We start from the raw sequence: 72,089 nt of genomic DNA on the forward strand, positions 1-72,089 counted from the left end.
ACCAGGCTAACCCATCCTCCCAGCCCCCTCCCCTCTAGAACCCTCAGTTTGTTTTTCAGAGTCCATCGTCTCTCATGGTTCGTCTACCCCTCCTATTTCCCCCCCTTCATTCTTCCCCTCCTGCTACATTCTTCTTCTTTTTTTTTTCTTTCTTAACATATATTGCATTATTTGTTTCAGAGGTACAGATCTGAGATTCAACAGTCTTGCACAATTCACAGCGCTTACCAGAACACATACCCTCCCCAGTGTCCATCACCCAATCACCCCATCCCTCCCGCCCCACCCCCCACTCCAGCAACCCTCAGTTTGTTTCCTGAGATTAAGAATTCCTCATATCAGTGAGGTCATATGATACATGTCTTTCTCTGATTGACTTATTTCGCTCAGCATAATACCCTCCAGTTCCATCCACGTCGTTGCAAATGGCAAGATCTCATTCATTTTGATGGCTGCATAATATTCCATTGTATATATATACCACATCTTCTTTATCCATTCATCTGTTGATGGACATCTTGGCTCTTTCCACAGTTTGGCTATTGTGGACATTGCTGCTATAAACATCAGGGTGCACGTATGTTGGGTCCCATTTTTGTGCGTATATTTGGGTTTCCTATCTTCAAAGGCAACGTGGATGCCCGTGAAACAGTGCTTGTTAGACAAACCAGAGAAGGAACGACATACTCTGTACCCTTTGCACTCTGTGCTGAAAAGCAGAATTTTGAGCATTGGGGCATAAGAGGAAGAAAGAAAGAAATCTCTTTCTTTAGGATGCTTATATTTACATGGAAAATTTTATTCAAAATAATGGATAAATAGATACACTACAGGAAAAACTTAATTTTGACTACATGCTGGCTTATATCTTTATTTCCACAAACATTGATGAGAAAATGTTAGGTGGCAGTGAATGGATCTGAGCACACAGAACTGAAGCTGTTGGGAGTCCTTTCCTGGATGGATACATTTTCTCTTTATTTATGATTTTCTTTTTTTAGAGAGACAGAGAGAGCCAGAGAAAGAGCACACATGAGCACATGAGTGGGGGGGAGGGGCAGAGGGAAAGGGAGAGAATCTTAATCTTAAGTGTAGAACCTGACCTGGGCCTCAATCTCATGACCCTGAGATCATGACCTTAGCTGAAATTAAGAGTTGAACACTTAACCAACTGAGCCACCCAGGCACCTCTTTTTCTCTTTAGATGCTCAGGGATTTTCAACCAGTGAAGAGGTAACAGGACTATGATTCCTATATCCTATAGAAAGCCATGGTCAAGGACAGCACTGTCCAGTAGAAATTTAACGAAAGCTACATAAATAAATTTATATTTTCAAGAAGCCACATTAAAAAAAAAGACGGGTGAAATTAATTTTGATGTATTACAATTAACTGAATATGACCCAAATCTCATAATTTCAGTACAAATATTAGTTCCCTGGTGCTGTTATAACAAATTGCCACAAAGTTAGTGAATTAAAACAACAGAAATTTATTCTCTCACGGAGCTGGAGGCCAGAGTCTGAAATTAATTTCATTGAGTCCAAATCAAGATTTCAGTAAGGCCACACTCCTTCCAAGGGCTCTAGGGGATAACTTGTTCATCTAGCTTCCTGCGGCTGCTGGCATTCATTGGCCAGTGGCCCCATCACTCCAATCTCTGCCCTCATGGTCACATTGAATTCTATCTGTGTATAACCAAATCTCCCCATACCTCTCACTGATAAGGAAATATGCAATTGCATTTATGGCCCACCTGGATAGTCCCACCTAGTCTCCTTATCTAGAAGTCTTTAAGCACATCTGTAAAAACCCTTTTTCTAAATAAGGTACAAGTTCCAGGGTTCAGGACCTGATATATTTGGGTGGCCATTATTTCAGACTAATACAAAGTGCAATCACTATAAGAATTACTAATGAGATATTTTACAATTTATGTCCTAAGTTTTCAAATTCTAGTACATGTCCTCTGCTTACAGCACATCTTAATCTGGACGCTAAATTTTCAGTGGCTGGCATGAAATGTAGTCCTAACTTACCAATGAAGTTCTGTTTAACGGAAGCATATTTTACACTGCTTCAGGTTTTTAAATTAAAATTAAGGAGAATTGAAGATTTTGTCTCCTCATTGCACTCACCATGTTTCAAGAGCTAATAACCATATGTGGCCAACTGGCCGCCATTTTGGACAATGCTGTCTATAAGGTCCCTGGTTTTCCTCCTTTTTCCTCAAGCCAATAAAATACATATATAGGCATGTTCTATGTGTAATTACACAAATACACAACATTTTCCCATAAATTATTTTTGAGGCCTATAGCCACCTTAGCGGTAGCTATTTTTTCTCTGTATTTTACAAATGTGTAAACAGACATAGATGGGATGCATAGGTTGACCAAGAACACATAGGTCCTTCATGGTAGATACATGCTTGAACCTAACAGTATTTCCATGGCACTGCATTGTATTATTTTTCTAATAGCGTGTTTTCATATGAAATCATGAGAACTTTCCTTCCATTCAGAAGTTCATGCTCAGTTTAGCAATGACCTTGCCAGAGGTTGAATCCTGCCTAAAAACATTGCTAAATAAGATGAGGGCATGAAAACAGTGGCATCTAGTTCTTTCAGTTAAAAATGATAATGTTTGTTGAAATTCAAAGAAAACCTTCTGCAAAGAAGATATGGTTCTGCATTTTGTGCATACGATATGTTTGCTTTGTTATAAAATTATAATTAAGTGATACTATGCTAGGATCTGCACTATATATTATATTACATCAATTTTGTTATTTTGGCTAAGAGAAATAACATGTATTTGTATTATTTTCTACTTTTTTGCAGTACTTTTAAGGCATTTTTTCATTTGATCTCCTGAATAGCCCTCAAAATTAGGTAAGAAAAAATTACTTTATGAGCAAATCAAGATAACACAGTTTTCTTTTTTTTAAAGATTTTATTTATTTATTTGAGAGAGAGAGAATGAGAGAGAGCACATGAGAAGGGGGAGGGTCAGACGGAGAAGCAGACTCCCTGCTGAGCAGGGAGCCAGATTCGGGACTCGATCCAGGGACTCCAGGATCATGACCTGAGCCGAAGGCAGTTGCTTAACCAACTGAGGCACCCAGGTGCCCCAAGATAACAGTTTTAAAGACATAGTGCATACCAGTGTATATTTGTTGAATGAAAGGATTAAAGGAAAATAGAGAAGAGAAATAGCAACAAAACAAAACAATTAAATTTACCAAAGACTAAGGACAGAAACAGAAAATGTCTTAGTCCATAGTATAACAGTTGGTGGGTATTAGAAGTCACACATATTGTATGTAGTGTAGCCTTGTCAATGTCAAAATTCTGATGACTCAGTTCTTTTTCAGTGGCTGCTTTTGACATTTTAGCTCTGCAGAGTTCTGAGGACCTTCTTCTGTGTCAAATAGATATTCCATCTTCTCGGCCGAGCCTCCCCCATCACCTCACTCCTCCCCTCCCCATCCTCTTTTCCTGTGGTGCTGTTGCTGGGGATATTGACAGACTAAAGGATTGCTCATTCCCCATAGCCCCACAAGGTAAATTAAAAAAAGGAGAAGTCAAAGCTATTTCTGGACCCTCTTGCACTTAGGGACTCCCAACTCAATACATCTTGGTTGCTTGGAAATGATGCTTATTAATAAGCAAGGAAGGCACAGTTAGTTCATAAGGCTTCAGGGTCACCTATTTAGGGGATAATTTACTTCCCAAACACACGTTTGCTTTGGATTCTTGTAAGTTTTTGAGTACAAGATATTTGACATTAAGGGAATTACTTTTACCAGATCTGTAAATGCAGTAAGTGTTTAGAGGAGCTGGGGGCAATTTCTGAAATCCTTCCAAATTCCAACATATGAAAGGTCTTAGCAATTAGCATACCAGTCCAAAAGGAGTGGTTACAATTACTTATAGGATCGTAATATGTGTACATAAAATTCAATTAAACTACACTCCTTCTTTCCAGAAAGTAAAAACAGCAAAAAATAGGAAAAATATGTTAAAAAATATGTAGTTGCAGTTTATAAAATATGCAATTGAGTGGGGAGCTTTCAGATCATGTGGCACTTTGAGGTTTGATATCTAATTTCTTGAATCTGATATTGAACCTCTTGAAATGACTAAGACAGTATCATGTTAGAGAAAAGTCTGTCTTAGAATTAGAAGGTAGGAAAGTACCTTCTACATGTAGACCCTTTAAGAAATTTTTGATACAAATGACACAAAAAAATCAGAGGATATCAAGAGACTAAGAGTACAAGTCACAGACTGAAGAAAATATTTGCAAAAAACACATCTGATAAAAGACAGTTATCCAAAATATATACAAAGAACTCTGAAAATTCATCAATAAGAAAACAACCTGATTAAAAACAGAAGATTCAGAGATGGCTGGCAAACATAAGAAAAAATGCTCCGCAATCTTGTGTCATCAAGGAAGTGCACATTAAAGCAACAATGAGATACCACTGCACACCTCTTAAAATGACCCAAATCCACTGACAATGCCAAAGGCGGACAAGGCTTTGGAGCAACAGGAACATTCATTCATTGCTGGTGGGAATGCAAAACAGTACAGCTGCTTTGGAGGGTAGTGTGGTAGTTTTCACAAAATTGAACATATTGTTATTGCATAATCTAGCAATTGTGCTCCTTGATATTTACCCAAAAGATTGAAAATTTATGTCCATGCAAAAACCTGCACAGGGATATTTAGAAGAGCTTTATTCACAGTTGCCCAAACCCAGAAGCAACCAAGATGTCCTATAGTGGGTGAATGGATATATAAACCGTGGTATATCCAGACAATGGAATATTATTCAGCATTTTAAAAGAAGAGTTATCAAGCCATGATAAGACATGGAGGAAACTTAAATGCATATTACTAAGTGAAAGAAGCCAATCTGAAAAGGCTCCGGTACTGCATGACTCCAACTATATGACATTCTGGAAAAAGGCAAAACTATGGAGACAGTAAAAAGATCAGTGGTTGCCAGGAATTGGTGATGGAGGAGGGAGGTGAAGCACTGAGCATTTTGAAAAACACTCTGTATGAATCTCTAATGATGAAAAATGTTATAAATTTGCTTGAACCTATAGAATGCACAATACCAGTGGTGAACTGTAATGTAAACTCTGGACTTTGGGTGATGATGACGTGTTAATGTTGGTTCATCAATTGTAACAGACATACCACTCTGGTGGGGGGTGTTGATCATGGGGGAGGCTGTGCATGTGTGGGGACAAGAGGCGTATGGGAAATATCCATAGTTTCCTCTCAGTTTTGCTGTGAATTTAAAACTGATTATCTTAATTAAAAAATGTAGTTGGATATATTTGGTAAAGGTGACAGACCACAGGCTCATCTATCTGCCCTTCCTGAAATAAACTGAAAACAAATCGAATAACAAAAGCAGCCAACTCCATCATCAACCAAGCTAGAAAGCAATCACAACCTCAAGGCTATGAAAGGTAGCACCCTGGACACTTGAAAAACAAGCCAGTCAAAGGAGAAAACAGAGTAGATCCATGCTCTGCAGAACTTGAGCCCAAAAGAAAAAGGACAAGAATCAGTGGCCCTTCACTTGGTACGCAGGTCTAGGTTTGTGGATGGTTTCTGGAACAACCCAGTGTGACACTATAGACAAGAGGGAGAGGTTGGCCTGATTGAGAAAACAGATATGCTGTTTTTGTGGAAAGCAGGCTTTTGGTGTCCATGTCCTAATCCTTGGAACCTGTGAATATGTTAGATTACAAGGCAAGGGGAAATTATGGTAACAAATGGAATTAAGGTTGCTAATCAGCCGATGTCTATGTGGGGAAATTATCCTGTATTATACAGGCAGGAAAATAGTCAGAAAGTCCTTAAATGGGGAAGAGGGAGGCAGAACAGTCAGAACCAGCAAGAAAGCATTGCCGACTTTGAAGATGGAAGGAGGCCACAAGTGAAGGAGTGTAGGCAGCTTCTAGCAGCTGGAAAGGCAGGAAGTCGATCCTCCCTCCAGAAAGGAAGACAGCCCCACAAATAGCTTTGTTTTAGCCCAGTGAAACCCATATGGACTTCTGACCTCCAGAACTATAAGATAATAATTCTGTGTTGTTTGAAGCCACTAAGTTGGTGGTAATTTGGTATAGCAGCCACTGGAAACTGATACATGGTGTGGCAGAGCAAAGCAGAAATAGTAGATGGCCATCAATCTTGCCATTGACCAGTTTAGTCTGCTGAAGGGATGTAATGTTAAATTAAATCTTTGCACCAGAGACTGCCAAATGAGGCTTTGCTTTAATAATAATAATTACTACTAAGCACTTCCCATGTGCCAGGTACTGTACTAAGTGCTTTACATGAATTATCTCTTTTAATCCTCAATGGAACTCTGTGATAGTGTTATTGTTACACAGATTTCAAAAATGTAGAGCATGAGGTTCAGGGAGTTGAAGTGACCTGATAAAGTTTCTAAAACTTTGTAGAAAGCTAAGAAGAGTGGGCACCGGAATTCAGATCTATATACTCTGATTTCAAATCGAGAGCATCTCACTGGCCTAGAGCAAAGGCACACTTGTGAGGAAGAGACTTTAGACTAAAGCCAAAGCTATGAATTCACTCCAGCTGTCCTCTTTTCACTTACATGATACATCAACAAAGAGCTGACCACTGGAATAAACAGTCAACATTCAAAGTAATAGGGAGAAAAAATTAGATATAGTCCCTGCTAGACACTGCCAAAAAAATAAAAATAAAAATAAAGAAAAATGAAAAACAAAACCAAGATGCAGAATATAAAGTATACAAATTACATCGTGAAGTGGATGGCAATTAGGAATCTACACAACCCCAGGAAACCAAAGAAATGAAAGAAAAATGACCTGCTGACCTACAGTTCAAAAACATGGATACAAGGTCTTGAAGAAGAAATAAGACAATGGAAGGGGATGAAAATCGAGCTGACAGAATTCAGGAACCAAAAAGAAGGGGGAGATTCCATAATTGAAAGTCATGTTAATAGCAGCAAAAAGGATACCCCTGAAACCACAGTCAAGATCATGGAGGACGCAACTGAGAAGAGAAACACAAGTGACAAGAAATGAGTAAAAGAAAAAGAACAAAGATGGAATTTATGTGAAGATCTAACAGGCACTATCTTGGCGCCACTTAGGAAGATAACTTCATAAATGAAACATTAAAAAATTCAAAGCTATGATATAAAAAATCATGAAATAGATGAAAAACTGGATTCACAGTGTGTCTCGAGATAGACAATTATAAACACCAAGGCACTGCCTGGTAAAGTGACTATACTTCAATGACAAAGAGAGAATCCATTGATAAGGCACTGTCCCCCTCCTCAAAAAAATCAAGCCACTGATTAAAAATCTGAGTAGCATCAAAACCACAGCAAAATCCTGCACTGTAAGTCAGTGGAATAATGCTGTAGGGTTAGAAGGGAAAGAAAACTTTATCGAGAATTTTATTAAAAGCCAGCGGTTATTCCAATTAAGACTAGAAATGGACATTTTACACATGAAAAACAGTCTAGAAACTAGCAGCCATGAGTCCTTTAAAATGAAAGTGAAAAATTTCAGACACCTAAACAGTCAATAGAGAACTTCTGAAAGTAGGGGACTTGGTGAAAATTGTTCTAAATTAATACAGATTAAGGTTAAACTATTGAGGGAATAGTAATGTAGAAATAAAAATATAAGTTATTTCAAATTTTGAACTCGTGGGGAAGAGAGGGATGAAGATAGTTAAAAAAGTAAATTTCTTCATTTTTCAGAACAGGGGCTCTTACATATCCTGCTAAAAGTGGAGAATCAAATAATCACCATCTCACTGTATTTCTCGAAGGTGTAATGTAACCATTAGAAGACTAGGGATTGAGGAGGGTAAGGAGTAGAAGACAGGGAAGCATCAGTGTACAAATCTCCTGTCCTCTATGGTTAAAGATCATAACTCAAGAAATAGAGGCTTGAGGACATAATCTCAAGTTGTAGTATCATCACTAGAAGAAATATAAAGAGATAACAAACCTCCAAATTTTCTGGAGTAAAATCACAAACCTACAAATCATAGCAAATACGTACCATTTTGAGAGGAAATGGGAACAGGGCTTATAACCTTAAAACACATTGACAGAATTGAGACCAAACATATCTGTCTTACACGTAAATGTGAATATGACATCTGTATTTATTAAAGATGAGTTCCTGTACAGAGTCATGGAAAAGCAAAGCCCAATGATACGCTGTATAAAAGAGTTTCTATACAATAGTGACATCAGAAGTCCCCGATCACAGATCACCATAACAAATATAATAATAATGGAAAAGTTTGAAATTTTATAGGAATTCACAAAATGTGACACAGAAACATGAAGTGAAAAAAAAAACACTGTTGGAAAAATGGCACCGATAGACCTGCTTCATGCAGGGGTTGTTCAATTTGTAAAACAAAAAACAAACAGAAAACACTGTAGTATCTGTGAAGCGCAACAGAGAGAAGCAGGATAAAATGAGGTATGCCCGTAGAGAATTCCATTTGCTTCCTCCTCACCTAAATCTGCAATCTGAGACTTTCCTGCCTAGATGTTCTTGACACAAGGTATAGGGAAGAGAGACAGCTGGTCCACCGGAGCAAACCCACTCCTGAGCTCTGCCTTAAGAAGAGGACGAGGAGGTGCAGGATGGAAGGGCTAGGTCTGTGTCAGGAAGGACAATGGATCCTTAACCTTGTTTGCAGAGACCAAGGGGGTCTTGAGTAGAAATCACAGGCCCCTGAATATAAGTGGGGAGTTATATCTTCATTTTCACTAACTTCTAACTAGAATTTAGCATTTCCTTCCATTATGAATGTAGGAAAGAAATCACAATAGGATTATATTATCAGGACTGATGGCTGTCGTCATCAATAGAAATCACAATACTTTTCTACCACATTACAGTGGTTGCAGCTGTCTAGAAATAACATTTGTGCTCATGACTACATTGAGATTACAACAGTTATTAGACCCACAACCAGATCTTGTTATTTAATGTGTTAATAAAGACACATATAGTCTTATATCACATTTCTTTTGTGATTTGATATTTATTTCAATGAGTTTCCTTTGACATTTATGCATTTTAGTTTTGTATTTGAAAACAATATCCTGAGGAGGGGTTTATAGTTTTTTGCAGGCTGCCAAAGAGGTCCATGGCACAGAAAAATTAAGATGCCTGGACTAGAGAGATGATGATATTACCAGAACACCTGGGCTGAAGAAGGGCCCACTCTCTGTCCAGTCTGATTATTCACTCCTCGTTTAAAAGAATGAGCTGGAACGGGACTGGGCAGAGGTGGTAGTACAGGGAACGGCGTCGGTCTTCTCCTCCACAGAATTGAAACAGAGCAAGAATTTCTTCCTCTGAGAGTCTCCATTCTAGACCCAGAACAAATGGATACCTCAGGAAGGCAGGCAGGGGTATGGCTGTTCAATTTCAACTCCATTTAGTGAGAGTTGGAATCGGTTCCCTGACAAAATGTAATAGAAAAAGCTCCATGCTCAGTGCAGAGCTCCACATGGGGCTCAGTGCCGGGCTGGATCCCCAAATCCTGAGATGACCTGAGGTGAAATCAAGAGTCAGATGTTTAACTGACTGAGCCACCCAGGTGCCCTTTAAGCTCCTTCTTCTAAACCCATATTCATTCTTAAGGGTTTCAAAAGTCAGGAAAGTAAGGTGAGGCAAGACTGTAAGATGTGCTTCTACTCAACATCTGAAGAAAACAGTTGTTTGCTGGAGTATTCACGCCACACAAAGTTGTTCAGCGTAACAGGCAAGAGGCTGCAGTGATGGTGGGTGGTGGTCACAAGGTAGCACACAATGAAAAGAGTTTGGGTCCCACCATAGAGCAAGTTAATTTTAGTATGTTAGGAGGAGGAAGAAAAGCAGAAAAGAACGGCATATCACTCAAATTCTCTGTGAACCAATTAATGTGGCAAGTGTACTTGATTTATTTTGAGGAGCACAGCATGTGGGACAGAACTGGGAAGCCGCACCTCTTGTTTTTTTTTTTAAGATTTATTTATTTATTTGAGAGAGAGAGCAAGAGAGCGCACGATCGGGAGGGGCAGAAGGAGAGGGAGAAAGAATCCCAAGCAGACTCCGCACTGAGTGTGGAGCCCCATGCAGGGCTCAATCCCAGGACCCTGAGATCATGACCTGAGCTGAAACCAAGAATTGGACCGTTAACTGACTGAGCCACCCAGGTGCCCCCACACCGCTTGTTTTAATAAACTTCCTTATTTGCAAAATGAAGGCAGTGGAAGAGATCATCTCTAAGGTCACTTCTAGTTCTAAACTTTGTACGCTTAGAGTTTGTAAACTTTTTAAGAGGCAGATACAAGGCTCTATAACTCCTGTTCTCCAGCCCTCCCCTATCCCCTGCCCGTTACATCGTGTCCTAAACACGTTTCTCAGGTTGGTACTGAATGAGGGAAGCAGGATGCGCAAGCACTGACTCTAACAGGTAAAGGGTCCCGAACTACTGTGTGCCTGGCATTATGGTGAATGTTTTCACGCATGTTCACGCATGTTCACACATGCCTCGTGTAATCACGCTGTAACAGCCCTAATGGGCAGGCGCATTCATTTTACAAAGAAACTGAGCTCTCCAATAGCATAACCCAGATTTAAGCCCAAGTCAGCCTGACTGCAGAGCCTGCCTGCCTCACTCTGTCCCCGAGCTGGAGGTGCTGTGAAAAGCAGGCATGGCTGAGACCAGTAGGAAAGTGTCACCTCACTGTGTCCTGGCAGCCGGGCATCTGTACTTGGTCCAGAGCCAGAGTCAGCTTGAAGCTGCTATTGTCTGAACCATCAAGACAATCACCTAGTTCTCTGCGTGGACTAGTCCTGGCTCAAGGTGACATTTCTAATGACTGTTCTGCACCCAAGAAGGCACCTGTTGTCCTGGGGTGGGAAATAATTTTGCCCAATAGATTATGGAGGCCCTGAGAATGAGAAGCACGATACTCAGAATAGGCAATTTCCTTGAAAAACTGCTAGCATAAAGTAGATCTCTATTTATATGACAGCATGAATAAAATAGACTGTTTTGCATTTATATAGTGCCTTTCTTCACATAAGAGCCCAGGGGCTTCACTAACACAGCCTTACAATGAAACACAGCCACCTCTGGAGACCACCAGGTAGGCGACTGCAGCTGAGTGTAAGACAGTTGTGGGGGGGAGGGTAGGGGGGCAAAGATGGAGCTGAGGATGTCAGACACCTGTTCCGTATGGCACTAAATTGACTGCTTTGATAACAATATATGGTTTCAGAGCCACAATATAGACACACTCGCCTTAATTCTCAAACCTGCCAACGGGAAGTGGAGACACAGGTACAAATGCTCTGTTTTGTAGATTACAAAATAAAGCAATTATTTCTAAAATTGCATTTTTGGCTTAAGTTTAAATGGTATAATGTCACTTCTGAAATTATAGCTCCTAATCTGTATAAGTACCTTTATAGTTCTGCTTAATGTCTATGTATGTATGTGTGTGTGTGTTTACATGATTGAGATTGTATTGTATATTATACATAAAAGACCCTTTTTTTTTTCACTTGGCAGTCCTTAAGTGTTTCTGCATATTATGGAAATATCATAAATGTAATGGCACATGCTATATTTCATTTTCTGTATCATAATCCCATAATTCACTTAACCATTCCCTTCATATTGTTTCTTTTTCCCCCTAATAAATAGTGCCTTGTTCTTGTATATAGAACTTGGTCTAGTGTTTATTTCAGACTATTTTCCTGGAAGTGGAATGACTGCATAAAATGCGATAAGCATTTTTAAAGCTATTAATACATGTTGCCAAATTGACAAATTAATTTCCTGAAACTTGTACACATTTATATTCTCAGAAGCAATGTACATGCCTATCCTAATCCATCAATGCTATGTATTATCATTTAAAAATTATTTTTAAATTTGATAAAAACATATATCCATTTTAAAATTGAGTGATTTTTAATCATAATTAACCATTTTTTTCCTTTGGCCAATTGTCCACTCTTCTCTTGGAATCTGGTGATCTTGTAGTGATTCAAAATAGCTTTTTCATGTATTAAGGATATTCACTCTTCTTCTCTTTTATTAGAAGTACAGCTTGGTGTTTTTGAGCACTATCTTTGGGATCATTCAACCTTGACTTCTAGGCTCAGCTTGCAATTTACAAGTGTGATCATGGACATGTTACTTTACCTTCCCACCTTCAGTTTCTTCAACTACAAAGTGGGGATAATCAGAGATAGATTTACCATGAAGCCAATAAAGGACCTCAGAATTGTGTTCACATGATTATACATTTTCGAAAAATTTACAAAAGTAAAATACTTTAACCACACTCAGTTAAGAACCCTGTCTCCTCCCATTCCAATTTTCCTTTTATCACTCTTCCCTTGATCACACCTCTCCTCTGTATGTCCCCTGGTGACAGATGCCATTGTAGTACCTGTGGGTGTGGTGGGATCCTGCCAAGAGGATACATTCAGTTTGGGTTTAGTGGGATATTTTTATGGGGTTCACCCCCACTTTTATGTTTAGCTAGTCCTTCTAGAGGACGAATGACTTCCAGAAATTTTCCCCATTTGTGCCAACATCCTGGTGTTCTGATACTAAGATGTATGGGTATCATTTCTAATGTGATATGAATATGTTTGTTCTTTGGTGCTCAGCACTTAAAGTGTGTGCTTAATGGGGGAGCACTAAGATTTGAAACGTATGAAGCCAGACATTAATCTGTGGAAAATTCTTCCACTCTTAACAGCTCCTTTTATGAAAGAAACTTGGTAGAGGCCTTCACAAAGTTGACAATAATCCTAAACACTTATGTGACATTATAAACAATGAGTTGAGAATCTGAAGACATTTCTTTAAATTACTATTAATAAAAAATAAGGGGCGCCTGGGTGGCTCAGTCCTTAAGTGTCTGCCTTCGGCTCAGGTCATGATCCCAGGGTCCTGGGATCGAGCCCCGCATCGGGCTCCCTGCTCAGTAGGGAGTCTGCTTCTCCCTCTCCCACTCCCCCTGCTTGGGTTCCCTCTCTCGCTGTGTCTCTCTCTGTCAAATAAATAAATAAAATCTTAAAAAAAAAAAAAATTTACTATTAATAAAAAATAAAATTGCTGTTTCTATGACAAAGTAATCAAAGAATATACAGCCAAAATATATGTAGGGAAAAGTATTATGGAAGTATCAGACAATTATTGAATTGAAATATGTATTTTTTTTTCAGATTTTATGTTCGTTGGATATATTAACTTGTCTGTATTCTGTTGTGATTTTTCTCATCCTAAATAAATATTCACTTTCATAACTAATTTTGAATTTGTAGTATTATATTCTTTTTCTTAAAGAGGGCACTCAGTATTGTGATAGCTTAAGTCCTACAAAAATCTGGGTTCACGTAGGCCTGCGTATATATATACTGGGTAAGGTAAAGATCTAATTTTACTTTTTGCCCCGTATCTAATGCATTTCTGGAACACCATTTATTGACATCACTCTTCCTCATTGATTTACAATGCTAATTTAGTATTTGTTGATCATTCTATATATCAGGGGCTATTCTTGGCCTCGTGTGGTAATGGAACTCTGCATATTTTCGGTGCCAATAGCACCAGGCTTTAATAACTATATATTAACAGAAGGCTTTACTGTCTCACAGGGTAAGTTCTCCCACACATGACAACTCTGATTTTTATGAAAATGTCTGTTCTTTTTTGTGGGTTATTCTGAATTAGTTCTAATATCATTTTGTGTTTTCCTCCCAGTTTCTTTCAAGAACCCCACTGGCATTTTGATTGGAGTTGCAAGAAACGTTTAGAATGATGTTTTTACAATATTATCTTTGCACCCGGAAATGTGATAGAGCTTCACAGTCATCCAAGTATTTTTTTATAATGCTCAGTAATATTTCGTAATTTCTTCAAAATACAGTTAAGTATGAAAGCTATCTTTCCTAGAAATATTCGTATTACCTTAGAGTTAATTCAGTTATATCCAGTTGGACAGTTGTCTGGTTTATTTGGGGATTTGATGTATTATTTAATTTTCTCCAAAAATGGCTTCTTAGGTCTAAAAATATCTCACCAGTTGTTCAAATGTATCAGGACCGCTTCATTTCATCACTTTATTTTCTTTAATATAATTTCAATATGAATTTTAAAATGTTCAACTGTGAAATTGAGAATCTGAAAAACATCTTCATTTGAGTAAAATAATGTGGAATATTCCAGTTTGGGGACTTTTCTGAAGGGCCTTTCAGGGTACCTTAGTTTTATAACATTTGTGAGATAACATCCTGTTCTAGACCATTTGTATCTTTAAAAAAAACCACAAAACTTGTGATTAGCTCATGAAATGTAGTTACTAATGGGGAAGAAAAGAAGTCAAACACAAACTAAGTCTCATGTTAGTGGCTACAAGATGGAGTTTTTCACTGACTATGTTCATGGGTCATGCTAAGCATAGCATGAAGCCCTCATTGATGTTTTCAAGACTGTAGTATTTGGTCTTTTGATACCGTATCTCTATTTTATCACAAACAATGACATAACTAATAGGTAAGTGATTAAAACTTTCTAAAGACTGCAAGAGTGAACTGACCTTTGGAATACTTAACAACTCATCTAAACTGTTTGTTATATGTCTGTTATTTCCATATCTCAGTATTATTAGAAAGTTGATGGAAAACTTCTGAGCTGTTAATTCCTATCCCTGGGAAAATGATAAGAAAATATAATTCACAAGCCATTTAATTATCATCTAAAATAAAATAGGTAATGCAGAATATTTTCCATGTCCATTTGTTTTTGAAAACTATGAGAAGTTAAAAATCATACAAGCAAATCATATTAAGCATTCAGGGCCATGGTTTATTCATCTGAAAATGAGAATATTAAGTAGGATTACTATGAGTTGTTCACCAGAGGACTGCTTGACTTTTTGAAAAGTAGTTTTGCCAGACTGTTTACATTCTACTGTCAACTGACGGCTGATTTTATAGATAAAGGAAAAATTGTGGATCTAATCTAATATGTCACAGGCTTTTGGTTCTGTTTTGGATGGTATATATTTATTCATTATCTGAGTAGACCTTATAGACCATATATAAATATCAATGTGGGTAAATTTAACTAGTAAATATACGAAGGAGTGATATCAACGGGTTATGTCAACCTAGAATGACATAACAATTGATTTTCCATCATAATTATTCTTGAATTTTATGGTACTTAATAGTTCAATCAATAATCTGAATGACCATGTTCATTAGGTATGCAAATGATACCATACTAGTTGGTAGAATGAGTATTAAAATTCAGTACAACTAGGACAAGCTGCAAAGCGATAAGAAATACAGAATATTTAATAAGAGGAGATATGCTTATGAAAGATAAAATATATAAGCAGAATTACCTATATATTTCTCAGATTAGACATATCTGAGAGCCAGCACTCAGAGTGGGCCACAAAAATGAATAAATTTGAAATAAATCTCTTTCTACATTATAGAAAGCATAGAGCCCCCTCAAATTATTATACACAAACAATTAAATTTTAATGTAAAATAAATTAAGCAGTTCCAGGGTCTATAAAAGCAAAAATTATAAATTAATTCACCTGTTCTCAAGTCTGTCTCTACATTTCTAAATACTTAAATTTTGTAATATGAAACATTTCTGGGAAACATGAAAGTACAGATGATTACATAACAAATATCTCTGTGTTCACCACCCAGCTTAGGAAATAAGTCATATAAGGATTTAATATCTTTTCAATATGGGGTCAAATAATTTCAATATGGTATTCCCCTTAGACACATATCACTGAGTGGACTAAGTCAATGAATTCACTGCTTTTCAGCAAAAGCTCAACTATATGCAAATTTAATGTTTTGTGATGACAATGATCTTTATAAAAACTTAGGGTACAATACCCATGCCTTCTCTCTCACTATTAGTTACCTAAAAGTCAATTATATCTCCAATTTTTCCTCTTTATTTTCTTTCCAGCTTTATTGAGATACAATTGATATTTAACATTGTGTAACTTTAAGGTATATAACACCTTGACTTGATACACTTATATATTGCAATATGATTAGCACCATACTGATAGCTAGACCTCCATCACATCACATGATTACCATTACTCCAAAGAAAATCTTAGTAAGACAGATATAAGCCCTACGAAGAGGGGTGCTTGGGTGGCTCAATCGGTTAAGTGTCCCACTCTTGATTTTGGCTCAGGTCATGATCTCAAGGTCATGGGATGAAGCCCCACGTGGAGCTCTACTTTGAGTCCCAAAATGAGTCCTGTGGGGAGCCCTGTGGTCCCCACCTCTGATTCCTTGCTCAGCAGGGAGTCTGCTTCCCCCTCTGTCTCCCTCTGCCCCTCACCCTGCTTGTACCCTCATTCTCTAAAATAAATAAATAAGTCTATGAAAAAACAAAAAAGACCTATCAAGAAAAGCCACAGAAATTTAAATTTTAGAGTCTAAAAAAGATTTCTGAGGTATTACCTACAAATGGCCTACAACATAATAATAAATACAGGTAATATGCAATGGTGAAAAGGATTAATTTTAATAAACAAGATAACTAACAGTTATCTTAAAGGTGTCTAATCATAATCCTTCGGATGGTAGTCACTATGTTGTAGGGACTATACTAAGTGTGTTTTTTGGATTATCTTAATTATTTTTCACCACAACCCTAGAAAAATGATATTATTTCCATTTTACAGATGAGGAAACTAGGCTGGAAAGAAAGGTTAAATTGTGTAAGACCAAATATCTTTAAAGAAGAGGGCTAGGGGGTGTCTGAGTGGCTCAGTTGGTTAGACAACTGCCTTCGGTTCAGGTTATGATCCCAGAGTCCTGGGATCAAGTCCCATATCGGGCTCCTGGCTCTGCGGGGAGCCTGCTTCTCCCTCTGACCCTCTCCCCTCTCATGTTGTTTCTCACTCTCACTCTCTCTGTCTCAAATAAATAAATAAAATCTTAAAAAAAAAGAAGAGGGCTAGGGGCACTTGAGTGGCACAGTCAGTTAAGCATCTGACTCTTGGTTTCGGCTTGGGTTATGATCTCAGGGTCATGGGTTTGAGCCCTGTGTCAGGCTCCACGCTCAGCTCGGAATCTGCTTGGATTCTCTCTTCCTCTCCCTCTGCCTCTGCCCCCTACTTGTTCTCTTTTTTTCCCTCTCTCTCTAAAATAAATAAATAAATCTTAAAAAATAAAGAAGTAGAAGGCTAGGATTTTATTCTAGGCAATCTGCCCATACTCCTTATTAGTTAAAACATCTCACAAACTATTGGGGACTTTGCACACATGCAACATTTGTGTGTATGTGTGGATATATGCTGTAATTAACAAAATGTGCCTATATCATATCATTAAATAATCAGATGCTTCTCAAATTGTTTTTCTCTTTTTATAGCCCATTTGCCAATGCTCTCTTCATATAGCCAGAATAATTTGGTTACTGCATGATGAGTTGTATCTATGCTTCTCTGAAAAAAACAGATTGAGTCAATAAGCCATATTAGCTCATACTATCACAAAAGTCAGGATTATCTATAAAAAATAATTTCCTAAAAAGTAAAGATCATTAAATAAGTGACTCAATAGGGACAGGGGAGAGGAGAGGAGATACAATGGATTACCCCTGGGATCAAAATCTTTATATATGATGAGGCCATCATTCATGTTGAATCATTCAAAGGGTGCCACGTATGGATAAAATGAACCAAGCACAGTAGTTGAAGAACTAAGAGTATTGTGTAGAAGCTAAAGCTGGGGAACTTGGGGACCACTGGATCAATAACTTAGACACTGTTGTGGAGTCGAAGAGCAAAGATGAGTAGTCAGACCTGGTTCTACAGAAAGAGAAGCAAGAAGGATTGAATAGTGTGTATTAGAAGACCCCAAATGAGTTGAAAGGGAAAGGCAGATTAAAGTGTGAGTAAGTGGAGCGTGTCCATGCCCAGTGTTTGCGCAAGATTCTGTCAGACAAGACATTTTGGTGCAATTGTCATGCTTGCCATCAATACTCCCCAAACTGCCTGTTTGTCTTTGGTTCTTAAGGGCATCATGAGTGGCTTCTGACTCGAGGGATCTCAGAGACTCCCTGGAGGGCTTCAGGACCTGTGAAAATTATAATCTTGCTCTCATGCATGTCAATGAACTCACTGGAGGAACTCTTGTGTTCCTCTCCAGCTCTGAGCATCTACATTTCCCTTATTCAGTCTAGCCCAGATTTCTGTTGAAGTGGCAACCAAATGACAGGTAACACATAAGCTCTTGGCTGGATAAATAGACAGATGATCCTTGGAACATGTTCTGTTCCAGTGATTTCATTTCCCTCAGATGGAATGATACCTGGAGATTTAATCATTTTCACTGGTGAGTGGATGCACAAAAACACAAGACAAGGCAAGAAGAAGGCTGTAGCTTACAGGAAATGTTCCCATGTAAAATCTCCCTCTAAAGATAGGCTTTTAATCAGCATTCTGGGAAATGAGAAAACCTGAACCCATATGAATTTTTAAAATTTTATGTTAATCCAAAGCATAAGGGGCTGGAGTAATTCATTTTTTTTAAAGATTTATTTATTTATTTGAGAGAGAGAGAGAGAGAGAGTTCTCGCTTGTGCATGCGCATGAGCAAGGGAAGGGTCAGAGGGAAAGGGAGAGAGAATCTCAAGCAGACTCCACTCCGAGTGCAGAGCCTGACGCAGGGCTTGATCCCATGACCCTAAGACCATGACCTGAGCTGAAACCAAGAATTGGACTTTTAACCTACTGAGCCAGCCAGGTACCTCTGGAGTAATTCATTTTTGCTTTACTTTTATTGATAAACCTGTTGCTAAGAGGAAAAATGTAATATTGCCGTTTTGAAAATTCAGAAATGTGGAATTATGCTGTCTATCGAGAGCATGGTAGGCACTTGTAACTTGTTCTCCATGCCAGAGCCTCAGGGTTTCTTGACCATCACTTTGTTTGCTTTGGTCCAAATAAACTTTTAAAGATACCAAATCAGAGAACTCTCCCACTAGGAAATTTTCATGTAGTGATGCCATCATTGCTGATAATTTCATAGCATTCTGACACATCCATTTAGGCTGTGAAGTGATAAAATAGGCACTAGAATATTAACATTTTGTGAGAATATGTAGATTCTAAGAGAATCTTTACATATGAAGGCAATATGAATGAATTACTTTTGCTTTTAATTTACTCAATGGATTCTATTTTTAAACTCCTGATATATCCTTTGGCATATTCATCATGGATAAGAGCACTCATTTATGCATTTACCCATTCAAAAATGTCTTCATTCTCACTGATTAACTTCGGAGAGAAGGGCAAAATTTTGGGACTAAACCCCCAGATTTTTAGTTTTGAGTCACTAAATGGATCTTGTTTTCTTTATTTAGAATGGAAAGCATAGGCGGATGAGCCGGTTTAAGACTAATTTTAATACTTTGCTTCTCTCAGCTCTCTCAATAAATGGCATTAGCACTACCCTGGACTCACTCCAAATCCCAGATGCACTTTTGCTCCTCATTCATCCATCAACCAAATCCAGTCACAGAGATCTGATGAGTCTAACACCAAAAACTGTTTTTTTTAAAATGGCAATTTGTAAGGAAAGACGATGCTTAGTTTTAAACATTAAAGTGTACAAGTTGCTTTGTTACAATAAAACTAAATGTGTACACACACCAAAAAAGGCGATTTGTTTTGTAACAACTTTAATAAGGCATGATTAACATATGCTACATATGTTAATGTGTACATATGTAGAGAATACAATTGGATAAGTTTAGATATGTGTAGACAGTCATGAACTCATTGCCACAATTATATGAATGGACGTATTCATCACTCCAAATACTTTTCTCCTGTCTGTTATAGGTCCTTTCTCCCCATCCCTGCGCCACCCCTTCCCTTCTTCAGGTATCCACTGATCTGCTTTCTTTCACTATAGAGTCATTTAAACATTTTAGACGTTTGCATGAATAGAATCATACAGTATGTTCATTATTTGGTCTGGATTTTTTCACTCATTATGAATATTTTGAGATTCACTACATTGTTGCTTGTGTCAGTAATTTACTTCTTTTTATTGCACTGGGTAGAACGTGCAGTACAAGGTTGCATAGACATGGTGGGAATTGATCAAGTCCTTGACTTAATCTTAGGAGGGAAAGCATTCAGTCTTTCACCATTACGAATAATATTAGCTATAAGGTTTCTTTGTAAATGCCTTTTATCAGATTGAGGGAGTTTACTTCTAAGTTGCTGAGAGATTTTATCAAGAGTAGATTTTGGATTTTGTCAAATGCTTTTTCCATGTTTACTGAGATGATGATTTGGTATTTCAAGTGTGTTAATATGATGACTTACATTGTTTGATTTTTAAAAATTTCTTTGCATTCCTAGGATAAACCCTACTTGGTTATGATGTATTATTTTTATATGGTTAGGTTTGATTTGCTAATTTTTTTGTAACTACAAAGGGATGTTGGTCTATTGTGTTACTATCTTGTAATGTCTTGGTCCTGTTTTGGTATCAGGGTAATGCTGGTTTTATAAAATGATTTGGGGACACAGTCTCCCCTCTTCAATTTTCTGGAAGAGTTTGGGCAAAGTTGCCAGATTTGTGAACTTTAACTTATCAGGTATATAAACGCATCCATATGAGTATATATACGTTAGTAATATACATATTAGTAATATATATTTAGTAAGGTTGTATATGTCATACAACTTTACTAACGGGCTTGCTATTATTATCTTTACTTTTATAGATGAGGAATATAAATTACAAAGGGGTTAAGTAACTTGCCTAAAGTCACAAGTTGATAAATGATGAGACCAAGATGTGAAACAGAAGAACTGAGTCCAGAATCTGTGCTCTTAACCATTACAGTTTACTCTTGGAATTGCAGTAAGATTTCCTAGGTCTGATTCCTGAGGCTTTAAAGAAAGCAATACAGTCTCTCCCAGAGCGAGGTGATGCTGTAATAATGGGCCACGGAATTATCCCTTTATTTCTTTTGGCTCACTTCTCATCTCCTTCCCCACACCGTTCCATCACTGTACTAAAATAAGGACTATCACTTCTCAGGCTCACATAACACACAGGCTCAAACATAAACTAACTACTCTCTAAGCTTGAGTGTCTGCCTCATAAATTGTTGGCAGGAGGATGCTGAAGTAATTAAGGGTTTGCTTCCTGTATTTTTTCTATTTGATGAGATGCATTTTGGAGAAGGAAGCAGCTGTTGAGCTCAGCCCCTGTATGTGTCCTCTTCCCACTGCCAAAGACATTGGACTTCTACCTAGAGCCTCAGCCCCACCCTGGTCTTCAGAACTGCTTCTTGGAATAGACAGAGAGATATAGGGAGTATCTATCATGTCACTCTTACTGTTATTCGATGAATGGTTCACAGTCTAGTTTTGCTAACTGAGCTCCTGCCACTTTCTCACATTATTCTTTAATTTGATAAAATCCTGTAGCTTAGCCCTAAATGTGTAATGGATGTGCCAATCTCATCCCACCTTTCTCAGCCCCCTTTTGCATCCTCTCCGATTCTAGGACTGAGAGTAAACAACCATGTAGCTCAGAACCCACCCACGGTCACATAGAAGGCACTAGATAACGTTATGAATGCAGTCACAGCCTACCTATGCCTCTCATTCCGCGGTTTGGTGGCTCTACCACCTGCTGAGATACTTTCTGATGCCCCGTACTGCTAGCCTGTTGCTTGACCCTCTGGCTCCACGTGCCCAGCCCTCATGCAACTGCCTGCCTGAATTAATACCAGAGGTTGCATGCCCGGCTCTATGAACACCTGGCCCTGCTGAGAACTGTGTCTCCTTCAAACACTTGCAACTAGATCTTTCTCCCTGGCACTTGGCTAGCCAAGTCTGTTTGTGGTTTCAAGTCTAGAATTTCTTGTTGTCCAGTCCTATTGTAAAAAATGGAGACCTATCACGCCATGACCAGAATAACAATCTCTGAGAGCAAGAATGGTGCTTCAAAGTTCATCACCTAATAGATTCAGAAATTCTCTCAACTCTCCCCACAAACTATCCTGAGTCCGCCTGAAAACCTCTGGGGATGGGACACCAATGGTCTCAGGAACCAATTTTTTTTTAGCAAGTTCACTTTAAAAATTCATTCCATCTAGCCAGATTTCCTTTCTTTCTTTCTTTTTTTTTAAGATTTTATTTATTTGAGAGCGAGTGAGCGAGAGAGAGAGAGCACGAGCAGGGGGGCAGCGGCAGGCAGAGGGAGAAGCAAACTCCCGGCTGAGCAAGGAGCCCGATGTGGGGCTCAATCCCAGGACTCTGGGATTATGACCTGAGCCGAAGGCAGACGCTTATCTGATAGAGCCACCCAGGAGCCCCCAGATTTCCTTTCTTTCGGTTTTTACCTCCTAATCAAAATCTCATCATCAGGCTTGAGGCCATTAGTATTAACAAAAACTTAAATTCACAATGTTTGATTTCAGCACAATTGAAAGCAGAAGATGAATAGAGCCAGTTTTCCCAACCACAGCATGCTAGGCTTTACCTAGGCATCAAGAAGTTGATAACGGGGGGCAAGTCGCTTTTTCTTATAAAGGGAGAAGCTGAACTAGATCAGTGCTTCCAAAATTATTTATTGGCTTCCTTAACATGTTGATAGACTTTCCAAAAAAAAAAAAAAATGCTCTGTCAAATAAGATTAGAAAATTCTGGGTTAAATAAATTAAACAGGTTTCTTCACTGGAAGAGGTCTCAAAACCTTTAATAAACCCATGTGCTTCAGAAGTCCAAGAGTGAAAGAGAAGGAAAGGTAGTTCAGAAAACCTTGACCAGAGTTCTTTGTTATTCTTCCATTGACTACCTATTAACAGAATTCCACTGAACACTTCAGGAAATGCTGGGACTATTTCTAGCCTAAATAATATATGATTCTATGATGAAAAAAAATTGCCTTTGAATAGAAAGCTACAAACATATATGTGTGTGTGTATCATGTATACATATATATGATCAAATATAAATGTGATACTTCAAGATTTAAATATCAATCGTTTGATAAACCTTTCAAATACCTCCTTTAAATCATAGTGTAAAACTTAATTCTTTTAAGAAGTCATCCTCACCTAACTCTTCTGTAATCTGATCCCTCCTGAACTCTTTATTCAGCCGGTAAGCATTCAGCCTGCACTTGCTGACCCAAGTATGGCCGGGTCTATCCTGTCTCCCCAAAGAACCACCTGCTCCATGACCGGTCTTCATTTCAGGGCCTAGCATAGAGCCCTAAGCTCAAGAGGACTTCTCATGCAGATGGCCTCTCTCAAGATTTACTCATTCTCCAGTTTACTAATAGAGCAGTGGTTCTTCCCTTCTGAGCAATTTCTTTCCCAAGACTCTATTTAGTTTCATGATTTTTAGGAACGGACATTTAGCGATTGCTTGAATAATGTCTGTCAATCATTTAAATTGTTGGAAAGAGGGGTTGAACTTTAAGCGATATTATATTCTGGAGAGAACTTCAGTCTCATTTAATGCCATGCGCCGAGAAAAAGATGCCGTGCCATTTCAGACAGACTTCAAACTTCCTGTTTATCCCTCCCCCAGCGTGCCAACTCCTCTGCAGACCGTCATTTCCATGACAGGGTCGTCCGTCTCGTTTCTTGTCTGTCCTTTCAGGTTTATGAAGGTTAGAGACATTCTTCCTGGGTGTTTGTTAAATTGTTTATCTAGTCTGGAACCAGCTCTCCATGCTCCGCTCTGAATATTTTATGCAGATTCCCCCTTCCCTTGTCGCCGCGCGCCTCCGCGAGCCTGCAGCCACCGAGTCAGAAGAGACACATCTTTGATGCCTGTTTCCTTTGCGCGGAGTCGTAGTCGTTCATGTCAGTTTCGGCTGCTCACTGGTGGGGCTCAGACTGTACGCTGCGTCAACAGACCCGGCATTTGCTGTTGGGGCACGAGTCTGCTAGACTTCTCTGTCTTACTCCAGTTCAGTGCACGCAGTGGATCTGAGGTTCCGCTTCATCAATATTCAAACCTGTTGTTCCCATAAGGAAGACAAACACACATTCGCATTCTCGCTCTCTCTCTTCGCTCTTCTCTCTCTCTCTCCTTTTGTGAGACATATTTAGTAAGAATGAAATATAATTTCCCTTACTGGACTTCTCTAAATGTTTAGTAAAAAGTGCATTTACGTAGTCACTTGCTGATTCGTGCACTTGACAGTTACAGAGCATGCCAGGGTTCCAGGTATTTGGTTTGACACTAGGAGCAGAAAGACGAGTAAGACAACATACTTGCCTTTGGAGAGGTTGCAGAGTGTTTTGTTTGGAAGGGACCAACATGGTAGCACGAAGATGCGGTGGTCTAGTTAGGAATGAAATTCAGTATTTTTTTTTTTTTTTCTCAAAAACTTTGTGGCCAGAAAAAATAAGCTTGTATCCCAAGCTGGTGGCAATTCTTCCATTTCTGTAGGGAAGAGACTTGACTTCTTCTTTTAAAGTAAATTACCCTCTTGCATTTTGGGGATAATGTTATTATATAATTGGATATACAAAGCTGAAGATGTGGTGCTATCCCATAATGGCAAGGGTCCTGACTGTGAAAACCTGAACCTGAAGCATCCTCATGAAAACATGGACAGTTCTCTTTATCGGAGAGCAGCATTCTTGCAAAATACGCTGAGAGAAAGCCTGTCCTTAGACTCGGAGTAAGAAGGAAACTGAACTATTTCTCTTTTGTTGGGTGTCAGGAATGGACTTCCTTAGAGGAGGCCATATTTACAAACAGATATTCACATCATATTTCAGATCAAGTTGTTTTTGTTTTATTTTTTCCCCTGAACTTTAATTCCTCTCAGATACCCCAAACTATCAGTCAAGTTTTGAGTTTTGAGAAATGTTGAAAAGCTTGGCCTTGGTGGTGCTTTGATGAACCAGAAAGCAGGAATGTCTTCTCACTTAGGGCAAAACAGAGTGTGAGGAACAGCGGCAGCTCGTGATGCGGGCGCAGGAGGTGAGTGTGGGGGCTGGGCAGGGCTTCTCGGCCAGTCGGTGCTACCCGGTTATGAGGGGAAGGTAAGCTTGGTCTGAGTCACATGAAAACATCCTTCACAGATGCCCAGAGTTGTCTGGGAAGAAAACATGGTAAACAACCATCTGGTTCTTTACTGTTAGTATTAGTTTTCAGACTATTGTTGTTTGGGAAAAGGAAAGATCACAATTTCTGAGGAGGGTCCAGAAAACTGACGTATTTCGGTGTGGTGTGCTGAAGGGCCCTCCAACCACACACACAACTAGATGCTAACTATATTACAACCAAACTACTTTCTGATGCATTTTTTCACTCCAGCACGCCTAAAGGGAACTCCCAGGGGCCAAACACCACAGTCTGGGAGCACAGTGAGCTGAAACTGTAATGTATGGCCATGGGCAGTGAGTAAGAACAGATCCTCAGATCATCCTATGGCCACTGGAATCAGGGAACCAAGTCACAGGCCCATCTCAAAATGAAGAATTGCACCTGATCCTAAAATTGTTTCCAAATCAAGAAATGCTCTACTCCCAAGAGAAGGAAATGCAGTTCCTTTCTGCAGGAGTATCTTCAACACAGGCCCTTAGAATTTTCCCGACTGCATTTAGTGGCTTGTGGACGCACAGCAGAACCCTGTACATATAGAGAAACAAGATACCAGGAGTGAGAGTCAGTAGAAAAAAAAATGAGTAATAGGTACATGATTCTTAGAACTTGAGATACTGCAATTGTTAGGTGTTTATTATTAAATACTGTTATGTAAAATATTTAGAGAAATGAGGAAGACATTTAGAAAAGCAGAAAACGGGAGACTATAAAAACATTTTACATATAATCAACTATAATTTTTAGACATAAAAATATAATTAAATTAATATTAGATGGTCTGAACAACAGATTATAACTGGTTGGATAGAGTGAGCTCAAAAGCACAAGGAAAAAACACATGAAAAGTATGAAAAAGATGTTAGAAGATGTGAAAGATTGAATCAAGAAGTTTAATATACATGGATTCTGAGACCAAAAGAAGAAAATAGAAGAGATGTGGAAGAGGCAACGTGGAAATAGCACTTCAGGGGTGCCTGGGTGGCTCAGTTGGTTAAGCATTGGATTCTTGATTTCGGCTCAGGTCATGATCTCAGGGTTGTGAGATTGAGCCCCTCACTGGGCTCTGTGCTCAGCAAGGACTCTGCTTGAGATTCTCTCCCTCACTCTCTGTTCCTCCTCCCACTCATGCTCTCTCTCTCTAAAAATAAATAAATAAATAAATAAATAAATAAATAAATCTTAAAAAAAAAGAATACTTCAGAATTTTCCAGTTTCAGAACTTTCTAGTGTGTATATATACTTGAATATACATACTCAAAAACCGCACACACACACACACACACACATCTCAAAACTGTGTAACATCAAAGACAAAGAGATCATAAAAAGGTTGGAGAGGAAAAAAAAATATCTTTTAAGTAATAACAGACTGTCAACAACTTTCTCCACAGAAAACATGTTTAAAATATCCTCAGACATTGCTTCTTTAACTATGATTCTGCCTGTTCCTTTTCTCCTTTTCATCTGGAAATTTAAGTAGATGTGTGTTGAATTCCTCACTCTCTTCTCCATGTATCTTAAACTTTTATTCATATTCATATTTCCATATTTTTGTATCTCTGGCTACATTCTGGATACGTTCTTGAAATCTATGTTTCAGTTCATGAATTTTCCCTTTGTCTGTATCAACTGCTATGAAAGCTATCCATTCAGTTTTTTTTTCAAAATTCAATTTTTTTTCAAATCAATTTGGATATTTTTATAGTCTCTTATTTCTTTTTTTTTTTTAAAGATTTTATTTATTTATTTGAGACAGAGAGAAAGACAGAGAGCACATGAGAGGGGGGAGAGTCAGAGGGAGAAGCAGACCTCCTTGCTGAGCAGGGAGCCTGATGTGGGACTCGATCCAGGGACTCCAGGATCATGACCTAAGCCGAAGGCAGTCGCTTAACCAACTGAGCCACCCAGGCGCCCTATAGTCTCTTATTTCTAGCTCATATTTTTATAGTCTCTTATTTCTAGCTGATATTTTTAATCACTTTTTTCATTTTTAAAAACAAATCAACTATACTTGTTTTATTTATTTATTTTTATTTATTTTTTAAAAAGATTTTATTTATTTATTTGACAGAAAGAGAGAGAGCACAAGCAGGGGGAGCAGCAGGCAGAGGGAGAGAGAGAAGCAGACTCCCACTGAATGGGGCATCAATGACCTGAGTCAAAGGCAGACGCTTAACAAACTGAGCCACTCAGGCATCCCGAGTATACTTGTTTTATAGTCTGTGTTTGATCATCCTAATATCTGAATTTTGCTTTTTCCTGTTGGTTTTTGTTTATGTTGCTGTATATTTTGTGAAGGGTGTGTATGTGTGTGTGTGTGTGTGTGTGTAATTGTGAGCTCATATTTCTATAAAACTAATCCATAGAAATACTTTTAAAAAATTCGTAGAAAGTAAATTCCTCCAGAATGAATTTTCATTATCTTCTGCCAAACACCCACAGGCACTATCAACTCATAAAATTTTAAATTAAATTTTAAGATTGAGGTTTCTCCGAATACTTAGGTAGTAGGAATCCAGGTCTCATACCTGTATGAACTCCAACTTGCAACTACAGATATTCAGAGGCTATTTTCTTTCCTTTTTTTCAATGCTGAAGTACAAGAGGGACAATTTCCTAAAGAGTCATGATAGGTTTATGTCTTGTTTCCCTTTACACAGAGCATAGAACAGTGGAGACTTACTTTTATGCAGTGTGGAGGTTCATGTTCCTTTTAGCTGCCTCACATTGAGTGAGTAGGTACACAGATGGGTCTGAGAACTGAAAATTGAATTTCGTCCAATTTAACAAATTTCTTCAGTCAGTTTTGGTTCTCTGTTTTCATCTCTGGATTTCATTTAGTGCTTTGTCTCTAAGAATTTTTTTATGTTTACCTTATTGCTAATTCATGATGTATTTAAAATTGTCAGTTGCATGTTACTTAACATTTTAATTGTTTTTAGAGGATACTTTATTCAGGGTATCGAACTTGTTTCAAACAGGCAAAATGGGAGAAAATATAAATGTGATCAACAGAAAATAAAGTAAAATAAATAATCGAAAAAGGACAAATTTGTTAAGAATTTTCTATATACAAATAGTCAGAATTTCTAAAGACAGAGTGTCAAAATTGATTTAAGAAAAAGTCTAGATATGTTCTTTTCACTAAATATACATTTAAAATATAAGGATGCAGAAATAATGAAATCAAAGAATGGAAAAAGATATGCCGGTAAATACTAGCCAAAAAAAAAATCTGAAAATGTTCCTTAGCAGATGAAATGTAAGACAAATGGCATTACTAAGGACAAAAATAGCTACTACATAATGATAAAAAAAGTTCAACTCATTTGGAAAATGCAGTATATCTAACTTGTATGCATTTAATGAAATAACATCAAAATTTTATCAAAATATTGATAAAGCTGCAAGGAGAAGTTGACTAATTCACAATCAGAGTTGTGACTTTCAATATACTTCTCTTAATAACAGTGAGATGAGTTAAGTAAGAGTTATCAAAGTTATTGAAGAGTTCAGCAATAAAATTAACAGGCTTGATTTGGTTAGCATATATAGATCCTCACATCTAACAATGCAAAAAACCCCACATTCTCAAACACCTATGAAATATGTATAATCGTTAACTAGGTATTAGATCATATAGCAGATTTGATAAATATAAAAGAATTGACCAGAGGAACCACATTCTTTGAAAATAATGCAGTTAAGTTTGAAATCAGTAAAAAAACAAAAAAAGCAAGCAAACAACAACAAAAAAGTAAAGACTCCAATGTTTGGAAATAACAAAATATTTCTAATTAACCTGTGGGTCAAATAAGAAATATTAGAAAAAAAATTACAAAAACTGAGTAATAGTAAAAATATTGTGTATACAAATATAGAATGAAATAAAAGTGGAACTTCAAATTAAACTTATAAACTTTAATACTTATTAGAAAGGAAGAAAGGCAGAAAATGAATGTGCCATTTCTGACTTAAGAAATTGGGAAAAGAACAGTTGAATATAGCCAAAGAAAGCAAAATAAAGGATACAATAAAATGAAGCAATTAATGAAATAGGAAAACATATATAGTGCAAAGACAAATAAAAAATTTTTTTTGGCAATACTGAATAAGGGAACTTCTATTAGAAGTTCCACCAAATTTTTAAGGATAGGTAATTCTTAATTCATGCAGAAATACTCTTCAAAGCCTGGAAAAAAGAGGACATACTACGGCTCATTTTGTGGGACTAGAATAACCCTGCTACAAAACCCCGTTAAGATCAGCAAGAGATTGGAAAATTTATAGATCAGTCTCATCATGAAAAATCTAGATCTCTACCTCCCATTTTCTATCAAAATAAATTCCAGATGGATTCTAGTTGGATAGAAACCTGAAACATAAAACTTTAAAACCAATAGAAAAAAATAGGAGAATTCTTTTATAATCATGGAATAAGAAAGACCTTTGTTAGTATGACACAAAATGTGTAGTCATAAAAGATAAGGTATACCAAAATTAAAAATTTCTACAAATATCTTTTGTTAAAAAAAAAGAAAAATCTAGATGCAAAATCCAAAACAAAATATTACCAAACCAAATCCAGAGATGTATAAAGCCAAAAATAAACAAACACAGTTCAGTGTTTTTATCTTAGAAATATAAGAATATTATATTGGAATGTCTAAAACTATTTTTTCACCAAATTAATTCATTGAAAGAGGAAATACAATTATTTCAAGAGAAGAAACATAAAGATTTTAACAACTATTTATGAAAAACAGTAAAAACAAAAAAACACAGACAACTGCAATATAGAAGTAAACTTTCTTAACCGGGTGAAGGATGTTAATAAAAGCCTTACAAAAATGACTTTATTTTTAAAGCTAAAGTATTAGAAGCCTTCTCTAAAAGATCAGGATCTAAATACGGGTCAATATTTTACTACAAGCAGGCAGCAAAACAAGACAAGAAGAAATAAATAAAACAAATAAATATTTGAAATAGAGAATTGTCAGTATTCACAGATGGTAAGACATAGAAATTCCAAACAACATACAAACAAGTTGTGAGGAGCAATAAAAGAATGTATCAAGTTGGCTGGATATAAAATTAGTATACAAAATAAAATTGCATTTCTGTATTCCAAAACCAAGCAGACAGAAAAGTCATCATTTACGTCATATTAATGCGCAGTATGATAAATAGACCAATGTAACAGAAAAAGCCCAGAAACAGAAAAACACACATGACAAAGTTTATTTGACAAAGTCAGTGCTTTATAACAGCGAAGAAAGGACCATCTTTTCTATAAAGAGCATCATGTTAAGGCAAAGACGTGAATCCGTGGGAGCCCTTACATGCTAGTGGTGAGAAAACAAATCATTTTATTTTATTTTTCTCTTTCTAGATTTTATTTAAATTCTAGTTAGTTAACATATAGTGTGGTATTAGTTTCATGGGTAGAGTTTAGTGATTCATCACTTGCATGTAACACCCAGTGCTCATCACATCACGTGCCCTCCTTAATGCCCGTCATCCAGTTACCCCATCCCCCCACCACGTCCCCTCCAGCAACCCTCAGTTTGTTCCCTATTGTTAAGAGTCTCTCATGGTTTGCCTCCCTCTCTGTTTTTATCTTATTTTATTTTAAATATATGTGAAAACTATGTGCACCATCTTTAGAGTTAATTAAAAAATAATAATTAAACCTCTATCATATGTTGGCTGCTGTTGTTATGTTAGACACTCATTAATACAACTGAACAAATGGAAAAATAGCTGCCTTTACATAAATTACATTCTAGTGAATATTCCCATATTCTATGTCCCAGAAATTCCATTTTGGGATAGTCTTTTACCATTCCTCTAAGAGTCAAGCTCCCAAGCCCCAGTGCATTCAAGGAGTGTAATTAACTTTTTCCTTATGCATCTAGAGTGATATTAGTTATTTACCAGCCTTGGGGAAATTCAGAAAATAATAATTCCCATTATTTTGTGGTTCTGTGGTACATATAAAGAATTGCAGTTAAGGCAGCCTACAAGAAACTATTACATTTGTGCATTAGAATGAAGGTCCAAGAATGTTCATAGTACAGTTTCCAGATTAAACAAATAAAAATGTAGAATGCCCAGTTAAATTTGAATTTAATATAAAGAATATTTTTTAGTATAAGTTGATTTTCCATGAAATACCTGGCAATCTTATTCATAGGAACGTCGTTAGCTACACCAACACTTCTCTCCAACAATAAGGATGCCAGCAATGAAAAAATTTTACTATATTGCCAGAAGAGGTGCTCATGAACTAGGAACCTCATCCATAAAAAGTCTAGGAATAGGAAGAATAAGACCAATTTCATGCAGAATTACTACAAGAAAAAGAAATGAGTATCAAAATATTTCAGCTGATGAAACTTCCCCTGAAAACCAACCATGAGACAGAAGAATACTATAAGAAATTCCAAATTGAATTAAACATCCTCAAACAAACATTGTGAGATATAAAAATCATGTTTAGTGTGTCAGTTGGAGTTAAATCTGAAAACAGAGTATGTACATACAAAACAAGGAATTAGCTTATAGGAACTGGCTTTATTTGTCACGGTTCTACAGAGAAACAGAATCAACTGAGAGAGAGAGAGAGAGAGATTGATTTACTATGAGGAAATGGTTCATGTGATTAAGGAGGCTGAGAAGTTCTACAATCTGCTGTCTGCAAGCTGGAGACCCAGGGAAGACAGTAGTGTAACTCAGTATGAACCCAAAGGCCTGGGAGTCAGAGGAGCTGATGGTGTAAATACCAGTGTCAGGACAGGAATAGATGAGATTCGATGTCCTGCCTTAAACAGTGAGGCAAGGATATATTGGATGGTGATTCAGAGTATATATGTCATCTGAGAGGACACTGAGTTCTGCAAAGCATTGCCACCTGGTTGGCACCATAGCTGGGTGTTCTGAAGGCCATTCTACCATCCTACCACAACAGCTTCCTCAAGGTGATGAGGAAGATGGCAAGAATAGTAAATTTTGTGAACATGAGTACACTACCACCCTTCATTTGATAAGACGCAACGCTGTGTGGAATACCATGATGCTAGATATGGCATTCTGTAAGTCAAGAGATGGTAGTTTTGGCAGGCAGGGACCACAAATCCATTTCTACAGCAAGTGTCTGTTCCAGTAAAAGGAGAGTACATTCCATGATGGAAATGGTCCAGTATAATCAACCTTTCATCAGGCCGAGCACTCTGGCGAATGGTACCTCCTGGGAGCTCAGTGTTGCTTTCTAATGCTGGTAGATGGGGCACCTGGGCACTCAGCATTGGCTCTAGCCAAGTGGCCTTGGTAAGTTCGAATACATGTTGTTAAACCCAACCATAGCCTCCCTTGCTTCTAACATGGCCACTTTGTTCATGAGCCCATTGGACAATTATTGGAGTGATCAGGAAAAGAGACAGACTGGAATCCACAGAACAGGTCATTCTACTAACTTGATTATTAGAATCCTCCTTTGCTGAATCACTCCTTGGTGAACATTCCCATGAGACACAAATATCTGCATGTTACTTCCCCATCCAGAGAGGTTTATCTACAAACCTCCTTCCCCAGACCTTCTTGCCATTAATTTTCCAGTTGTGTTCCTTCCAAGGCCCTTATCAACCAGCTAAACCACTGGACACAGTCCATTAAATGGCATAGACTCATAATTCTGGCCATTTCTTCTTCCAAGCAAAATGAACAATTGAGTATACTGCATGAAATTATGCCCAACAAGATTATTTTCATTACTGTCCTTCAGCGGAATCCTAGAAAAGGGCCATGGTGGCATTGCTGTCCACTCCTGGGTGGCACTTGTAATATCATACAGAACCACCAATAAACCGGGGCCAGATGTTTCTTTTCCTTCCTTAGTCAATTTGTTGTAGACATAGGTGTGGGTTGACAGACAGATGGTAGTACCGTGGGAGTCAAACATAGGCATTTGGGTCACATCCTCATGATGTTTTCTTATGTATTCAGGGCCCGCTCCAGCCCAATGTCATACACACCAAATTTATTTCATACTGGTGTCTGGTGGTGCACACCCAACTTTATGGTTTGGTGGGTCAGATAACATCCAGTTCATTATGAGCAACTCAGGTTGTGTGATAACTTGGTGGCCCATGGTTAAGTATTTGGTCTCTCCTAGGGGCCAGTAACAATTTAAAAGCTGTTCTGCAAAAGACAAGTAGTTATTCACAGATGGCATGGCTTTGCTCCAAAATCCTAAGGGTCTGTGTTGTAATTTACTTATATGGAGCTGCCAAAACCTCCAAACAGCATCTCTATCTGCTGCTGACACTTCAAGCACCATTGTATCTGCTGGATCATATGGCCCAAGTGACAGGGTGTCTTACATGGCAGATTGGACCTGTTGAAGAGTCCTCTGTTGTTCTGGACCGCTCTTGAAACTGGCAGCCTTTGATCACTTAATAAGTGGGTCGGAGTAAGTCCATCCATATGAGGTATAACCCAAATCCAAAGAGACCCACTACAGGAGGGCCAAATGCAACAATTTATCTGTCACTTTGGAAGGAATACTTTTTTTTTTTTTTCTTTTTTGGAAGGAATATAATTTGACATGCCCCAGATCACTAGATACCTAGAAATTTTACTGGGGTGGAATATCCCTGAGTTTTCATGTTGAATGGATATTAAGAGAATGGAATCAAGGTAAGTTATTATGCAGCATAGAAAACTAATATACCTAGAATCAGAACTTCAAAAACTAAGAGAAATTGACAAAAATAGGATGAAATGCAAATTTAGTTCAAAGTCGATTAAAAAAAAATCCAGGAAAAGTAGATATAACACATTTTTACTTGGATTTCCTGAAGAGGAAAAAGAATACAATGAAAGAAAACAGATATTTATAGTTAACACCCATGAAAACGTTCTTGAAATAAGGCAAAATCACAGCATACATATTAACAAGGCCCAACCAAGTGTCTGAGAAAATTGACACAGAATGGTCAACTCTGGGACATATTTTAGTAAACTATGAGACAAAGAAAAAACCTCCAAGGTGTCCAAGAATAGAAGTAGAGAGTTACTTAAAAAGGTAAGAAAATATGATTGGCAAAGGACTTCTCGAGGGTAGCATATATTATAAGGTGACTGTAGAAAACATTTTCTTCAAGAAACACAAAGAAAAAAAAAAGTGTGAGCCAAAACTTTATATCCAGTCAATGTACCCTTCAGGGATTAAGGATATAAACCGTTTGAAACACGGAAGAGCTCAGGCAACACTGTATTCACGAGCACTGCATCCGACCCAGTTACTCAAGGATGAGCTTCCGCCAAGAAATGAATGGCAAAAAGGTGTGCTGGTAAGCACTTACCATATGTGATTATAGATCTAAAATCAAAACAAGGGTGAAGACAGGGTTAAAGAGTGGTATGTAAACGTTATATATTCTGACAAAATAGAAATAAAACAACCAGAAATGTGAGGAAAGGGGAAAGAGAAAGTAGAATAAAACACTTTATCACTATAAAGGCGATAGGTGGGCGTCAAAGAATACTGTGTAAAACTGACAAAGCAGTTAGTGAAAGATTACAGAAGGGGTGGAGGGTGGGTGGATTAGGGACATTTAAAATGTACGGATATAGGGGACCTGGGTGGCTCAGTGGGTTAAGTGTCTGCCTTGGGCTCAGGTCATGATCTCAGACTCCTGGGATTGAGCCCTGCATAGGGCTCCCTGCTCAGCGGGGAGCCTGCTTCCCTCTCTCCCGCTCCCCCACATTGTGCTCCCTTTCTGTCAAATAAATAAATAAAATCTTTTAAAAAATAAAATGTGCAGATGTAAATGTAACCATTAGAATCAAAACACAAACCTTAAATACAATGAAAAAAAAGAAGAAATAAAAGAGTGTGGAGAAGACACATGAATTAGAAACAGTGAATATAATATAATGTAATACACACAGTAATTATAATATAAGATAATAGGAGCAGAATTGAGACCAGACGTATTAACTTTATCAATAAAACTAAATGAGCTTAACTGGCATAGTAAAAAGAAAATGATTTTCAAATTGACACATAGAGCAAAACCAAATTTTATGTTGTATAGAGACACACCTAAAATAAAGTGGATCACAAAGACTGAATTTAAAGGAATGTGCAAAGATATAACGGGCAAATGAGAGAAAAAAATGAAAGGAAATTTCCTGTAATACTATTACCAGAGGAGGTAGACTACAAATCAAAAAGTATTAATTGAGATAAAATAGAACATTTTAAGTGCAAAAATCCATAATTCTCAGTGAAGGTATAATAGTTATGAATATTTCTGCACCAAAGAACATTGCAGTGACCTAAGGCAGAAACTACGTGAGTTGAAAGGAGAGAACAATAAAAACACATGAATGAAAGTAGACTTGAATGCCATGGTCAGTATAACACAGTCAAATGGACAAAAAATCGAATTAAGGATACTAAAGGTATAAATGACATCATCAGTCCGATTAACCTTATAGCTGTGTGAGTGAGCACGGGTAAAAAACAATGAAAACAGAGAATACACCTTTTCTCACTTGCACGTGGAACAATCACGAAGATTGATCACAAAGCTAACATCAGTAATTCTCACAAAATACAAATATTACTAAAGACCATTTCTGACCACAATGCAGCAAAACTAGAAATTAAAAATATTAAGTTTAAAAAGACCACCTCCATCTGAAAAATTAAAAATCTTTTAAAAACTCTTAAGTGCAAAAATACGAACAGAAATTACAAAGTGTTTGAAAAATAACAATGGTGGAGATACTATACATCAGAATTTATAATATTTAAAGCTGTGACCAGAGGAAAATTTATAGACTTAAACACTTACATCAGTACAAATAAAATAATGGAAATTAAAAATTAACTTGTCAACTCATAAGTCTAGAAAAAACAGAGGGGAATTCCTTCCAACATTTAGACATTTGTCTTAATGGTACCTAAATTGTTTCAAAATATAAAAAATGGAGAAAAACTCCCAAATTCTTTTTATGAAGCAAATATAACATTGATACACCTAACTGGATAGGTATGGCTAAGTAAAAGAAAATTATAGAATAATAGCACTCAGGGAAATGATACAAAAATTCTAAGTAAAGTATTAGGGAACAGACTCCAACAACAAATTAAGAAAATAATATACCATGGCTAAGTAGAATTTATACCAAAAATGTAAACATGGTTCAGCATTAGGAAATCTATTATATAATGTATCATTTTAACATCTAAGGAAAACAAAAAATCATGATTATCTTCCACAGATGCTGAAAAAGCCTTGGAATAATTCAACCTATTCCTTATAAAAACACTTTAGGTAATAGGAATGAATAGATAACTGCATTAATCCAAAAGCTAGCATCTTACTTGATGAAAAAAAAAAACACAATAGCATTATTCCCACTAAGGTCAGGAAAAAGGCAAGGATATCCACTATCTCTATCACAAGTGTACGTATTAAAGGAATTAGCTAATCTGGTAGGAAGAGAGCCATTAGAAGCATAAGGATTGCAAAAGAAGAGAAACTATCTCTATTTGGAGATAACTTCATGTTAGCTGGAAAAAAAATGACCTTGAGGATCAGTGGTAAAACTAATTCAAACAAACAAACAATTCAGCAAGATATGAAGGTATAAACCTACATGTAAAAATCAATTCTCGGGGGTGCCTGGGTGGCTCAGTAGGTTAAGTGTCTGCCTTCGGCTCAGGTCATGATCCCAGGGTCCTGGGATGGAGCCCCGCATCGGGCTCCCTGCTCAGCGGGGAGCCTGCTTCTCCCTCTCCTGCTCCCCCTGCTTGTGGTCTCTCTCTCTGAAATAAATAAATAAAAATCTTTTTAAAAAAAATTAAACTGCCATTTGGGAGATGTACTGGAAGAGAAAACCTTATTTACAATAGTAACAACAGCAAAAAGTGAAAATGCTTAAGAATATACTTAACAAAAAATGTTCAAAGCCTGTATTAAGAAAATTTAAAACACTCCTGAATGCACACATGGAAAAACATCCCTTCTTCTTGGGATGAGGATGTTAGTTCCCTTTAAGTTAATATATAACATTAAGATGATCCCAATATGAAATACCACAAGCTGATCTTATGAAGCTAGAAAACTAATAATCAAGTTCTTGTGGAAAAACAGACACACAAAAATAGCTGGGAAATCACTGGGAAAAAAGAGGTATCAGATATAAAACATTCTACAAAGTCAATAATTAAAACAGTATGGTACTCAGCACCTCAGTGAACAACCAGTGAAATAGAACATAGAGGGTCCATAAATAGACCCAAGTACTTAAGGATCATTTGTGTATGATAAAGGTGACATCTTGAATCACTGGGGTAAAGTTGGAACTTCTTCAGAAGTGTTTTGGGACAACTGGATAGCCATTTGGAAGGGATAAGAGAGAGCTGTTTATCATGCTAAACACCGGAATAAGCTCTAAAGGGGTTAGAGGTCTTTTTTTAAAGATTTTATTTATTTATTTATTTGAGAGAGAGAGAGGGAGAGTGAGTGAGCTGGGGGAGGAACAGAGGGAGGGACAAGCAGATTCCACTAAGGGCACAGAGCCTGACAGGGTCTTGATCTCACCACCCTGAGATCATGACCTGAGACAAAATCAAGAGTCAGATAGATGCTTAACCGATTGAGCCACCTAGGCACCCCGGGGATTAGAGATCTTGATTTATAAAATGCAACTATAAATGTACTAAACGATAATGTGGCTGAGTTCCTTTATAACTTGGGTGAAGGAGAGGGTATTTTTAACAGGACTCGGGGGTCACCTGTGTGGCTGAGTTGGTTAAGCGTCTGCCTCCAGCTCAGGTCATGATCCCAGAGTCCTGGGACCGAGCCCTGCGTCGGGCTCTGTGTTCTGCGGGGAGCCTGCTTCTCCCTCTCCCTCTGCCTGCCTGTCTGCCTACTTGTGATCTCTCTCTAAATCTAAAAAAATAAATAAATAAATAAAATAAACAGGACTCGGATTAAGGGGCCATACAAGAAAAGGTTGATAAATCTGACTCCACCAAAACAAATAGCTTTGCATGGCAGACAACAGTGTAAGTAATGTCAGAAGGCAATCGACAAACTGGGAGAACATATTTGCAACATATTTATGGATATAGGGCTCATACCCATTATATATAATACCATTACAAATACATACACACTGCTCTGTATGTGCATCTGTGTGTGCGTGCGTGTGTGTGTGTGTATTAACCCTTCTGTCTCATAGAGCAGATATCATGGAGTACCTTCTGGTGTTTTATATGTGACTTTGGTTACGAAAGATACTCGAATGTGTATTTGCTTTTTTTTCTAAAAAGAGAATGTATTCTGTTAAATATATATTACTTAAAAAATAAGTAAAAGCAATTAGTGGAGTAAAGTATGCTACTTGATTTCACACCAAAAGTAATTGGACAGCCAATGTCTACTTTCACCACTCTCATTACCCATTTTATTCCCATCCTAAATTCCCAAACTCCTTCTGAGGAAACGGAATTTTAACTCATTCCATTCACTAATGAATTACTCGCCCATTAATGATTTCCATCTTCAGCACAAGAAATTAGGATAGAGGCAGAAATACAAGGATGAAAATCAAGGAAAATAATATCTCAGTGGGTAGCATGCCAACCTTGAGATAACATAATAAGTTCTAATTTATGTGCTTTGTGAGGCAGCCCCTACTTAGCTTTGCTTCCTGCCCCTCCCAACCCATAATACCTCGCAAACCTAATATCCAGCCATATCCAATTCTATAGGAATGCAGAGGGCGCCATGAATGACGTGTTGTCTCCTGTCAGCACTTTCTGCCATCATAGCAGTGATGGTTAACCTGACTGAAGGCAGCCCTAAGTCCCTCTGTTTGTTATCTGGCTGGAAGGCACTAGTCTACTTTAGATGCAGCTGAACCTCAATTTGTCCAGTCTCCTTTCCTTTCCCTAGTCCACAGGGCCTCATTCACACCTTTACATTTCAGGCATCTTAGTGTTATAATTACTTACAAGCCCAGCTCCTCCTGGACTTCTCCAGAATACAGCCAATTCATCCGCAGCATGATGCACAATGCTTGACCCAAGTGATCACTTAATCACTGCTTGTTAAATAGTAATTGTAAATGTTTGTAGATGACTCTACAATTTATATCATACTTTCACCTGCAAAGTCTTACAATGTTATAAGCCTTCTTATGAAAAAAGACGACCCAACAGCAGGGTCCACCTGTAATGATGTAGCCTTTTTCCAACCATATTTGGTGGCTACTGCGGCCATCCCATTCACCTTTCCCCTTGCCCTGTTTTCCCTTGTACCTCTCAGGGCTGTAGTGGTACAGAAAGAATTGGGTTTGAAGAGGAAGTTCAGTGAACTCGTAATTGTCAATCACTAATACTAGTAATAGCCACCATAGCTGCCATCGGTCAGGCCACATTCTAGTCTTAAATACATGAACTCATTCACTCTCACATCAGCTGTATAAAGGTCATACCCTTGTACAGTATACCCATTTTGATGGAGAAGGAGACTCAGGCCAAGGAAGGCTAAGAAAGTTGCCGGAGGACAGAGGTAGTGAATGGTAGAACCAAGAATCACAGCCAGGCTCTCTGGTTTCAGAGCCCACTTTTTTAAAGCCCTGTTGCAGCGCTTTCCAAATTCCAAGTAGGTACTCTGTAGTGAGTTGAAAAATAGTTAGGGGTCATAACTGGCATTTATAAAGGGAGGAAATATTAGAATGCATTCCGCCAAGTAAAGGGAAATTTTTTAGTCAAACATTTGTTCCAGAAACGTAGAGATGTCACAGAGTTTCACCAGTTTGCTTGTGCAGTTTGGGTACTTCACAGAGGCACCCAGCTATGGGGTCAGAGAGGATAAATGCAGCCGCCTTTGCATATGCCAAATTCTGTGCCCCAGGGACTAGGTCTGCAAGAGATGGCATCTGTTTCTAATTTGCCCACCCAGAGGGAGCATCTTTGTCTAATTTTCACAAAGTCACCATAAAAACGAACAGTACCTCTGTGCCCACATATGTATGTGACAGATTACGATGTCAGACATCTTCCTTCTTATGGGCTATAGTCTAAAGAACTTTAAAAAAAGCTTCCCCAAACCCTATCATCAATAAGAAGCTTCATGTTTTAAAATAATAAAGAAAAGAAGCCTATAAGCCTTGTATCACTTATTCTAAAGATAGGGCTTATTAAAGCTGCATGAAGATGAAACGGGAACCTTCTCTGACATTTGTGCGATTTAGAAGTATTTCACTTCACTGTCAAGCTCTGATCACAGATACTGGACATAAAGCCCTTACATTGTAGAAGTGCTCTTGCAATTTGGAACTTAAGGTTTAGCCTGGTTACTTCGTAGGAAAATTCTACTGAAAAATAAAACGTGCCTGAGATTTCCGAAATAATAATAATAATAAATAACAGTCATGAAGAGGAGGAGGGGCAAGAGGAGGAGAAGAACAAGAAAGATGATGAATAGCAACAGCTAATAGGTATTGAGCATTTAATATGTTCAAGGCATGATTCAAAGCGCTTCGCATTTAATCCTCCCAACAACATTATGAATGGGACCTGTCATTATCCTCACTTTGCACAGGAAACTGATGGGGCACAGAGGAGTTACCCAAGGTCACGTAGCTAGGAAGGGCTGGATCTCGGAATTTAACCTAGCCACTCCGGCTTCAGGGTCTAGATGTCAACTCCTCTTCCATTCCGCCTCTCAAAACTAATTAGAGAGTTATTTTGGTCCCATGGCAACTGCTGAAATTGGTAAGTACCTTTCCAACTTTCTGGACTAGATTTTCACGAACTCTTTGTCATTACGTGGCAAAATCTTCGAAATAACCCCATCAGTGACTGCATATCGCAGAGTGGTTGTTCCACTCTCTTACTATTAAGAATACCGTGAAGCAAACAGGATGTGATTGTTAAATAATTAATAATTTCAGACTGCTCATCAAGCACAAAGTCAGGCATTGCCCTTGGGGGTGTGACATCATCATGTTTGCTACCTCTGCTAAGTACAAGATTGCACTTTCAGTAGAGCGAGTCTTTAAGAGGCCAGGGAAAGAGTGCTGAGACCTCATGATCTCATTTCGACACATATGCCAGCAAGTGATAAAAAGCTGAGAAGTGAAATAGAGAACTATCAGTTGATAAAGAAATAAAATTGTCTCTAAATGCTATGTCTTTCAAAGTTTTCCAGGACACATCCCTGTGTCTATAAAGACAGCCTTCCTTTCTTTAAAGACAGGGTCAGCCAAGGGCAGCCAGTCATTTATCTTGGAGGTGGCAGAAGTCTATAACTTAAGAACACCCCACTTGAAAATGACAGTCATCTGGAGGCCCCTTTTATGGTATCTTCTTCTTTCAAGCTGATAATAGAACAGAACTTGGTAAGGGCCACTCCGTGCCATGAATCAAATCATACTTCACAAAAGTCATTTCCTATTGATGTTGATGTGCCTGTTCCTCATTTATATTGATCAGTGGACATTTGTTTGCCAAGATAAAACTAAAAGAGATTTCCTGGATGCCCTGTGACATTTTCAAAGGGGAGAATTCATTCTTTTCAGCATTCGGCGTATGACTGGGTTTCAGAAAGAGGGAGTTACAAATCTTCTACTTTAGAGATGTCTAGCATGAAATGAAGAAGATAATGTTTCTGGGTCACTTCCTGTTTCCCAAGGGCCATCTTTACGAAGTTGGAGTGTGTATCATCTTTTTAAAATGAGATTGGGACCATCCATTCATTCAATTGAATTAGGTTCTAGGATTTGGGTGCCTGTGATCAAACCTGGCACTTAACCACACACAGCGAGAATAGTCGAGTTCCAGAAAAACTGAAACTGTGCAGATGTGCGTGAAACAATGGCTTGTAATACATACTGAAATAAAACTCCTCATGTGCATTATGTACACGCATGTGTGCCGTGCCCCCTGAAGCCAAGTAGGAAAGCTGAATGCCGATTCGAGCAACATATTTATTTACATTCAGTTCATAAAAATAAGAGATCAGATCTGTTGCATTCAGAACATTGGTATCTGTACAACTGTTATATCACAACAAAATTATTTGCATAAGTAGTTTATCAAAATCAAATATCTGCTTTAATTAAAAAGAGGCTACTTAGAGAAAGAAGCTAAAAGTCATGGATTAATGCATTCAGAAATGGAGACTCAAACCAAATGCCCATTAAGCAACAGTTACTGTATTTCATCTTGACAATAAAATGTATAAGGGCATTGAGAAATTGACCTTTTGTGGTAATACTGTATGACAACACTTTTCTCCGATTGATCTTGGTGATGCTTTGGGTCACACACAAATCTTTTATGACCACCTGAAGAGGCTAACAATCAAACTCAATCACCAAATTGAGAAGAACAAGATGCTCTTTTGAAGGCCATCACTAATCTTCTGGTTACAAAAATCTGTGACATTGCCTCAATTTTCATGATTTCTACATTTCCTTAGCTTCTGAAACTAAAGATGGTCCTTTTACCTGAAGCCCCTTAATTTTTTTTTATGTTCCATACTAATGTGCTCTCCATGCTCTCTTCTTGATAGTGCAACTCTTCCTCTTGTCTCCTCCCAGTTGAAATTGGGATTTTCTGACATTTAGTCCATAGCTCCCACTTTTCTTTCTGTAAAATCCCATGTGGTGATTTGGATTTTTCCCCTTGAGTAAATACCCATTGTGCCATTTGTGCCCCACCCTTAGGATTCACCATATCTGGCTTTTGTGCAATCTTGGGAAAGCTAAAATACCAAGTTTGAGTAGATCTATAGAGTCAAGCAATGACAATATTTTAGAATATTTAGCAAGATGGTTAGCTGGTTATTTAGGACGTTAAAAAAAAACACTGGATGAAAGTCTGAAGGCAAATGCAAGACTGTAAGCACCATCTTAACAATGAAAGAGAGATTGGACAGGTACCAATTCTATTCCATTGGGAAAGGATATCAAACCTACACCACCAGCCCTGGCTGCTTCCCTGAAAGCTGATTATGAATTTCCAAATATTTTCCTTGACATCCTATTAGAATATCAAATCCGACATATCACAAACAAAATTTATAGTATTCATTACTGGATTTGCTACCATCCTTGATTTCTCTTTGTGTTAATGGCACCACAATTGTAAAAAGGAAACTGTATGCCTGCTCCTGATTTGAATAGGCTCCTCATATCTCAGATTAGATAAAATTATTTGGCTACTGATGGGTTTTCCCACCAAGACTATTTTTCCAGTTCTGCATTTATCTTTAAGTCATTATCCCTGTTTTTTATGTATTTCTGGAATAACCAACACATGACCTTGCTGAACAGTATTGAACAATATGTTGGACAATTAAACAATATTCCGCAATCTGGTCTTTTTCAGGCTCTCTAGTTCCACTTGGATGTCATATTTTAGCCTTCCCAACATTATCTAAGGTTCAGTTGTGACTAGGCTTAATGGCACAACACTGGGACATTCTTCCATTTTGCAAATACCTGAATAATATTATTCATCAACTCCATCTGTGGATCCAACACACTTTCATTTTATCTAGTTAACATTTATTCATATTTGTATATTCATTCATTAGTATTTATTGCCTACCTACTTTTTGACAGGAACCCTGTTAGGCATTGAGGATACAAATCCAGAGAAAACCATATCCTCACACTTAAGAGATTTCAGTCTCATGAGGTAGAGAGAAAAATAAAGGGATAAATCAAAGTATGCCTGGAGTGATACATGAGACCAGAGAAGTAGAGCTGCATCCTCTAAATGAGCAGGGTATCAATAAGATTAAGAAACCTTCCTAGATGAGGTGACATTGGAGCATGGGGAAATCCACTGAGGCATAAAATGCATGGCCACAAAATCCTGAATGACTGGAGCAGAAATTATATGTTGAAAATTTATAGGCGATGAGCCCATAGAAGTAGGTTTACACTCAACTGTGAAAGAACTCTGCCTGGGTGCTGTGCTAAAGAATTGGAACATAATCCTGAAAACTATGGGAACCACTGAGTGATTGTCAGCAGGGGAGTGGCATGAATACAAAAGTATCCTAGAAAGATCACTTTGGCAGAAATACAGAGGTTCTAAGCAGGAAAACCTCTATGTAGAGAAAGTCATTAGAATACAATACCAATCTAGGAAAAATATGTCAAGAGCCTGAACTAAGGTCTTGATGGTACAAATAGAGAAGGAATGAGAGATTTGAAAGACACTTACCTGGCAGAATTACAGGTGCTAGTGATTAATTACATTTGCGGGTTGGGCGAGTGGGAGGAAGAGAGAAGTCTATGATGAATTCCAGGTTTCTGATTTCCATGATTGGACATGTGGTGATGTTTTCCACTGAGAAGAGACATAGATGAGGAGAAACAGGTTTTTAGGGAAAGACAATGAATTAAGTTTGTTACCTGAGGAAATTGAGATGTCTATCGAACATTTAAATGGAAGTGTCTGGTAGCTTATAGATTTCTGGAACTTAGCAGGGAGATCTAGGCATATATAAATTTGGAAGTCATCACACACATATGGTACCTCAAGCTATGAGAGTAGATAAAGTCAACCAGGGAATGTATGTAGAACATGATCAGGGTCTAGAATTGGATACTACAGATTCTAAGGGCAATTTGAAGAAAACATAAGTCATGGCAGGAAGGATGGGAGGAAGGAAGGAAGTCGGGGGAGAAAGGAATGAGAGGAAGGAAGGGAAAAAAAGAAAGGGAAATATTTTTCTTAGCACAGAATGTCAGCTAATAAATACAGGAAAAATGAAATAAAATTAATGGGTAAAATTGGATGAGGAACAGGATATTACACAGTCTCAAAGTACCTCTCAACAATTTACTTATTAATTCCAAAAAAACAAAAACAAAAACAAACAAACCAGTAACTGTATAGTAGACCAATCTGGTGGACACTATCTTAATCAGGTAGCCCAAGTTTGCAACACCAATATTGGGACAAATCAACATTATATGCCTCTTGATATGATGTACTGAGACAGCACAGCACATCGCCAGTGTTCTTGTAGAAAATGCATAACCTGAGTCTAGTCATAAAGAAACTTCAGAAAAACCCCAATGAGGGAATTCTATAAAATATTTAGCCTGTACTCTTTAAATGTTAAGATCAATAAAAACAAACGAACCAAAACCTGAGGGACCATTCCATAATGCAGGAGACTACAGAGACATGACAACTATGAAAATGCTTAATCTTCCACTGGATCCTGGACCAGAAAAAAAAGAAAGAAAGAAAGAAAGAAAGAAAAAGAAAAGAAAAATCTCTTGAGGTGACAATTGATGAAATTTGAATACAGACAGTGAACTAAACAATAATTTTGTACCAGTGTGAAATTTCTTGATTTGTTAATTTTTCTCTGGTTCTATAGGAAAATAGCCATGTTCTTAGGAAAGACACACTGAAGTATTTAGGGACAAAAAAGCATGTTGTTTCTGATGTATTCTTAAATGGTTCAGAAAAATTAGATAGATAGGTAATTATAAAGCAAATTGTTCATAATGTAAATAATTGGTGAATCTCTCTAAAGGATATACAGAATTCCTTATACTAATCTTGCCACCTTGCTACTTTTCTTAAAGTTTGAAATCATATCAAAATAAAAATAGCATGAAATGTACAACATAATATGGATAAAACAGTTCACTGATAGTCAAATGTCTTTAGCTTACTGATAATGCCCCTACGTTCGTCCTTGCCATTTTTCCTAGGCTCGGTTGATTCTTTTAACATCTTCCTTCTACTCTCTCACATTCTCTGTCAATCTTTCGTAGAGTAAGGCCATATGGGGCAGTGGTAGAGCGAGGGCTCTAGAGTCAGACCATCTGGTGTGACTGTGTGACCCTGGACAAGATACTTAATACTGGTTCACTAGTTGTTTTGTTGTTTTATCTATAAAATAAGAAAAATAAGAGCACCTGTATGATAGTGTTCTTATGAGGTTCTTAAGACATTGCCTAACATACAGGAAGTACTCAACGATTTGGGTCCTTAATGTGTGTTTTTCTCCTCCCAAATCTTTTTATTTTCTTTTTAAACAACTAACTTCAAGGAAGTACAACTCATGGGGAATTGGTATCGTTTCCAACTTAATGTATATGATGTGATATGTTTTTGAGCCTCTGTACTCCCGGGTTTTTCTTTTTTGTTTTTAAGATTTATTTATTTATTTATTTGGGCTGGGGGCGTGAGGAGAGAGGCAGAGAGCAAGGGAGAAGCAGACGTTCTGCTGAGCAGGGAACCTGATGCAGGGCTCTGTACCACGACCCTGAGATCATGACCTGAGCTGAAACCATGAGTCAGCAACTTAAGTGACTAAGCCACCCAGGTGCCCCTTCCTGGGTTCTTCTATGTCATGTGGCCATTTTTTTCTTTTTCCGGCATGATACCACAATTATCTAAGAAGTTAAATATACTGACTGAGGCATATGGACTTCTAATACATTGGGGTCAAAATATTACTCCTATCATGCCAATAAAGTATAGAATGCTTCAATTTGTTTATATAGTTTCAATTCTGAAAATTTTATTTTTTAATTTTTTTAATTTTTAATTTTTTTTTTAAAGATTTTATTTATTTGACAGAGAGAGACACAGCGAGAGAGGGAACACAAGCAGGCGGAGTGGGAGAGGGAGAAGCAGGCTTCCCCCCGAGCAGGGAGCCTGATGCGGGCCTCAATCCCAGCACCCTGGGATCATGACCTGAGCCGAAGGCAGACGCTTAACGACTGAGCCACCCAGGCGTTCCAAATTTCATTTTTTTAAACAGGCCAAGAGAGCATCAATAAAAGATGATCACTCAGTAAGATCCAAAGTAGAATAACTTCTACTTTGGATTTTTTTCTACTAATCAACAAAGAAATATAAGCTTACATGCGCATAAATATGACTAAAAATACACATTGTTTAAATAGAAAATACAGTTAGTGAAGACAAGTGGACAAATCTGTGCAAGCTATGTTCACAGAAATAGGACTTGCAGACTCAACCATTCTAAGACTGTGTATATGTGATGGGGGGATTTCTTGAATAAGGCAGTTCTGATTCCCAAGTGGTCCCAACAAATGGGTCAGTTCAAACTTCATCTTTACTTAAATTATGTATCAGTGTGAACAAAAGTCTCTCAAGTGCTTTTTCTTAACTCATTATCATACTCGAGATACCTTATCATATTGGGGGAAGGAATAAATTTGGACTTTATTCTAATGGGATACCTTTGCAAGATTTTAGACATCTTCTGATCAGTGTGCTTAAGGAGATTACTTTGGCTGTTATGTTCAACAGACAAACGGAAAGGAAAGTGTGCAGGACCAAGTTAAGAGGCTATTTCATAGCCTCCAGTTAAAAATGTAAATTGACTTCTTATTCATTGGGATCCCCCAAATTCCTCTCACAATCCCAGTAAATTATAGGCAGTACTTTGGAAGTGGAGTACAAAGGACTCCAATGGATTTGATATGGGAGCTCAAGGGATCCGAGCCAAAGAATATGCCCAGGTCTGGTGATTGAGAAACTGATGAGACAACTGTGCCTTTTAGTGATCTGAAGATAGAGAACAGGTTTGGATATTAGGAAAAACCATTTTCTTTCTGGTCAAAAATCATGGAGTTTATGTAACCTAACCTTTGTTCAAATGTTATTTGCTCTTCACGGCTTGGCAAATGTATTCATTAAGTAAATAAGTATATTCTATGGTGTTAATGTAGCATACTTTTTTAATGTAGCAAAAGCAATAATAATATGCTAGCCAAGACATCTCTATAGGATGTTTCTGGCTGTCACAGTATGACCTGTGCTTTGCCTGGGCTGGTGTCTCAGCGATCCATCCATCCTCTGCTCTATCATGTCCTGCCAAGACCAACACAATAGAGCTCAGAGAGGAATCGAAGCCACAAATCACTCCCATTAACACAGGACATTTATCAAGAAGTTATCCTTATCTGCAGCATAAATACCAGAATACAATGAATTTGTGACACTGTTGCATCGAGTGCCCGGAGCCACCCTAGCTGCTGGGACAGCTGGCTTTACTAGGCTGTCACTCCATTCCACCTTGAGTTCGGCTTCAATGCCAAGGGATGGACGATCTCAGGCTGCTTCAACCTCATAGAGTGGCAATATCAATAAGCTCTACTGTTTTATTAGGTTTATCAAACAGCAGTCTATCTGGTCTGCTGGCCAGGATATGCCTATCTGTGATCATAACTCTATCCCACTTTATCTCACAACAGTGGTCTATGAATATCATCTCACATTGATGCTTAAAATATGACTGGCATTCCATTAAAGCTGTAGAGAGTCCATTCAAAGTGCAATGGAGGCAGGGCAGGGACTCATACATATGAGAGGAAATAGATAAAGCTTTGATCCTCTTTTAGCGCTAATAAAATTAAGTTCTAAGGGCTTTTACTGTTTTCTGGAGAAACAACTACTACACGTCCTTGTTATTGTACAGGAAAAGAACTTAACCTACACTGGTGCATTGTTTTACATTTTACAAACAATTTTCATATTTTTCGTTTTACTTGATTTTACCAACAGCTTAAGTTTGTTCTAGTGTTAACTACTTTTATAGATAGGAGAACTGCCCGTGGTGTTAATCAATTAATTTGCTAAAATGAGGGCAATTAGGGCAGAACCTTAGTAGCAATATTATACTTCGGGGCATAAGTCACAGTGACCAAAGTAGGGTACTGTCCGCCCACATGATCTAGTTTCTAATGCAACACAATTCTTTCCCGGAATGGCTACTAGTAGATGCCATTGAGCCTCTACTGATAGCCACACGTCGAGCTTCATTAGATGCCAATTTGAAGGCATCTACTGGACTACTGAGGAGAAAGAAGAGGGAAAGAAAAGACCCAGTGATACTATACCACTACATTTTCTTCAGTTATATATTTTCCATGATTGTATGTGAAAGGTCAGAAATATCAACTAGTAATCAGCTTTACCTGTCATTGATGACATTTGTCTTTGGTGCAACTTCTAATGACATATCACCTCCCTTTTCACACCTGGAAATCATAAAATAAAATTTTGTCTAGCCTGACCAACTATAGCATTTCCTAAAGAAGCCTTCCATATGGCTCCCAGGTATGTTCTAATCCCTTCTGTTGTGTTAACATCGCTCCTCCTACGGACCTGTGTTAGCACACACACATCACACTGTTTTGCAAGAAATTGTGAGTAGGATTTTTGTCCTCCATTAGACTCTGAAATTCTTGATGACTTCTTTATTTATGTTTAAATCTCGGATACTTAGCCTGGTGACTTGGCACAAAGTACCTTTCTGATGTAGCCTAAGCATGTTTTGCCTAAAGTAATAGGATATTAAGATGGGATTCCTAACTTGACTTTGTCCCCAAAATCAATACGATAGAAGAAAGGTACTACAGTGATTGTGAGAAAGATCCTTACCACTGCCCTCCCACCATTCCCATGCAGAATTTACAAAAAGGTATCTATAATCAGATCATCTACAATTCTTTACCCTTTAACAAATCAAGAAAATCAACTGCAGAGAAGATTTTGAAGAGGATTTCTTCAGGAAATATTTTTGACTCCCAAACATTGGGATATGGTGGGAGCGTGCTACACCTTTTACCTGAAAACCAGAGTACAGTTTGGATTTCGGCAGAAGTAAAAGGTGGCTAGCAAAGGGTCAAGAAGTAAGGAACCATGTGTCTCACATTTTCCAGGACAGCGTTAGTATCCTGTTGTCCCCCATAAGTACACTCATGCTGTCAAACCACATGTTCTAGTTTTTGTGGTAAAATATAGTCACTCCATCTAAAGACAACTCAGAAATTTTAAAATGGTCGTAAGATTTCAGATTTTATACCTGAGGAGCTTGAAAGAAATGATCAGGAGAAAAATGGTTTGGTAGTTCAGAAAAAGCTGGGTGTTTAAAGGTATTTCTGATGCTCCTTTTTAATTATGGAGATTTACAACAATTAGAAGTTTACTTCTGAGGGGCATCCCCCAGCTTGGACATTCAGCTTAAACTTCCACTGAGCCCAATAGAATTTTAAATATCTTGTGGCACCTGGGTGGCTCAGTCAGTTAAGCATCCGACTCTTGGTTTCGGCTCAGGTCATGATCTCGTGGTTTTGAGATCAAGCCCCACTTTGGGCTCTGTGCTCCATGTGCATTCTACTTCAGATTCTTTCCCTCTCCCTCCCACTCTCTCTCTCAAATAAATAAATGAATAAATAAATAAATAAATAAATAAATAAATTCTTTTAAAAATTGTTTAAATATCTTTACTTAGAATCAATCAAATGTAAAAGAAAAGAGACAGAGTATGGGAGTGAATTGTAGAAGATTATAGGAATTCAAAGTCTAGCATGTGACTGGAAATGGGGAAGCCATGAGGACCTTGAGGGATTTTCTTCTATCTCATTTCGGCTTCATCCGCAAATCTGTGTCTTTCTTTTCTGCTATAGAGTATCTTTCTCTAAAAGTTGCACAACAGTATTATTACTAGCTAACAGTTATTGAACTTTGCTGTGTGCTGCATTTACAGAGTAGCTAACTTAATGCCCACTACAATTTTATGACATACTCCCATTTTACCAATGAAGAAATTAAGGCTCAGAGGTTAGGTGATTTTTCCAAATTCTTAATTTATACAGCAAAGTATTGAAAATAGGTCTGACTCCAGAACTAACACTATGAACCACTATGACACATTTCTTCTACCTGGGGTTTGGTGTTTTCTCTCTATAAACATCAGATTTACACATTAGAGGTCAAGATACTGGAAAGGTGTAACTCTAATTCCTCAGACCCAGTCTGAGTCCTTGAGGGACCATATCTTCTTTGTCTACATTGAAGAGATGGGCATTTCTGATGGGTATGGTCATGCTTTATAAACTCCCCAGCTGAAGATGCATCCTCTATAACCAGAGGATCTTGGTCCAAGAAGTAGTTCACTTCCTGAAAATAGAGACTTACATCTCAAAATATATCTATTATGCTCTTTTGCAAAGGGCACTCCAAATTTCTGATTACAAGTCAATTTGATTCTCTGCAACACGTTTATCGAGCACCTATTATGGCCCCCATTTAGCAAATAAAAATATAGGGCAGCCAGCCAAATTCAAATTTTAAGATAAACAATGGACTTTTTTAAAAGTATAAGTATGTCTCAAATATTGCATGGGCATCCTATATTTTATACGGCAACTGTAGGCATTATTTTGTACCCATAGGGCTATAGTGTCATGAAGAATAAGGAAACTAGTAATCATTCTTACTTAGTCATTTATAACTAAACCCAGACAGTTTAATTTGATGTGGATAGCCTTGACGAGTACTATTCTCTCTCCCAATTTCAGTTTGGACTCACTCCCAATATCAGCTATCACTTTCTTTTCTAGACAGAAGAGATTATTACCCAGGTTATTACCTGTGGGGTTATTTTGGTAGTTATAAAAAGGAATTAGCCTACTGAAGAGCCCTCTGGCCAAATATCATTAAAATCACAGATCTTTGGATTCAGCATAGGCACCTAAGATTTTGAATCTGTTCCCATGTCTTATTTAGGAAATTTATTATTTAGAAATATTAAATGAGTTGGGAATGGCTAATTTAAGATGATTAAGTGGTCACTAATTAAAATCAACTTTATGTCGAGAAGAGACTTCTGTCCAGGTGTGTGTTATGACAACTTGGCTCTCCAAATAACAGCTCATTAAAGTGTCTCCACATTGCTCCTCTTACCTCACCATGTCCACTCCCTACCTCCCCTTCACCACACACACACACACACACACACACTCACACGTATACACACATGCACAGTCAGGCATACTCATACATGTACACATAGGCACACTCACACATGTATACACATGCACACGCAGGTACAGTCCCACGTGGACACACATACACACACACATACACACACACGGTTGGGGGCTGAGCTGGAAGGACCGCCCAGTTTTTGCTTAGAGAAAAGTGTTTGTGACTCACCAGTGCACACCTACAATAGTACATTCCCCTGCAAAACTGCCCCCTCCTCGCAGGTCTGGCTCCAGCCCACATCCAGGATACCTGAGGCACCGGCTGTGCTTTATGAAGTCTAAAATTTTCAACTGGTTGTATCTTTCCATGCAAACTCATTAGGCACTATTTACACCCGCTGCAGCTGCGAAGAGAGAGGTTTTGAACTCTGGCATTCTACAGTAGGCTTTGTTTCTCATTTACATTTGCATATTAAAGTGTTTGCCTGAAATAGGCTATTGAAATTAATTCAGGATTAATTGGTGTCTTTATCTCATTAGGACAATCTAATTTAAGGATGATGAAATTGTTTAGCCTCCCGTTTGCATAATTAGATTGCTTTGAATTGCTGTCATTATTGGCTCTTTAGCATCATCTGTAGGCCTCAAACAGACAAGAGCTTCAACCTCATAAAGACCAATCATGTGTTACAGCAGAGGGCTGTTAACCCCTTTTAACCCAAACCCACTTGGATTAGCAGTCACAATAGACAGGCCTTGGTCCCTGAGAGCCTTAAGCGCCTTTCTTTTTGAATTCTTGATGTTCTGATTGATAAATTTCCCTGCATTTATATGATTGGTTGTAGCAACTGTGACAGCATCTCTCCCGGGATCCAACGTGTTCTGAAGACTCACTCCTCTCCTCCGAGCATCACCCTCAATGTTGTGGTGACCTCCTTTCACTGTAAATTTATTTCTCCCTACCTCCTTAGCTCTGTGAAGGTTCTTCCATGACCCCCACATGTGACAATGTTCTATCTGAGAGGATGTTGGGCTTCTACCAAGCCGGATACTCTTTTCTTGCCTGAACGCTCAGCAACAAGTATTGTCATTAATTCAGTGAAGTTAACAGAATATACGTAACAGAGGAAGCCATCAGACCCTCATTCAGTAATTCATCCATTCAATACTCAGCCACTGTTTTACGGAATATTTTTGATGTGCCTGATACCGTGTAAGTCGCTGGGGGATCATGGAGAAATATCACAGTTTCTGTGTTCTGTTGTGAGGGGAGAGGAACCTAGAGTAAGTGACAGGAGTGCTAGGTCCTGTAGCGAGCTCGGTCATAAGTGTTTTGGGTAGTCACAGAACCTCCGTGAACTTGAGTTTCTGTAACTTGTTTCATCAACAATGGGTGGTAACTACATTAATGGTTCTCATCCCTGGCGACACATTACAATCACTTGTGTGCTTTCGAAAAGAATTAATGCCTAGGCCCAATCCTCGATAAATTCAATCAAAATCACTAGGAATGGGCACAAACCCTCAAATTCTTTAAAACTAGTTTAATCTGATGCACTGTAAGCCAGTCTTCTAAATGATTAAGGTTGCTTGTCATAATAAAAACAAACAAGCAAAAAGATAATATTTTTTACTTTGTGCTAAACTTCTGGTAAGAATAATTCCTGAAGTACAAAATTTGACTTTAATTTCTTCAGGTTCTAAGAAGAACTAAAATTACAGAATAAAGAGTATTTTTAGATTTCAAACTGAAAAAAAAATGGAACTTCAAAAATCAATGCTTTATCTGAAGGATATACACCGAGGTAATTAAAGTCACATAAATTAAGAATAACACAAACAATATAAAATAAAACAATAACAACAAAGACAGCCTATGTAAACATTTGGTAGTATCTTTTTCTCTGAAAAATTGAAGTGGCTTATAGAATGTTTAATGCACGAAAAGATGCTTGATTCTCATGTTAGCTGTATTTTTTGTGTTTCTCTGGCTTCACTGGTTATAGAAGAAAAGCGATTTGCTCCATATTATCATCTAACAAAACAATCCTAATCAAGAGCAAACAGGAAAGAAAAAAAACCTTTAGACATAAAATCATAAACTAGATTACACTGTGGAATTTTTCACGGGACAATTCAAAGAACCTTCTATGAGGACCCTTAGTCAGTATTCCTTACCAACAATATCATGATAGAGTGATGTATTCTTATTATTGCACAGGTTTTATAAAAGAGAAAGCCGGAATTCTAAGACGGGATGATCTATTATGAAGGATTATGACATCTGATATTTAAAATCTGCTTTTATTTCAATTGATTTTTGCTTTAAATTTAGCCTGGCTTCACATCTAAAGGGCTGAGATTATGATTATGTATTTACGTTATGTCCAGATAATAAACTCTTGTTTTCCTGAAGAAGTGCATCAATGTGCCGAAACAGGAGGCTAGAGCCTTGGGTTTGAATAACAGATTGTGTAATCGTGGATAATTTGCTTACCTTCTATGGCTTCTGTTACTTCAACTTAAACGAAGAGAATGTTCAAAAGCCCAAAGGGCCTCAAAGCTTTACTTTACCTAGGACTACACTTTGGAACATTTATTACAATTGACTGTATCTTCGGTATTAAACAAATTCTAACAAATTTGAAAGAACTGGAATCATGTATGAAAATCAGACCATAGTTCTAGGGATGGGAGTATGGATTATAGAAATCATGACATTTTCTCTCGTTGTCACATATAGGGAACAATATCACAACATAACACAACACAACAACAGCTACCCTTACAACAACTAAACTAAAAGGAAAAGCAGAAGTGTGTCCAAAGAATGGCAATAAGCCCCGCGTGGTAGCATTAAGTAACAGAAAATATCTGGGAAGTAGTGATCATGACTACCCTATTATTCAGCTTGAAAAATATAATTGCTCCAGAAAACAATTGACTTCAATCTGGACAAGCAAGCCCCTCAGCCGAGAATGAAGAACTAAATGGACCACCAGCTTCTATGGGTTGGGAAGAAAGAGCAGGCAAGAGGCTGCTTTGAGAGTCAGTTCACGTTTGGCAACATCTGGTTATGTCTCATCACATTGCAAATTTATGACCCTGGAAACAACATGTTGATGTTGATGATCCTTTGCAAAGAGAAGCCTGAACTATAAACTTATGACCAGAGCAGTGGCAAGAGGCTGTGGCGGCTTTCTCTGATCTGACAACTCCCTGGCTTGGGTCAAACAGATAAAGACTTGGACTGGTGACCTTCTTCAACAATGTCATGGATGAATAGTGAATGAAGAGGAGTAGCTGACAAAAGAACAGAAGGTTAGGAAGAAATAAGGCCTGACTCCCCCCTGGAAAGCCTAGTGAGATTTAGTGGTGGCCAAACCTCACAGAAGTCAAGAAATGAAGACCCATCACACACCGAGCCTGGAATATTAAGTTCACACAATGGCAGATTCATCAGCTTATCAAGCAGATCTCTTCTCAGAAAATAGTGGGGTTTGTTTTTTGATAAGGCTGAAACCCAGAGGGTCAAAGGCAAGCTGCAAGCATGCCTGTTGTAACTACCATGGACTTCTCATCAAAGCTATCTTACAAGATGAGATATATTCCAGCTCTCAAACACTATGTTTTCAATAGCAGGGGGGGAAAAAATCCTGTCCATGAAGGATTTCCTTTGAGAAATTCCTTCTCTCCAATGAAATGGAAAACTCTAAAAATTTCTCATTTAAAATACATTCCAATATATATCTCAATTTTTGCTTCACAATCTAGGTAATGGAAGAATGATTTTATTTCTGTGTAATATTATATTAAAATGTTCTATTTTTAAGACTGCTGGTAAAAGCTGGTGGAGTAAAATGTTTATTCCATGCTATCCCCTGAGACTTGCTCCACAAAAGCAAAGAGATCTTTTTTTTTTTTTTTTGAAGAGAAAACCCCATTTTCCAAGATGGCAAGAATATCTATCAAATAGAGTAAATTGTAAAATTAAGGCACATTGCAAACTCATACATGCTACTACATATCTCAGTCAGAGCGCATAGTTTTCTGCAATAAGTTAAAGTCTAGAAAGATCCAAGTAATGACAGTTTATTAGAGTGATGAGAAACAAGTGTATGTGTGGGAAAGAAGGTGGATACAAGAGGCATAGAAGGTCCTCTTAGAGCAAGTCATTTCTACCTAGAGAAGTAGAAGGATATCAGTAGAAGGATATCAGTAGAAGGATTTGCCCATGGTAGAAGGATATCAGTAGAAGGATTTGCCCATGTTTGCCAACTTCATTCACCCCACTCTCCCTGCAAAAAACATAATGGGTAGAACATTTAGAAAGAGAGAACTGCACAGTAAACAGCCTTGAAGTTGCCAGCGACAGTCAACTGAGCAGATATTAATAAAAGGTAATAAACAAAATTTTCAGTGTGTCATTCAGTCTTCTTATCAAGGTAATCTATTCATATCAAGAAGCAAACTTGCCATATTCAGGAGAATTGTTCACCCAGATTGGAGGATTCAGTAGATCTGATAAAAGAGTATTTTAAGGCAACATTCTTGAATTGAAGAGATGCTGACTTCCTTAGCTCATTTTCTCAACTCATTTTTATTAGTGGGCTTAGACAGAATTCCCCCCCCCCTTTTTTTTTGTTGTTTAAAGATTTTATTTATTTGAGAGAGAGAAAGAGAACATGAGCAGGGGGAGGGGCAGAAGGAGAAGGAGGGGCAGATTCCCAGCTGAGCAGGGAGCCTGACTCTGAGCTCGATCCCACAACCCCAGGATCATGACTTGAACTGAAGGCAAATGCATAACTGACTGAGCCATCCAGGTGCCCCAGACAGAATTCTCCCTTTTAAAGAGGATTAATATGCAGGGGGAGAAAAAGTATCCAGTATTTTTCTTATGCAAAGCATATATTTTAAACAAGGAAAAAACATAATAAATGAGTTGAAGACACATTTTATAAGATGAATTGTATGAGAAAATATATGAATTTCTTATATACACGTGAATTATAGAGAATATTGTCTCATTCAAAAAAGAAATGTAAGCACTCAAGAAAAAAATAGATTGAATAATAGAAGTTGTTAAAAGGTGACATGACTGAACTCAAGAAATATATACAGTTGACCTTTGAACAATGCAAGGATTAGGGCACCAATCCCCTGCATAGTCAAAAATTTATCTTTTGGCTCCCCAAAACTTAACCACTAATAGCCTTACCAATAATATAGTCAATTAACACATATTTTATATGTTGTATGTATTATATACTGTATCCTTATAATTAAGTAAACTAGAGACTAGAAAATGTTATTAAGAAAATCATAAGGAAGAGAAACTATATTTGCAGTACTGTACTCTATTTATAAAAAAGTCCACATATATGTGGACCAGTGCAGCCCAAACCCATGTTGTTCAAAAGCCAACTATTCAGATTAGAGTATCCAAAATTAGAATAGATGTTCCTTAAAACAGAGTCAGTGTTGTGAAATATGGCTTGGTAAATATAAAACAAAATGAAGAAAAGCAAAAAGTTGTGAGATAATATTATTAGAAAAGAGAAAATGGAGATCCAATATTTGCATAATTGGTATTCCTGAGGAAAGGAATAAAAAAATGAAAAATAAAATACTCAAAGATGTAATAAAATAATACTTTCTTGGAAGAAAGCATAGAACAAAGGGATATGAGTTAAATTTTAAAAAATAATTGAAAATTTCAAGAGCAACACAGTTTGAGGGGGAAGTTACTGAACACTATTCAAAGACTAAAAAAGAATTCTGTCAACATCAGAGCAGAACTAGGGCACCAAAAAAATACCCTTGCCCCACAAAAAACCTTGATAATATATCAAATTAAAATCTAACACCATGTTTAATGGTAATACCATAGAAGCAATCCCATTCAAGACAGTAACAAAAAAAATAATGTTCATTGTCTCTATGATTATTTAACACTCCACAGAAACTAAGTAATGGGACCAGTTTTTTTTTTTTTTTTTGGCATTTTCTTTTTTTTCTTTTATTATTATTATTATTATGTTATGTTAATCACCATACATTACATCATTAGTTTTTGATGTAGTGTTCCATGATTCATTGTTTGCATATAACACCCAGTGCTCCATGCAGAATGTGCCCTCTTTAATACCTATCACCAGGCTAACCCATCCTCCCACCCCCCTCCCCTCTAGAACCCTCAGTTTGTTTCTCAGAGGGACCAGTTTTTAAACTCAGATATTCTGATCCACAGAATTTATAGGAAGTCTATCTGAAATTCAAATTGGAATTATTTTATGCCTGAACTCTAATTGCCTACAGTTCACCACAATTCTTCAATAAAATCTGTATAATTAGCAGCAATGATTTAGTGTTGTTATACAGAAAGAAGCAAAAGGGTTACAGTCTCAGAATCTCAAGTATGAGAAGCATAAAAATGAACAATCTTCATGAGATGCAGGGAAGAGTGAGATGCATAGTAGACCCATCTCAGGAGCTAATGTGGAGAAAGAAAAAATCCTCTCCTCAAATATACCAGAAAAAATTATGTAAGCACATGGGGAAGTGATCTTGACATACCACTATTATATGACATGGATGCTCAAGCAATTTCATTTAAACTTTAAAGGAATGGGAATATGGAGAATATGTGGTTACAAAAAAATGTAAAAAGATAATGAAATAGAAGATTCCATTCACACAAAAGGAAAAAAAATACAGCTAAATAAACTAAAGAATGTGAAAGACTTGAAAGAAGAAAAGTTAAAACTAGTGAGGAGCATAAAAGAAAATGTACAGTTTGGAAAGCAGTATCTTTTTCTTGGGTAGGAGTACCTACTGTTGAACAATGTTGATTTTCCCACAGTTTATCTATAAACTGAGCATGATCCTGATCAAAATCTAAACAGGATTTTTTTTTTAACTTGTCAAAATGAATCTAGTGCTCCCTGAAAAAAAATGCTAGAATAGCTTTTAAAAATATGAAAATAAAGATTATAAAGGAAGGACTATTCCTACCAGACATTATAAATCATTTTCTGCTAAAACAGCACACATCTAGTGCAGACAAAGATCATTGGGACAAATATAAATATAACTTCATATGTGAATGTAGTATGAGATAAAAATTACTTTTCAAATAAATGTGGGAAAATGGATTCATCAATTTCTTTTAAACTGGGATAACTGGCTAGCCACTTGAAAAAACCACATGAATCACAGATTTATATGTAAAAATGAAATAATAAAAGTAGCACTAAAATAGTAAATATGTTTTTATAGTTGACTATAAAAACATTTAAAGAGAAAATTCTTAGTCGTAAAAAATTACTATAAACAAAATCAAAATATAAATGACACATTTGGAAAAAAAATATTTTTATATATGACAGGCAAAAGGCTGATTTCCTTCATATAAAAAGAATAGTTAAAAACCAATAAATGGAATGGCAGAGTGAGATCCTCAGTGAACCTGTTCTCCTAGTAAAACAATGAAAATATGAACCAAAAACTTCATTCAACACTTTCAGGTCAGGACTCTGGCTATTAACCAAAGCCATAGAATAAACGGAAAATCATATATCTAAGAGACACTATTAAATCTCAGTAATACATCAGAGCCTATGATGTTTTAACTTGGGGCTATTTATAACCTTCTTCTCTCCCTAGCTTAGTGTCCTGACAGTGAAAGGCTGCGCACATTGCAGACAACAGAGAGATCTGATGGTTCTTAGAACTCTGTTAAAAACATTATCCCCAGAGCACAGCAGAAAAGTGGGGAAATGCCTACTCCCAAGGCTTAATTTCAACCTCCTGGTGATCTCTCAGGTGACTAAGATTGTGAATCTCAATTGCGGCAAACAAGATCTTGGCCAGATCTATAACTCAATAACATAGTAACAGCACCAATAAGGTGAAAGACATGACAAAATGGTAGTTGTAAATCTTACCTTATGAGGAGTTATATTACATGTAAATGAATCAAAAATCAAAAGGCAGAGATTGGCAAAACAAATTTTTAAAATGTTATAATTCAACTATATATATCTACAAGAGATATATTTCAAAATCAAAAAAGGGGAAAAGAATGTAAGAAGATATACCATGAAAGTTATAACAAAAAGAGAGCTGAAGTGGTTGTACTAGTATCAGACAAAATGGATTTTAAGACAAAAATTATTACTAGAGACAATGAAAATGTTTTATATTGATATGAAGGTTCATTCATCAGGAAGATAAAATAATTATAAACATATACACACCTAACAGCAGAGCCCAAAATACATGATGTAAAAACTGACATAATTAAATGGAGAAATAGGCAAGTTAACAGCTGAAGTTGGATACATCAATGTCCATGTTAAATAACAGATAGAATTAGACAGAAGATGAATAAGGAAACAGATGACTAGGGTTTGGTAAAAAATACTAAAACAACACACTAAATATAAAAAAGGAAAACACTAAATGTAATAGTATTTAGTGAAAAGCATTAAAAACCAAATATGCATAACCCACATCTATAGAACATTCCAGCTAATAGCAGAATATACATTCCTCTCAAGAGCCATGGGGGCATTCTCTAGAATAGACAATGTACTAGGCCATTAAACAAGCCTCAATAAGTTCATAAGGTTTAAAATCATACAAAGTATGTTCCTTTAAGTACCATAGACTTAATTACAAATCAACAGCAGAAGAAAATTTGAGAATTCATAAATATAATAAAATTAACCAACACACTTTTAAATGGGTCAAAAAAGAAATCATAAAGGAAACTGAACATACATGAAGAGAAAACAGCTACAACAAATCACAACATATGGGCAGAGCAAAAGCAGTGTACTAAGGAAAAATATTGCTGGAAATGCTTGTATTAAAGACAAGAAAAATCAATGGGAGCCTGGCTGGCTCAGTTGGAAGAGCGTGCGACTCTTGATCTTGGAGTTGTGAATTCCAGCCCCACAGTGGATGTAGAGATTATTAAAAATAAACAAATAAACTTTAAAAACAAGAAAGATCTCAAATCAGTAACCTAACCTCCCACCTTACAAAACTAGGAAAAGGAGCAAAGTAAAACCAATGAAATAAAAGGGTAGATGGCTGAAAAACAATAGATACCAGAGTGAAAATAAATGAAATTAAAGAAACAGAGAATAGAAAAACAATAGAGAAAATCAATAAAGTTATGTTTTTTAGAAGATCAACAAAATTGACAAACCTTTAAGTTGACTGATCAAGAATAAAGAAGACACAAGTTACTAAATTCAGAAATGGCAGTGGGTACATCACTGCTGAGCTCACAGAAGTAAAAAAGGATGAAAGAATACTATGAACAACTGTATGCCAATCAATTAAGTAACTTAGATCTAATGGACAATTTCTTAGAAAGACAAACTACCAAAATTGACCCAAGAAAAAAACTTGATCACCTAATTAGATCTATAACAAGAGACTGAATTAATAACTTAAAAACTTGCAAGAAAAGCCCATGCCAAGATGTCTCTAATCATGAATTCTGCTTACCAAATATTTAAAGAAAAATTATGTCAATGCTTCACAAAGTCTTCCAAAAACTAGAAAAGAATGGGATAGTTCTCAGTTCATTGTATATGACCAGGATTACTCAGATAACAAAATCAGAGAACAGAAAGTAACCTGATAAGGAGCATCTATAAAAAACCCACAACTAATATAATTAATGGAGGATAACTGAATGCTTTCTCAAAATCAAAGACCAACAAGGATGTTTGTTTTGAAACTTCTACTCAACATTGCACTGGAGTTTTTAGGGTATAGGCTAAGTGAATGAATGAATGGATGAATGAATGAATGAATGACATCTATATTGGAAAGGAAGAAGTAAGCTATCATTATTCACAGATGACATAATCTTATATAGAGGAAAGCATGAGGATTGAAGATTCCACACACACACACACACAAACACCTCTATTAGAATTAATAAATAAGTTCATTAATGTGGTAGGATACAAGAGCAATATACAAAAATCCATCGTATTTCTAAAAATAAGCAATAAACAATCCAAAAATAAAGCCAGGAAAAGAATTCCTTTTACAATAACATCCCCAACAATAAAACACTTTGTAATAAGTTTAACAAAAGAAGTGCAAACCTTGTACATTGAAAACTATAAAACATTTTGAAATAAATTAAGAAGGATCTAAATCAATGGGAAGATTACCCATGTTTATGAAATATTGTTAAGATGGCAGCACTCCCAAATTGATTTACAGATTCATTGAAATCCTTCTAAAAATCCTAGATTTTTTTTGTAGACTTTGACCAACTGACGCTAAAATTCATATGGATATGCAAAAGACCTAGTATAGTCCAAACAGTTAAGAATAAGAAATAAAGAGAAAGAATAAAGTTTCATACTTCTCAATTTCAAGTATACTACAAAGCTACAGTAATCAATACAGTATGGTATTGTCATATGGAAAGACAAACATCAATGGTATGGAATTGAATGTAGAAATAAACCCTCACATTTAATTTGATAGGGAAAGTATAGTCTTCACAACAAATGGTTTGAGATAGCTGGAAATCTGTATGTAAAAGAATGAATTTTGTTTCTTACCTCCCACCATATGTAATAATTAGCTCAAATGGATCATAGAACTTAATGTAAGAAAACTACACTTTGGTAGTTAAACATAGAGTAACGATGTGACCCCTCCCTCAATTCTTACTAGGTATACTTAAGAAAAATGAAACCATATGTCCATACAAAACTTGAATACAAATGTTGGTAGCAACATTATCCTTAACAGCCCAAAAGTGAAAACAATCTAAATGTCCATCAGTGGATATCTATGATGGATGTCTACTACATAAAATCATGGGTGATAAATCATCATCTATGATGAATAAATAACCAAAAGTAGTATATCCATACAATGGAATGTTATTCAACAGTAAAAAAGGAATGGAGTACTGATTCATGCTAATGTATTAATCTTGAACATATCATGCAAGTGAGAAAAAGTCATTAAGACTTCATACGGTATGATTTCATTTATGTGAAATGTCCGGAACATGCAATCTGTAGATACAGAAAGTAAATTGTGACTGGGGCAGGGGTAGGAGAAGAAGGAACAGGGAATGACTGCTAATGTGTATGTCGTTCTTTTTGGGGTACTAAAAATATTCTAATATATAATTGTGATAATGCTTACACAGCTCTGTGAATTTGCTAAAAACCATCAAACTGCATGTCTTAAATAGGATTTTATGGCATGTGACATATATATCAACAAAGCTGTTAAATAAAAGAAGAAAAGTACCATCAATTCAATAAGAAAATTTTTTCTAAAAACTTAAGGAAACAGATAAAGAAATATAAATTGCTCGTAACTGTTAACAGAGATGATCAACTATCTTCATGACTTAAAAAAGTAAATTAAAATTAAATGACATTTTTCATTAATTTTTGCACGAATTTAATAGTTTGTTAACGCTCTGTTACATAGTGGTGAGAATGCAAATTGGAGCAAACATTTTGGAAGGGATTTGAATAATTAGATAAGATGTAGATAATAGGCTTACATATAGAAATATCTCACCATTTGAAAATGTATATGTAGTGGCACCTGGGTAGCTCAGTCAGTCAAGCATCCGCCTTCAGCTCAGGTCATGATCCCAGGGTCCTGGGATCAAGTCCCACATCGGGCTCCCTGCTCAGTGGGGAGTCTGTTTCTCCTTCTCCCTCTGCCTCTCCCCGCTTTTGCTCTTTCTCTCAAATAAATAAATAAAATCTTTAAAAAAATTAAAAAAAAAAGAAAATGTATATGTATATTAACCCAGCAATTCTGTTTCTAGAAATTTATCCTAAATATCTACAAATAGATAAACATGCAAGAATATTTAATTCTCTATTGTTTGGTATAGCGAAAAAGGACATAAAATAAATACTGATAATAGTATATAATTTAAATACTTAATATTTGTTCATAGAATTAAACAGACCATGCAGTCATTATATATCAAAGATCTATAATAACGATACAAAATATGATGTAAAAATGGTGAGAAAGTCAAGTTGCAACAGAATGATCTATTTATCATTTGACATATAAAGTGAACGTTATGTATTAGAGTGTACAAATGCTTTTATATGCAGAGAAAATGCCTGAAAAGATATACGTGTACCAGTTAAAAGTTGGTCCTTTGGGGATAGGATGGAAACCTTATTTACTATATACACATATAAGCTTATAATTTTATAGAAAAGATTTTATTAAAGTGTTTGAAATTTGTATTGGATTGGTGCGACCTAGTCAAAACATAAATGACACTCCATAGCTATTGATGTCTACAAAGTGGAAATTTTTTTCTCTTAATATTTCCAGTGTTTGATCATATAGTTTGCATTTGATAGGCATTCCAACACCGGAATGGTAACTCCACAATTATTAATGACTCATGCTCCTTCTGGCCTTTGGCTCCACCATCCTTGCAGATTCTGGACTTAAGGTCACTCACTGCATGATCCAAGATGGAGCCTGGAGCTCCACACATCACACGGTTTCTTCTTAACTCCTGAGTCCTATATTAAAACATGTTCATTTAGAGTGGAGTGTTAATAATCACTATCAGAAGAAAATCACAACCATCCAATTTCTATTGTAATTATGTCAGAGGTTAAAAATGATGTTCTCATTGGCGTTTTTTCACCAACGCTTTGGCAACTCTTTTGGCTTATAATCTAAAGTGACACAAAAACAAAAACAAAAGGTGAGGGGAGAATAATTTTACAAAGGGATCTAACTATATCAAATGCATTTTGTACATTTTTTGTACATACCTTGTCTACTGGTCCCCTCAAAGTTCCTATTCACGAAACATGTTTTTCTATAATTCCCCATACTTTCGTATCTAAAATCTGGGTATTCCATAGCAGAGCATTGAGTTTTGACAGTTGGTACATCATCTCTGATATTCGCATCTGGTGGCATTATAAAGTGACAGGTCTTTTATAATTTCTTTTGAATTCACTCTGGTAATGTTAATCATAAGTGATGAACTTTGTGTATTCTATGGACATAATGGGCAATTCTATATGACTGAGACTCTAATTTTACTCTATACTAATGGGCACTAATTGTAACAATCAGTGATTATGTCAGTTAAAGGCAGTGCTGATGGCAATTGATGACAGCAGTGAAAGCCCTAACACCATTTTGGAATAGAACTTGGAGCAGCCATTTGCAAAGATGGGAGATCAAATTGGGTATCAATCAATTATTTTCCTACACTCTTTATCTTATACTTTTCTTATATTTTTGAATATCATGTAACATGTTGTTCTTAAATCCTGATGGCTTTCTTAATTCCCTTTTTTATCTATTAAAATATTATTTCTATTGTAGAGGGCACATCATTTTATAACATCAAAGTAACTGATTTAGGGGAATTTTAAGAGAAAAATATCTTTTAAAAAGATAACTTTGAATGGAATTGTCTTTCAAATTCAGGACAAGTTATGGCTAATGGAAGTGACAGATGACTATATAACCACCCGTGGAACATCTAGATTGTGCGACATGCTAGTCTTACTGTCTACTTCCCTATCAATATTCCATGGGCATTTACAAATCTTTTGCTGTCCCTGAATGAAAGCAATCCTTTTCAGGGATAATTAAATTTGTATCCTATCAAAAGGTAGGATTCAGCTCCGAAGTTATAAGATATTTTCAGAGAGGAACATTACTTATCAATTAGAGTATTCATGGACACAAAATGAAGTGGGAAAGCAATGCAAGTCAATAGTAAAAAAGAACAAACTTTTATTGAATATTTACTATTGATAGATGCTATGCTAAGTACTTTGGGCACATAATCTGTGTTAACTCCAACAACAAATTTATGTAGAAATTGAGACTAAGAGAATATAAATATTAAGCAAAAGTATTCAAGATCACATGGACCACTAATTAGGGCATACTTCCTAGACATTCTTTAAGATTCAATGAAGTTTGATGTTGTATTCTTTAAGAACCCTTCCATGATGTCCATCGACAGATGAATGGGTAAAGAAGATGTGGTATATATATACAATGGAATATTATGCAGCCATCAAAAGGAATGAGATTTTGCCATTTGCAATGACGTGGATGGAACTGGAGGGTGTTATGCTGAGCGAAAAAAGTCAATCAGAGAAAGACATGTATCATATGACCTCACTGATATGAGGAATTCTTAATCTCAGGAAACAAACTGAGGGTTGCTGGAGTGGGGGGTGGGTGGTAGGGATGGGGTGACTGGGTGATAGACATTGGGGAAGGCATGTACTATGGTGAGCGCTGTGAATTGTGCAACACTGTTGAATCACAGATCTGTACCTCTGAAACAAATAATGCATTATATGTTAAGGAAAAAAAAAGAAGAAGATAGCAAGAGGGGAAGAATGAAGGGAAGGAAATCGGAGGGGAAGATGAACCATGACAGACGATGGACTCTGAAAAACAAACTGAGGGTTCTAGAGGGGAGGGGGCTGGGAGGATTGGTTAGCCTGGTGATGGGTATTGGAGAGGGCACGTTCTGCAATGGAGCACTGGGTGTTGTGCACAAACAATGAATCATGGAACACTACATCAAAAACTAATGATGTAATGTATGGTGATTAACATAACGATAAAAAATTTAAAAAAAAAGAAAGTTCACAGAGGCACTAGAGGTTCAGGACCTCAAAGAGGAAATCAGATGTTGTCATATTTTAGCTTTGCTTAAAACACAAATATAAAATATCAATATTATTTGCTCAGTTCTTTAAAATGGAATTAGAAAACATTGCATATATTCATTTAATATTTTTTATGTTCACATTTTAAATGGACACAGGAATGGAAAGGTATTAGTCTGTATGTGAATTTTTCTAATAAAAATCTTAAAGATGTGAGAAAAAAAACTGCAATATTTGGGTAACAAATGTGGTTACCATTCACATTTCCAGTGTTTGGTGCTTATGTCATAATAAATAAAAATAACAATTTATAGTAAAAAAAAAAAAAAAAGAACCCTTCTCTGACTACTTCCAGCCTGAATGTGGATCTCTTTCTGTTTGTTTCTATAGTGTCCTGTGCTTCCCTCTATTATCATGCTTACCGCAGTGCACTAAAACTTCCTCTTTACTTGTTGATCTTGGTTAAATTCTAACCCCTTGAAATAGTGATGTTACCTTATTAATTTTAGTAGCCCCAGACCCTTTAGCATATCACTGGGCTTGTAGTAGGATCTCATTAAACATTAATAAGGCAAATGAAGAAATAAATGAATGAATGAGTAAATGAATAGAACAAAGATTAATAAGACAAGATCACTATCTTAAGAAACCAAACCCACTGGAGGTGGTCAGGAAAGAGTCCAAGAACCACCAAACCACGCAACCTCTTAGCACTTATCACTGCCTCATGTAGTGTGGTTTTCTAGATAGAGGCATTTAATTTTAGTGGTTCTTCTTGGATTAACCTGATTTTACATTACAGTAGATTCACCATGCTATACACTATCCCACAGATCTCTTCAAAAGGTTAATGAGATGCTGTAATTATAAAAGTCTTGAAAATCTTTATAAAAAGTACAATCTAAAGGTAAATGATTATTACTCAGTTTATTATTTTCTGCATTACTGTCAGCCTGAAGTTCATAACAAATCCACCAAGAGTGAGGCTCCTTTATTCATTTTTAGATTTTTAGGATGAAGATAGTACTAGAAACCATCAAGTTTGGAACAACTTGCAAAAAATTTTGTGATTAACCAGTCAATTTCATCCCATTTTGTGAATTCAGTGATATAAAATAGTAATATAATATGCTAAAATATATATATAAAATATGTTTGAACATATAAGTACATGTGGTATTTTCTATGTATACATATGTGTGTGTGTATTAACAATGGTTATCTTTAAATTGAGTGATTATTGGCTATTTTAATATTCTATCTTGTCTTTCCTAGCCTTTCCATATTTTTGATAAGTATGAATTACTTAAAGTAATTATAATAATATTTAACATTTTTTGAGCACTTACGAGTGACACTGTGCTGAAATCATTACATGAAATATCTCATTTAATACTCACCACAACCCCATAATTTGGGTATTATCCCCACTTTATAAATTAGGAAACTAGTCTGAAGAAATGTACTAACATTCCTGAGGTTAATACATGATGGATAGGATTTGACTTGAGAGTCCATTTGAACCCAGAGCCCATTCTTTTAACCACTACATGCCGTATTCAATGGAAAAGAAAAAAGAGAGAAATTGAAAGAAAGAGAGACAGACAGACATGGTCAGCCACTTTGTAGCTGTTTTATACTCGTGAGGCAAATGTGGCATAACAAAAGTTTGCTAAACTGAAGATACGAGTTTGGTTCCATCTGGATCCATCTTTTCCCCTAAAGTAGCTAATGTGGGCTTGGATCAGAGAAGGTCTAATGTAATATCTCCCAATCTTAAATTCTGACATCTCAAAGCTCAACTAACTTGGGTCCTTGAACCTCAGATAGGCCTACTCAGAAGCTCTCTAATCTGATAATGATACAGAGAAGACATCACTCTCACTTAGTAATCATCTTATAATGGAACATCATTATGTTTCTTAATTGAATGGGACATTTTGGACTCATGGCCACATGTCTCAATACCTTTAGAACCTGCTTCTGATTTTCAAAAAACAATTTTGAAACAAGCTATTTTAGCATATTCTAGACAGAGTAAAGGAGAAAAAGACAGGGGGTTTTACCAGGATGGGTGGGGGGTGGACGAAGGGAACCAGTGAACCATGGCATAACCACTCTGAGTACAGAGGCTATGGTTTAGTTGTCTTCCCGGTGTGTTCACCATTTTCCAAATCCTATTGTGATAAATTTGAAGACCTAATTGCAAAATAGTTTTTTTTTTCACTCTGTGGTACTGTCTTGTCACGTAAGCAGCAAATCTTGACTGCAATTGACCATTTTGTCCACTTATTTCAAAGAATTCTTTTCAAAAATACAAAACTATAGCAATTCTCAAGGGTGTTCTTTTCCTGGGACTCTGTATGAAAAGATAATTTAAAAAAAGAATAAGTTAAAGAGAACAGAAGCTTTTTAAATGTACTGCATATAGTTTATTATACAGAAAATATAAATAAAAAATGAATATTTAACCATAATTAATATACTTAAACACCTATAATGCAGTTCTAATGTTATTCTACAAACTTCCTTACTTTCTCACTTAATCTTGTTTTTTTGTTTCTTTCATACACTGGTTCTCTGCTGTTTGCCAAACCAGTGAGATACCCTAGTCTGTGTCTTATTCTGTGAAAACTCAGGTTCTTGTTCACTCTGTCTGCCATTGACCATCATTCAGTATCTGAGGTCCAAATTCTTCATAAGCTGAACGTCTATAAATCTACTTATTTTAGTTATGATATACAACATTCCTCATGAATGGGATATCAGCCTTCTTTCTTTTTTCCTCTAGAGTGTACTTGTTAAATATGCCTAATGTAGATGCCTGGGAACAGCTTATTTCTTTGTCCATCTGTTATGGAAAACAGCCCTCTCATGCTACCCCAGTATTTTTCAGGAAGAGAAAGACCTCAAGAATAAATACTTGTGTAGAAAGTTTTCTTCTGTTGATCAAGAGATAGATCATCTACAGTTACTTCTTGTTCATACTGTTATAGATTTCATGATATTTCTGGAGTTATCTACATTTTATATGCCCATGAATAAGTTGGTTCCAACTATAGAGCTTTTTTAAGTTGTTCAGTTTTGTGAAGACCAGATATAAGACTGTAGTTAACTTGTTTTGTAGATAGTTTGGATTTTGGAATAAGCAAAGAGGTTCTTACCAATAAAAAAAATCCTTAGATCAGGTTTTTGGACCTAGATCTTATTAAAGGGGAACAACGCATCTTTAGGCCCCCTCTTCCTCCACGGTGAGCCTGTGAGAGATGGTGAATGCTAAGACCTGGCTCCTTGAGAAGGGCAGTGATGTGGGGGATCCCCCAAGCCATTTCACACTCCAGGGCTCCATTCAGGAGGAGTGATCTAAGAACCAAATATTCAGATGCTGGATAGACTCCTTGCAATCATTCAGACAGGAGAACAGCTCAGACACAGCTGGAAACTTGACTAGTGAAAGAAAGCTAGACCAACCAGTTTCACCTACCCACCCAGTTTCTGCTAAAATTGAGGGGTCACACATGAGGAAGATTGTTATAGGTCTCATTTAGTGGCCACCCACATAACATGAGACTGGTTTTTGTGACTCTCCATACTTACAGGAAGAGATGCTGTGTTTTCATAACGCTTTAAGAGTTGTGCAGAGAGGGGAATTGTATATATCTGCACAAGCAGGACTTTGTGTTAATGATTTACTAAACATCAAACTGAAAGCATATTTGTATTTATCTCTTAAAATTTGGATAGGAATTCAGCTGTTGAAATGGTCTAATGCACAGGATTATGACCCTCAATCCATTTTTTAGCTGGTTTTAAATGTGCTACTTTATACTAATTTATACACACAACATTTTGTCTACATCTGTATTTATTTTTACATATTTATCATGGTTTTGCGTCAAAGTATTTTTGTTACTATAAATAGAACTATTGAAATCTATGTATTTAAGACTAAAGTTAAATACTTAAATAAAATTCTAGGTCTTTTCTTCAAGCATGTGAAGAAGAAATCCAAGTAGTTATGGATTAGGTTCTGGATTAGGTCCTGGATTAGGGCTGACAAGAGGAAAAGTGAAAGAAATAATTAACTTTGAGGAACATTCAATCTACTTGGACAAATAAATGGGAAGACACATGTGAACACTTTCCCCAGTTAATAGATGTCCATGTTCCTATTCAAGACTTCTAAGGATATACACATACAAGGGTTGGAAGGCATTTCTGGAGCAAATGTAGGAGCATAACAGTGTGTATAAAAAAAAACCTAAAAAGCTAAAAATCTCCACGGTGGAGGCAAAAGTGAATTGGAACAGAAAGAAGCAGAAAATAATTCCAGAAGTGAAAACTTGAGAATTGAAAGACCTGATATGATAATTAGCAAGAATTATTTGGGGGTCAGTGAGCAAATAGTTTTGGTCATACAGAGAAAAACAAGTGAATGGTTGAATAATCATTCTCTTCTAGTATTTATAGTGAGGAAATTAGGTGTGAGGGTAGCACATCTCTGCTATTCCAGAGACTCAAATCTGCACAGGGAAGTGTACAACAGTGCAGGTTGTGTTGGGCACTCTCCAGGGTAGTCAAGTCTGAAAGGTGATCCACCACCTTTTATTCAGAGCAATGAAGTGAACTGTTTAAAACGACAGTTAAGGGTATGGGATTTGCTGTTAAGTAGGAGAACAATGAGGGATTTTTTTTTTTCATCTTAGAGTCTTGTCAAATAAAAAAAAAGTAGTGAACAGTTTTTGCCAATACCAAGAAGCAAATTGAGAAAAGAATTTCTATCGCTTCTCAGCCTTTTGGCTAAGATCAAGTGGAGAAAAGAATTTCAAAATTATGAAAGGGAAAGACTTAGATCTGATAATGGAAGAAATATCCATCCCTCTGATTTCCCAATCCTTTATTCTTCAGAAATTGAGAATTGATTGGAAGAAACAGAGATCACTGGTATGGGGAAGAGAACAGGAGGAACATAGCATCTACTTCAAATGTTTAAAAAGTCCAATAAGGGTGCCTGGGTGGCTCAGTTGGTTAAGCGACTGCCTTCGGCTCAGGTCATGGTCCTGGAGTCCCGGGATCGAGTCCCACATCGGGCTCCCTGCTCGGTGGGGAGTCTGCTTCTCCCTCTGACCCTCCTCCCTCTCATGATCTCTGTCTCTCGTTCTCTCTCTCTCAAATAAATAAATAAAATCTTTAAAAAAAAAAAAAAGTCCAATAAAATAGAAATGGGTTTAGCTTTGGCTAAATGATATAACTAGGACCAATGGGTAGAATACACAGGGAGGCAGATTTTGGTTTAATGGTAAGAAGACTTT

The sequence above is a fragment of the Halichoerus grypus genome, chromosome 7 (genome assembly GCF_964656455.1).
Source record: "Halichoerus grypus chromosome 7, mHalGry1.hap1.1, whole genome shotgun sequence".
Lineage (NCBI taxonomy): Eukaryota > Metazoa > Chordata > Mammalia > Carnivora > Phocidae > Halichoerus > Halichoerus grypus.